Below are 71468 nucleotides of genomic sequence, written 5' to 3' on the forward strand. Positions count from 1 at the left end.
CTGACTCTCAGGCTTCCAGCCTCGCTTCCGTGCTGCCTCCTCATACCACCGCCTCTCGGCTTTAGCTGCCTCCAGCTCTTCACGAGGGCGGCGATATTCTCCAGGTTGTGCCTAGAGTCCTCCGCTGTCCAGAATTTCCTCCCAATTCCATGAGTCCTGCGATCGCTGCTGCTGCTTTTTCCCACGCTGCTTGGTCCTAGGTTGGTGGGTGATTCTGTCACTTTCGTCGTAACTTTTAAGTGAGGAGGACCAAGGCACAGCGTGATAACAATACATTCTTCTTATTTATTAGAAGACGAAAATGAAACGAACACTATACAAACTAATCAAAACAACAAACAGGCGAACGTGAAGCTATACAAACAATAAGTGCAGACACTGGCAACTTACACATAGACAATCACCCACAAACTACCTAATGACTATGGCTGCCTAAATATGGTTCCCAATCAGAGACAACGATAGACAGCTGTCTCTAATTGAGAACCAATCTAGGCAACCATAGACATACATACACCTAGACTAGACACTGCCCCATAAACATACAAAAACCCCTAGACAATACAAAACACATACAGCCCCCATGTCACACCCTGTCCTAACTAAAATAATCAAGAAAACAAAGATAACTAAGGCCAGGGCGTGACACCACTACCTGGTAGTGGAGAAAGACAAGCTGGCTGTGATTGACAAGTTATTCCTCGACCCAGCTGCCCCTGCCTCCAAAAACTGGGAGGTGAGTTCTGATTGAAGGATCTCTATCTCTCAAGGATCTCTATCTCTAATACAATGAGAGCAGTTTATCATTATAAAGAATGGATTAGAAAAATGAATCAAGAATGAAATAATAGATTTTAAGGAAGTTTGAAACTTTTTTTATTTGACATTTATTTATCCAGGTTAGGTTTTTTGTGATGAAATATCTATGAACTATTGTCGCTGCAAGGCACAGATTTGTTAGCCTGGGTACCAGTCTTCTTCTCCTAACATTCCACTTCTTGCCACTTCTCATAATGCTAAACATGTTTGGCATATGGCATGGAGTACAAGGAGTGGAAGGTTAGCAGACACAGACTAGAACCCAGGCTACATATTTGTTTGCCCACTGCTGTTAGTGCAATCATGACATACTTTGCTAGCTCAAACCTGGTGGACATCCCATATTTGGGCATACTACCCATAATTCAGTTAACTGAAAATGACATCCTGTTTTTCGAGAAATGAATCTGAACCACAAAACGGAGGTGGCCAATGACATTACCATAAGCAGGGCTGCTATCAGCCAATGATATTTAGGGGGATGAAACTTGAATGATGTAAGAGAGAGCATTTGATAGTTGGGTACAGGTTATCAGTTCACACTCTTGCCTGTGCCTGTGGTACATACAGTATCATATACTAAGGCTAATGTTCCATTATTAGTATACATGAGTTGTGTTAGACTAAGAGGAATATTAGTAGACATGAGACCAATGCAGGAGAACATCAAGGTGCTTTACTTTGCAAACAAATGTCTGGAGCCATATGTAGAGGTGGGTTGCTAACTATACTCAGATGTTCATGAATTGTAATGTTTAACGTGAGATAATGTACTAGTTTGTATGCCTTTTTTGTTGATTGACGAGTCGTTTTTGGTTGGTCTGCAAAAATTGTAATTTCTTGGTGAAAGGTTTGAATAAATTATTGTATTTAGTCTTTTATTACCCACCCTCACTAGCACTGATTGTGGGTGGTTTCATGTTTTATGTGTGTTTGCGTTTGAGTCAGTTAATCACTCAGCCTTATGTTTTACAATATCAGTGTGGTTAAGAAACTAACAGCAGAGAGAAAAAGAGTGAACAGAGTTGTGGTTTCATGTCCAAATCATCTTGAAATATCTTAAATTGATTGTATACCTTAATAAAGTTACTTTAAGATAATTTGAACATGGAAAATTATAATATCGGGAACATAATCAATGTGTCATTTTGTAATTTGCATGAACTTTCCCCTTAAAGAGTTTGTGGTTATTTCCTTGCAGATCATCACAGGGAAGGATGCAGTGAAGTGTCGACGGAGCGTGTGCAGCTCAGAGGAGGGTAACCGCTCTGAGGACGAGGAGCCTGAGGACTTACTTCCTGTTCTCCGAAACCACAGCCAGCTCCTCAATGACCACCACATCGAGAGTGTGAGTTACTGTTAACCTACACCACATCGAAACACTGTGGCTAATACAGTCAACTCTGGCACGTTTACAGAAATGTTGATGAAGGTGCTTTGTACCTATCAAATAAACCCAATGAAGTAAAGGAAAAGTTAAGCAATCATCTCCCAGCACTATATAGGCTACACTGCCAGCTCACGGGAGGAACTTAGTGCTTTGGTTTATTTGATATGTACAAAGCTAAATATGGGACTTTTTTTTGGTTCTTCAATTTATACTGAGTTCTGGGCAAATAAAGTGCACATACTAATCTCAGCACTACACAGCGTTGACATGTGAATTTAATGGGACATTTTCTCATCATCCATCTCATCCTCTGTTTCTGAAACCCCAGCTAGCCAATCACATGCCAGCAAGGACACAGGGGTATCCATGGAATCTGGTCTACAGCACAGCCATTCATGGCACCAGCCTGAAGACTCTGTACAGGCAAATGGCCCACATCGACAGTCCTGTGCTTCTGGTCATCAAAGACATGGACAAAAAGGTAGACATCTCAACAACACACTGTTCTATATGACTGACATCTAACGTACTGTTACATCCATGTACTGCTATTACAATGTTATTACATTATGAATGGGTCATACGATCCCAGTAAAATGCTAATAGGTTTGTTTTCCTCTCTCTCAGGTGTTTGGTGCCTTCTCCTCCCATCCCTTCAGAGTGAGTGACTGTTGCTACGGAACAGGAGAGACTTTTGTCTACAGCCTCGACCCTGCATTCAAGGTAACACTGCATACTGTTGTGTGCACGGCTTTGTCCAAAATGGCATCCTATTTACTATATAGTCCACTTCTACGTTTAACCAGAGCTTACCTTTGTACTATAGGGAATAGGGTGTCAATTTAGATACAGCCCCTGTTGTTGAAGTTAATAGGCTGTGGTCCACATCACAGTATCTTTCCCCTGACTGTTGTGAGTTAGTCTGACACCTCTCTCTTCACACAGGCCTACAGGTGGAGTGGTGAGAACTCGTACTTCATTTGGGGCCATATGGACTCTCTACAGATTGGTGGAGGAGGGTAAGTGTTCAGAACTTTCTTTATCAGAAATACCTAAGCCGTTATCATCTAAAAGTAAATCTAGTTAGCTTCCACAAACTCATTGATGTCTACAGATCAGATAGGCTAAACCGCATCCCTCTGGTCTGATATATGTTTCTCTTGTTGACCTCTAGGGGGCTTTTTGGCCTGTGGCTGGATGCTGATCTGTACCACGGTGCCAGCTACTCCTGTCACACCTTCAACAACCAGCCCCTGTCCACCCAGCAAGACTTCACAGTGCAGGACCTGGAGGTCTGGACTGTCCAGTAAACAGAGCGAGACACTGAGAGACTCAGAAGCGGAAAAGAGAGAGAAAAAAGCCAGAGCCATTTCTATCTATGGTTTACAAATGGCTTTACTTGTGTTCAGTGAGGTTTAGCTTGTGTTCAAGCTGTTAGAGTACAGTAAGCTTGGACGGACAAAGCCATCGATCACGTGACACCAGTCATTGCTATGTGAAAAGTCAATAGTGCATTTGAAGCCAAGGAAGTCCGTTAAGATGGCGTCTCATGTGGGAGATTTACGTAGGCATAACATGCTTAGTTTGAGCTACTCCAGAATGTGACACTGCAGGTTAGCTCAGTGCTGCCCCCTCTCATTGAATATTTCACGTTGAAGGCAGATTGGGGTAATGCACACTGCCATTAGCTACGAAATTATGAAAATGACTTATTCTGTGTGCGATTTTAAAATAATCGGTTCAAGCACATACATATGGTATAATAGAATCAATTATTAGTACCATTATTGTTTTGTTTGTTATTATTTTATTTACACAAAGATTGACCATGAAGATCGCCATCTTCCCATTCACTATAATGGTGATCCTGTGTTCTGCAAATAATGCCTGCAGTACTGTGGTTGGCCTTGAATGAGAAGGGGCAATCATTCTCCTCTGGGTTTGTCCTGTGTAAAACCTGGTCGAGTGACTTTTAGGCTGGTTTTACCTGTGTTTTACTAGCGCGTAACCTATTATACCAGCATTAACTTGGGTTGTATCTGTGTTTTGCCTGGTTAACTGAAGACTGTATGGTGAAAGATAGACAGGCTGTTTTACAGGGTCCTACTGTTTGCTGCTCAATACCTGCTACTGAACAAGCTCTGTCCAATACCAACATTACAACTGGTTCTAGACATCTACATTTTAAACCCTCAATCAATCATTTGTTATGAACAGCATTTACAACCAAAGCCCATTTTAGAGTAAGATCCTATTCTCATTACAATTCCATTATAGCTTTAAACTTTATAGAGGCTAAGATGAAAACACTGCTGTACTACCCAACTAATTTAGACTACTATTTTGTATTTATTTATTTGTCTTGGTTACAAGGGTACAACATCAGATGCCCCCTAGGGATTCCTCACACACACAACACTCAGGTCCAGAAACAGCCACGGCAGAGTACTGTCTCTTAGAACTGCTAAAAGCACATGTGGAACTAAAACCTTTAGAAATACCTGGAAGTCCATTCACTTGTGGCCTCTAATGGTTTGTACTAAAGGTATGGGTTTAAATCCCATGTTAAATGTTTTCTTACATTTCTAAAAGAGAATAATGAAAAAAAATGTAAAGAACGAAACAGGATATAAGATGTACCAATTATTTTAATTTGGCATGTTCTTCACATTACGTTGATGTTTTTTATATTTGCTATATAAAAAAAAGTATATATTTTTTTTATTTTACCTTTATTTAACTAGGCAAGTCAGTTAAGAACAAATTCTTATTTTCAATGACGGCCTAGGAACAGTGGGTTAACTGCCTTGTTCAGGGGCAGAACGACAGATTTTTACCATGTCAGCTCGGGGATTCGATCTTGCAACCTTTCGGTTACAAGTCCAACGCTCTAACCACTATTTAAAGAAATGTTATCGATGGAAGTATTTTGTTCTGTTTGCTTTGTTCTGTTCTATTTGTATGTGTTGAGTTTGTAAGTATGTATGTTTTTTTTGTATGTGTGCTGTACAGTGCTGGCACTGTTAATGGCTTCTTATTAAAATTCTGCATTTCCAGGTGACAAAAATGTGCTTTAAACCTGTGTGATTATGTGACTGATTGTTATAAGATCAATAAGCATCATTGCCTGAAATAGTAATACTAATATTCATCTCATCAACAACAATATAAAAACAAGATTTATGATAACAAAAGGATATATGACATGTTTTAGATTAACCCAGTAGTTTGAAATATCATACTAAATGCCCAGTAATTTCTGTATGTTGAAATGAATCTAGCAATAGGTAGCCTAAGGCCATCTCAGTAGTCACACATCAGTCATTGTACAAGTATTGGTTTTGAAAGAAATTATAAAATGTCACAGCATTGATTTACATCTTGTTGTACTGTCAAAGAAAGGACGTTTGTTTAATGAAAACGACACCTGCAATCTCAAAAACGAGGCCTACATGGGATGCAGCCTAATGTGCTTTCGCAAGAGCTAATGGGTATCCTAATAAAATACAAAATACCTAAATTGAGCACATCTTTATTACTGTAAATAGTAAGGAGGAGTTAGATCAACTAAAGTATAGGCTATGATCAGAAAAAAATCAAGTTAATCTGTATCGTTCTTTTCCTAGGTCTGGCTGCTGCAGAACACGAAAATGGATTTAAAAAAATCCCATCTTTAAATAATTTAGGCAAAAACAACAATGTAATATAACCGATGCATTAACTTATACATGTTGAATACGTGGCAGAAAATAGAAAAGCATATCTGTTAAATGACTAAAATGTAAATATTTTATCTAGACTGATTCAGTGAGGGACGTGTTTCACTTCCGCCTTCAGGTGGTCATTAGTGCGTACTGCCAAGTTGGGTAAATGTTTGCTTTTCCCTTCGACTCACCAACGATAACCGCTTGATCCACTTGTATTCCTTCGTTGATGATAGGTCCCAGTCTCACCGACAATATGGTTTCCACTAATTACCACAGCCACAAAGTTAAAATTGTCTAGGCATAAGGTTAGCAGGGTGGTTAAGGTTAGAGTTAAGGTTAGGTTTAAAATAACATTTTAAGAAAATACATTGTAGAAATAGGTGGGGTTTATGACTTTGTGGCTGTGGTAACTAATGACGTCCAATAGATATGGCAACCAACGAGGGGTCTGAACCTGAATATGTTGATATTTCTAAAATAAACGTAGGTCAAGGCGAAGGTTACGAAAATAAATGCATATTCTGCAAGGTTGTCAACAATGAGATGGGCACGGAGATTCTTCATGTTGTAAGTATGAGTGAATTATTGACACTAAACAAACTAGCTAGCTAGGCTAACGTTACGTTAACTAACGTTAGCTAGCTATGTTAGCTGTCAGATAAACGGCGACAATGATGACCACTGACAGTTAACGACAGGTCATTTTAGCTAATCCGTTATCCCCTTTGTTCCATAATCATACTCCATAGCTATCTGGAAACAATATACATTATTGATCTCAAAAATAGTTTTTAGGCAGGTTAGCTTCCAAATTGAAAACAATGCTGATTGTGATAGACGTCCTAGTTGAACCAGCGAGTGACCACCCCATGTGTTTGACTTCGTGCGCTTGACAGGACGAGGAGGTCTCTTGCTTCAGGGACATCAAGCCTGGAGCTCCCCATCATTACCTGGTTGTGCCCACGAGACATGTTGGAAACTGTAAATCCCTCAGTAAAGAGCATGTGTCATTAGGTATGCAACTTTAAAGGTGTGTGTGTGTGTGTGTGTGTGTGTGTGTGTGTGTGTGTGTGTGTGTGTGTGTGTGTGTGTGTGTGTGTGTGTAACTGATTATCCTTCTGTGTGTGTAATCAGTAGAGAAGATGGTGGAGATAGGGATGGAGATCCTTCAGAAGAACAATGTCTTAGACCTCAGCGATGTTAGGTATGACCACAACATTCTCTCCAGTCAATGTCACATGATTCAAATGAAGGAGCGTTTTTCAATCTTCAGATGTTATTAGGGCTGTGACAATACCAGTATTGAGATATGTTTTCCATGGCAATACAATTCAATACAAGCAGTTATCTTTGGTTCTTTAAAAACCTGCTGTATGCAAAGTATTGTGTGATTTAGCCTGAAAAATGAACAAATGTGACTAGATGACAACAAAATGTATTTTTCCAACATTAGGGCTGTTTTCCTAAATAAGTTAAATCCATGTTGTGATTTTGTTTTTTTGCCACGATACTGACGAGTGTTGAAATACTGGTATCGTCCCGGCCCCTTTAACAAGTGGCTCCAATTGTATAGGCCAAATGTTTGCTATGCATGCATAGTTGATTGGTTTGGCTTAATGCAATGACATACAACAGCAAATCACATTCAGCACCCAAGCCACTGCCTGTTCACCCCACTATCATCCAGAAGGCGAGGTCAGTACAGGTGCATCAAAGCAGGGACCGAGAGACTGAAAAACAGCTTCTATCTCAAGGCCATCAGACTGTTAAACAGCCACCACTAACATTTAGTGGCCGCTGCCAACATACTGACTCAACTCCAGCCACTTTAATAATGGGAATTGATGGAAATTATGTAAAAATGTACCACTAGCCACTTTAAACAATGCCACTTAATATAATGTTTACATACCCTACATTACTCATCTCATATGTATATGTATATACTGTACTCTATATCATCTACTGCATCTTGCCATCTTTATGTAATACATGTATCACTAGCCACTTTAAACTATGCCACTTTATGTTTACATACCCTACATTACTCATCTCATATGTATATACTGTACTCTATACCATCTACTGCATCTTGCCTATGCCGTTCTGTACCATCACTCATTCATATATCTTTATGTACATATTCTTTATCCCTTTACACTTGTGTGTATAAGGTATTAGTTGTGGAATTGTTAGGTTAGATTACTTGTTGGTTATTACTGCATTGTCAGAACTAGAAGCACAAGCATTTCGCTACACTCGCATTAACATCTGCTAACCATGTGTATGTGACAAATAAAATTTGATTTGATTTGAGCAGTTTGTAGAATTTTGCATTTTGAACATGCTGCTGTTGTCACAGCAGATCATGCAAAGACAAAAAAATATGAAACATTGCCTGCTTCTATCTACAGGTTTGGCTTCCACTGGCCCCCATTCTGTTCTGTCTCTCACCTGCATCTCCATGTGTTGGCACCTGCCAGTCAAATGGGCTTCATGTCCCGCCTCTTCTACAGACCCAACTCCTATTGGTTTGTCACGGTAAGTCTCTTTCAAATGGCCATTGTAGTACAGTAGCTGTCAGAATTTGTGTGATAAATGTTTCACTATTCCCCCCACATTGTCTGTTCTGTGGTAATATTGTCCACCTATTGAGTTCAGTGTTCGTACAGTACCAAAGTCGGGATAGAACAATAATTTCCCTTGCCTTGCTGCCTTGACAGCACCTGGACACCAACACATCAACTCCACTCATTTAGACTTGTCAGAGTAGCTTGTTAGCATTGTGTTTGGGAAAGAGGCCTCTTTTTTTAAACATATAGTTAGACAGTCTAGATTGGCAGCTGATGAACAGCTCCATTGTGCCTCACTGTTCTAGCAGCTCTTTTATTTCACTCTGGCTGTTGTGTTGTTGTCATCTGTTAAGAGCCAGTCAGCCAACACTAATCTCTCACTGCATTATCACTGCCAGCTTTCATGGTCGATTAACTCCATGTGGAGACTACTGTACTGGGGAAATCTGTTGGGATGAAGTAAGGTGACTAAAGCCCCAAATACACCGGACTAGGAAACCTGTTTTTACCTGTGTCTGCCTTTGGTGTGTATATGGGTCTTCCCAGGTTAAAGGATGGCCATCTATACAGTATGTCAGGGACACTCACCCATATCAGTCTATTCCTATCAGGTTGGTTTGCAGGCTCTCACCTCATGCAAGAGCCTTTGTTTTTCTACCTTTAGATACACTACATGAGCGTGACAATGGACTGGAAATTCAGACATCAAAAAGCCATGAAGAAGCCATGAATTGTCATTTATTTATTATTGTACTATGTGTGTTTGTCTACTGCAGGCGGACCAGTTGATTCAGCAGCTGAACTCTTAAGGGAGAGACCAACTGAATCGTGGGTTGCAGTCTGGGCTGGTCCAGTGAGAAACGGGGTTACCTTACTAGTAGTGAAGTGAGCAGGTCAGGACTGGTCTGCCTCCGTGGTTCTCTGTGTGAGTGTACTGTACTCCCTAGCAGGTTACAGTGAGACTAGTGATGATGGTACAAAGCAACTCAACTGAGGTTTTTAATTCTAGTATCAAACAGCCAAATCAGAAATTAAGACAAATATTTTTTCCTTTCTTCTAATTTTAAAGACTTTTATGAAAATTACCAATCGTTACGCTTTATTTTTCTTTTACCATAGTATATGAAATTTTAATGACTGTAATGATTTTGGGGTCATTTTTCCCGTGGTAAAGAAAGATATCAAAGTGATACAAATATACATGTTTGTGCATAGGCTTCAGTATTAATGTAAAGAACAATTAGTAACGTAAAGGCATTCCACAAAGTGATCATGACCAGGAGACCTGAGAATGGTAAGTGAATGGGATGTATTGGGACTGGGAAACATACTGTAAGTGTCATTGCAGGATACCTTTGATAAAGATGAGTAATGCATGTGCATTGTGCCACTGGCCGGCATCTCAAATGGCACCCTTTTCCTATAGGGCTCAAAAGTAGTTCAATGAATAGTGTGCCATTCATGATGCAGTCACTGTCAACAGGATCCTGTATTATGAGGTAAAATAACTGAAAGCAGAGAAACATAATGAGAAGTATGAGCTCTTTTAGGCCTCAGTCAAGTGGTCAGAAAAGCAACTGTTTTGCATGAATGGTAATCAATCATATATGATCAAAGAGTAAAATGGAAGTATACACTGGTGTGGAGGTTTAATATATTCACTGAATAATACCTACATTACTAATTCATCAAGATACATAATAGTAGGAGCTCAGTCATCCATAAACAATTGTTTGAGTCACACATTCTTTTAACACAATACACTACATTAACTGTGTTATTTGATTATGAATGTTGCAGAGTGATTCTTAATTTTGTTATGCACTGCAGCCTGATGGAACACTCAACAAAGTAATTATTTAAAAAAATATATAAATTTGACCTTTTATTTAACTAGGCAAGTCAGTTAAGAACAAATTCTTATTTACAATGACGGTCTAGGAACAGTGGGTTAATTGCCTTGTTCAGGGGCAGAACGACAGATTTTTACCTTGTCAGCTCTGGGATTCGATCTAGCAACCTTTCGGTTATGTAATGTATGTTTAGTTGTATGCTGCTGCATGAAATTGAGAGCGTCATGTGTTTGTATTTATTGGTTCACGTGTCGCTGTAAAAAAATCTCAACATGTATTTATGTAAATGGTTGTTCATGGTTAGGTTAAATAAATGATGCATTGCTGCCTCCACTAGGGTATTAGATTTCCTTCCTGGTCTCTCATTAATGGGAAACATCATTCAGTAACACTTAATGTAAAGTATGCAGTTATAAGGCTTAATGACTTGATATAAACGTTTATGACCCTTTTCTAATGCCTTATAAAAAGTATATGTTATGCAGGCTTTAAATAAAGTGTTACCTATCATTCTAATGCAATTTATCATGAATTAACAGTCAGTTTTGGTGATCTGTTGGAAGACTTTATTGAAAAACATCAGTGCTTTCCTTTGTAAACATGAACACGTGTGTGTGTGTGTGTGGAATAAAGTATATTAATTGCTGACAAAATAATAATTTTTCAAATGAGTAAAGTGTTACAGTATATTTCATCATATTGTGTTATGAGTGCAAGTAGCTGCAAAAGCATTCCTCAAACAACCCTTGTTAGGTTGAACAATGTGAATTCCACAAATGCCAGTGGCCCAAAAAGTGATGTGCTATTTCTACTGAATGTAAATATAACGGTGGTACATTTTGCTACATTGTCAACCATGTATGCAGTTTCATAGCCTACTTCCAGAATTTCTAACATAAGCCTATAGTGTCAGTGTGTTGTATTTGTGCCCTAAAAAGTACACCTTTCCTCTGTGTCTAATTACAAAGGTTGCTAAGGAACATTGTAAACGCTATGTAGATTACAGTGTAGCGGTGTGGTGTAACTGGGAATGCAACGCAAAGTCCATTCAGGCCAATAGGCTCAGGTTCATCCTACAGCACCATATTGCATGTCACTGCTGCCACAGGTTGGTTCTCTTGGACCCTGCCCAGAAACAACTACCCCTGCTAGGTGCAGGTGTTAAATCTGAAAAAATTGATAGGTGTTGTAGCTGCACCTTGCTACCTAATGTAATTTTCATCATATTGCTTAGACCTATCCAATCCTTTCACAACTACTGTACATGAGTGCCTAAGGGCTAGGGGATGTTTCTGGACAGGGCCTTGGTTACCGTCTTGTCCATCGGCTGCATCAACCTGGTCACTGCAGCAGCATAATGGCGACCCTGTCATCACATCCCAGTGACTAGCAGTGTGATGAGGACCCTGTCATCCTGCCCCTGCCACAGCATCTCCCCTTCAAAGCTGACCAGGCCTTGTTTTCTGGCCCTCAGCAGGATCCCCACCACCTTGTTGGAGATGTTCACATAGTGCTCAAACAGCTTCCCAAACTCCACCGTCACCACAGGTCTCTCCTCGCTGCCTCCGTCCCCACCGCCACGGCTCTCCCCGATGTCCCTGATCACCTGGCAGAGCTCCTCCACCTCCCGGCTGATGTGGACGTGGGCGTCCTGGCCCCTCTGCTCTGTCAAGGAGCCCTCCAGGGGCTTCCCGTAGCCATCCTGGTCCTGCTGGAGCCTCTGCTGCTGGGCAGTCACACTCACCATAGCCCCCCGGTCGTTACTGAAGGGGTTGTGTTTCTGGTACTCCTGGTGCTCGTTGGACCATCTCTGCCAGTTGTCCTTTAACTCTTTCACTGATGTCACACACACTGTCCTGTCATCGTTAAACTCGACAGGTGCATCGTTGTTCTCCATGGTGGTGTCTCAGATGTCTTGTACATATTAAGTGATCCGTCCACTTTTAGGCATAGTTCATTTTCTGTGGGTGTAATACAAGTGTCAATGAACAACTGTTGAGAGCACAATTACATGTCTGTGTATGGTAGCCTAGGCCTATTTCTAATTTATGAAGACAAATTAATAATCAGAAATAGCCTATTTAAACACTTAATTACACCCTAAATGAAGTTATGATAAACTATATTAGTTATAATAAAGTTATAATAACAGGTCATCATCCTACTAATGCTATGATGAAGGTGAGAGTTCTTCCAGATCAGCGGTATCATACCCATAGGAGGCACAAGGGCACGTGCCCCCTCAGATTTGTCCTGTAAACAAATATACAAATATATATTTATACAGTACCAGTCAAAAGTTTGGACACACCTACTCATTTCACGGGGTTTCCTTACTCTAAAATGTTCTACATTGTAGAATAACAGTGAAGACATCAAAGCTATGAAATAACACATGGAATGTAGTAACCAAAAAAGTGTTAAACAAATCAAAATATATATTATATTTGAGAATCTTCAAAGTAGCCACCCTTTGCCTTGATGACAGCTTTGCACACACACTTCTCTCAACCAGCTTCATGAGGTAGTCACCTGGAATGCATTTCAATTAACAGGTGTGCCTTGTTAAAAGTTAATTTGTGGAATATCTTTCCTTCTTAATGTGTTTGAGCCAATCAGTTGTGTCGTGACAAGGTAGGGGTGGTATACAGAAGATAGCCCTATTTGGTAGAAGACCAAGTCCATATTATGGCAAGAACAGCTCAAATAAGCAAAGAGAAACAACAGTCTGTTACTTTAAGACATGAAGGTCAGTCAACCCAGAACATTTGAAGAACTTTGAAAGTTTCTTCAAGTGCAGTCGTAAAAACCATCAAGAGCTATAACGAAACTGGCTCTCATGAGGACCGCCACAGGAAAGGAAGAACCAGAATTACCTCTGCTGCAGAGGATAAGTTCATTAGAGTTACCAGCCTCAGAAATTACAGCCCAAATAAATTCTTCACTGAGTTCAAGTAACAGACACATCTGAACATTAACTGTTCAGAGGAGACTGTGTGAATCAGGCCTTCATGGTCGAAGTGCTGCAAAGAAACCACTACTAAAGGAAACCAAGAAGAAGAAGTGACTTGCTTGGGCCAAGAAACACGAGCAATGGACATTAGACTGGTGGAAATCTGTCCTTTCGTCTGATGAGTCCAAAATAGAGATTGTTGGTTCCAACCGCTGTGTCTGTGAGACGCAGAGTGTAGTTCCCACCGTGAAACATGGAGGAGGAGGTGTGATGGTGTGGGGGTGGTTTGCCGGTAACACTGTCAGTCATTTATTTAGAATTCAAGTCACACTTTACCAGCATGGCTACCACAGCATTCTGCAGCGATACACCATTCCATCAGGTTTGCACTTAGTGGGACTGTCATTTGTTTTTCAACAGGACAATGACCCAACATACACTCCAGCCTGTGTAAGGGCTATTTGACCAAGAAGCAGAGTGATGGAGTGCTGCATCAGATGACCTGGCGTACACAATCACTCAACTTCAACCCGATTGAGATGGTTTGGGATGAGTTGGACAGCAGAGTGAAGGAAAAGCATCCAACAAGTGCTCAACATATGTGGGAACACGTTCAAGACTGTTGGAAAAGCATTCCAGGTGAAGTTGGTTGAGAGAATGAGTGTGCAAAGCTGTCATCAAGGCAAAGGGTGGCTACTTTGAAGAAACTCAAATATAAAATATATTTTGATTTGTTTAACACTTTTTGGGTTGCTACATGATTCCATATGTGTTATTTCATAGTTTTGATGTGTTCACTATTATTCTACAATGTAGAAAATAATAATTAAAAAAATAAATAATTTGAGTAGGCGTGTCCAAACTTTTGACTGGTACTGTCCCTCTTAGTGAGAATTTCTCTTTTGCCAAGATAATCCATCCACCTGACAGGTGTGGCATATCAAGAAGCTGATAAAACAGCATAAGCATTACACAGGGGCACCTTGTGCTGGGGACAATAAAAGGCCACTCTAAAATATGCAGTTCTGTCACAGAACAGAATGCCACAGATGTGTCAAGCAATTGGCATGCTGACTGCAGGAATGTCCACCAGAGCTGTTGCCGGATAATTGAATGTTCATTTCTCTACCATAAGCCACCTCCAACATTGTTTTAAAGAATTTGGCAGTACGTCCAACCGGCCTCACAACCGCAGACAACATGTAACCATGCAAGCCAAGGACCTTCACATCCGACTTCTTCACCTGCGGGATCGTATGAGACCAGCAACCCAGACACCTGATGAAACTGTGGGTTTTCACAACTGAAGAATTTCTGGACAAACTGTCAGAAACCATCTCAGGGAAGCTCATCTGGGTTCTCGTCATCCTCACCAGGGTCTTGACTTGACTGCAGTTCGGCGTCGTAACCAACTTCAGTGGGAAAATGCTCACCTTCGATGGCCACTGGCACACTGGAGAAGTGTGCTCTTCACGGATGAATCCTGGTTTCAACTGTACAGTTCAGATGGCAGACAGCTGTATGGCATTGTGTGGGCGAGCAGGTTGCTGATGTCAACCTGCATGCCTCATGGTGGCGGTAGGGTTATGGTATGGGCAGGCATAAGCTATGGACAACAAACACAATTGCATTTTATCGGTGGCAATTTGAATGCACAGAGATACCGTGATGAGATCCTGAGGCCCATTGTGCCATTCATCCGCCGCCATCATCTCATGTTTCAGCATGATAATGCACGGCCCTATAACGCAAAGATCTATACACAATTTCTGGAAGCTGAAAATGTCCCAGTTCTTCCATGGGCTGCATACTCACCAGACATATCGCCCACTGAGCATGTTTGGGATGCTCTGGATTGATGTGTACGACAGTGTGTTCTAGTTCTCGCTAATATCCAGCAACTTCGCACAGCCATTGAAGAGGAGTGGGACAACATTCCACAGGCCACAATCTGCCTGATCAACTCTGTGAGAAGGAGATGTGTTGCGCTGTATGAGGCAAATGGTGGTCACACCAGATACTGACTGGTTTTCTGATGCACGCCCCTACGTTTATTTTTAAGGTATCTGTGACTAGTAACTCAGTAAAATCTTTGTAATGGTTGCATGTTGCATTTATATTTTTGTTGAGTGTATATGTATATTATAAACTTTTTTTGTTAAATATTTTGTTGTTTCTCTGTAATATTACTAGCAACCTAGCACCAGTCCGGAGGATACAGAGAGCTCAAGTGGTATGCTTTGATATGCAGTAAAATAAACATATATATTTTTTTACATAGAATTAAGCATAATGATTATGGCTCTAGATTGCAGGAAAAAGCTGCTTCCAGTGTTTGAAAAGTGCTAAATTCGACAACTTCTGGAAGGGGACCACCCCCTGCCATCCTCACATACTTTGTGCCCCCTCAAATTTTTAGGGTACATGATACCCCTGTTCCATATTGAGTTAGAAATGAAAAACAATTCATTCATCTCGCACAAATTAATTTTACATGACAAGAAATATAGGAATGCAAAGTGAGCACACATCTGTAAACTGAAAGTAACATACATACGGTAAGGAGACAAGCGTCACTGCTACAATGTCAAAGTCGATGTATTCCTTATTAAGAGATTTTTTTCTTCTGTCCGTGTCGACCCGTTATGAATAGCTGACATTGGTCCTGATATTTGATTTTAGGTACCTTAACACTTCTTGTCACGAACACTGATATAGCCTGAGGAACGTGTCTGTTAGCAACATTGTATCCATGCTATGGAACTTTACATTGGGACAGTGAAAAACACTGATGGGCATCCAAAGTAGCCAATGACAATGTGGTGATGATGCAAGTGGCTAAATGTTGATCCAATCGTTGAGGTGTCACGTGCCCTGTCAGTGAGCGATATTCTGAAGTAAAGCGTTTACCCTTGGGATATGTTTAGTTGGTGGGTCATTAGCTCCCTCTACAGTAAAATGATGCACCCTCATTTATGAATCAGTTATGTAGCAGCTATACAGAATAATAAGCACACAATGATTTAGACGTTAATGACAAAACTAAAACTAAAACATACACATTTTAATTTTGCTTTGCCAAAATACATGCATTTAATGCACAATCATTGCTGGTAAAGTGGTATTTATTTTGAAACAGACAGGAACCACTATCCACGGGACGCATTTTTAAGCCGGATGTATTTTGCGTGGGAACTCGAACATGGCGATCCACTGTAGCAGAATATGCCTACAATATTTGATACATCTGGCCCAAGACAATGTTGACTTCAGGCTACCTGTATGCATATAAATGTCGTACCTCTCTGTCAAACTGTAAATGTTGTGTTATTTCGCTCCATCTCTAAAGATGTTGGTGTGTCATTACGGAATTTCTCCCATACATTAGCTTGCTAAGCTAGTAACGTTACTATCTACAAGCTGTCATGTTTGAATTCTTCAGAAATGTTCTGATTTTATTTATTGTCCATCGTAACATTACAGGAGATTAGGTCGCTGCTGTCCCTCAGGGGCAAACCGTTTGATCCAGGTGAAAACTTCAAAGAAAAGGTAAAATACGTTAGTGTCCAAATGTATTATTAGCCTGATAGCTTTACCAATGAAGAGAGGAGTTGGCCATTATCAGGTGTCCATGTATAGGCTACTCAAATCTTAAAATCATCTGTAATTCTTCTCCCCAGTCTCCATTCTGGCGCCTGAATGGCTTGTCAGAGGAAGATGTCAACAGCATCATGGCCAGAACTGTTTGTGCAAAGTAAGTGAGACAGATCAACAATGGAGTTGCAATGAAAAGAGCTAGAGTGGTACTGCAGCATTGCTCATCAGCCCATCTCTTCTGAGATGATTCTCAACTTGAATGTCACAGTAAATTGTAAGGACCTTTTTGTGGTTATTTGTTTACCACCTAGGTCTGCATTTGAGCTGTGGGGTCATGGCAGAACGCACAGTGAACTCAGGAACTCACTCTTGAAATATCCAGCAGAGAACATGGTTTGTGAGAAATTATATTACATCTAAATGGAGGGCAAACTAATCATGTGGAGTATCTAATGTGTGTAACTTTACTGCTCCCAACAGTCACCCTTCCTACAGAAAGACTCAACATACAAAATCAATGTCTACACTTTCAACAAGACTCTAGATTTCGAAGATAGAATTAAGAAGATCGATGTGAGTATGATACACTTGACTTGCTCCCAGTAATTTCTATTTAAGATTGAGCCCAGAAAAGTCAACTTACTCTACCTTTTTTTACTGCCCTATTGTGTTAAAGGCAGGCACTGATAAGCAGTATGCACCATGACACCTGGACAAGTTACCCTGTGGTCTTCCTCCCCAAGGCAATGGAATATCTCTCCTTTGAGGGAAGGGTCAATCTAAGGAACCCTAAACACATCTTCTGTCTGTTGGAGGACTATGGAACTGACCCTAACAACATCCCAGACGAGCCCCTCTACATCTACTTTGGGAGATGGGTGAGTCAGTGTGCTGTGTGCTCCTTCATTTCTGTGTCATTATACAGATTAGTAATTACTATAACTCAGGAATGTTATTTACCACAGGGGTTGTTAACCTTCTTTGGTTGCCAATCATATTTTGATCTGCCTGAAGTATTCCCTCTTGTGAAACTTATCATGAGGCCTATGTCCTTATGAGTCTTCCCAAGTCCCCCGTGTATAAGCCAGGTACCAGGTTGAGAAGCACTGTTTAATTTAATGATAAAGGTAAGCCTATATTTGATCTTGTCTTATCAACTGTATGTTCCTTAGATTGCAGATGGCCAGCGTGAGTTGATTCGCTCTCACAGTGTGAAGAACAGGCACTTCATAGGTAACACCAGTATGGACGCTGGGTTGTCTTTTATCATGGCCAACCATGCCAGGGTCAAAGCTCACGACCTGGTCTACGACCCCTTCGTTGGGACTGGTAAGAGATAAGTTACTTTTGGTCTTTGAACTGACACTTGCAGAAATACACTGCATCTTAGCTGAACCCAAGGCTAGTCTGTGCTTATTGGATATTTTTTTTCTCTCTTTCTCTCTCAGGTAGCCTCCTGGTTGCATGCTCTCATTTTGGTGCATATGTCTGTGGAACGGATATTGATTACAACACCATCCATGGGATAGGTAATGTCCAAGAAATGGCCTTGTTTACTTTCTCTTATTTTGGAACCCAGAGCTAAATATCTTGTGCTTTGGCAAGTGAGTTAATCCATTTATATGATGAACATTATGTTGTTTATGCTCTTTCTATCATCTTTTTAAATAGTCATTTTTTTCTGTGCTCATTTTCACGCTCAAATCCAATTGCATTGTCCTATAGGCCTAACACTTGATACGTGATATGATTACAACTAGGACCGGGGGGATACCAGTATCTCTATTTTTACCATGGCAAAAAAATAAATAAGAAATAGATCAAACTCTACTGGTCCTTTTACACCTGCTGTGTGTAAAATATTGTGTTCTATAGCTTGGAAAATAAATAAATAAATGTGAATCTCGATGACAACATAATGTTTTCAACATTCGAGCTGTTTTCCTAAAGAAGATAAATCCGCTTCGTGTTTTGTTTCCTTGCCACAATACTAACGATTATCGCGATACTGCTTCATCCCGGCCCTAATTACAAGCAAGTGCATTGCTATATAATAGTATTTTGGTTTGTTTTTCAGGAAAAGCGAGTCGTAAGAACCAGAAGTGGAGGGGTCCAGATGAGAACATCAGAGCCAACCTGCGTCAGTACGGCTCAGAGAAGCTGTATGTGGACGTCCTTGTGTCTGACGCCTCCAAGCCTATCTGGAGGGACGGAGTGCTCTTTGATACCATCATCACTGACCGTACGTTCTTATCCTAGAGCTCTGTGTGTTCTCTTCCCATGTAGGGTCCTCCATCCTATAATGTCTCCTGTACAGCCATGCACGAGTAAAACGTCTTATTCTGTTGAAGTCCACATTCTTTGTGATTTGTTCAAATCTCTTATCTTTCATTTTTGTGTGTGTTTGTTTAATTCTCAGCCCCCTATGGGATTCGGGAGTCAACCAGGAGAACAGGCTCTCAGAAGGACAGTGTAAACAGTGTGAAGCCATCTGAAGACTAGTACGTCTTCATCTTCCTCTTGAGTCTCAGTGTTGTTTATAGTGCTTTGGATATTTGCTCAGTTTTGAAAAAGACAGCCTGTAAAACTTGCAAGCAAGCAATAGATGCACTAGAGAGATATAAAGTCCTCTCAGATGATGTTAAATCAGTGTGTAAACAGTGAAGATGCGTTTATCTTTCATCCAGCGTTGGAGACAGCCATGTCCCCGTTTCCATGGCCTACCACCTGAGTGACATCTTCACTGACCTGTTAAACTTCTCAGCTCTCCACCTGGTCATCGGGGGGCGGCTAGTCTACTGGCTACCAATCTACAGGCCAGAGTGAGTATTGTTGTGTTTGTTTATTTGTCAGGGACCATTCACAACAACACCAGTATTGCACCAGAGTTATCTACATGTAGGTACATGGTTAATATCCATCTGTGGTCCCTGGATACAGCACTTCCTGTTAAAGCTCTATAGTCTGAATTGGTCAAATATTCACATCTGGTGCTGTTGAATCTACTGTATCATCATGGGGTTTACATGGGTTTGAGCTCACAGATGTATTGTCTACACAGTCTCCCTCTTCTATGTGTAAACCAAATAGCACTGTCATCAACTGTTGTGATGTCGAATAGATACAAACAGCATTTGATAAGACCTTATTGCACACAGGGTCAACCTCACCAGTCAGCTGTTTTTCCTGCTGAGACATGCTGTTATCTTTTCCCCTTTACCCTGTTAGACCACTAGAGGGCAACAGTCACATTGGTGATTTAGCCTACACACTGATGAAGTGTTGCTACTGTACTAGATCTGCTTAACAAAGCATTCTAGTTTAGATGAGGGCTTTTCTCTCTGCACCTTTTCCCCTCATAAGCATCATATTCTCTGTCAGGACCAGGGGTTTATTCCCATCAGTACATCTCATTCTCTGTCCCATAAAGTCTTTAGGCCTGGGGTTAGTGGTGTTCTGGTCAGTGTGCAGGTGTCCTGAGGTATATTGGGTGTATTGTTCCATACAGCTGGTTTACTGTGTGGACCACAGACAGGATACAGGACCCTGGGACTTCTGGCTACTGATTACAGGGCAGGGTCGGAGCATCAGGAAGATGAGACCAGACCACGCACCACAGCCCTGTGATGTTTCTATCACACCTCCCGCTCACCTCCAGCAGTTCCCCCTGACTGTCTGAGACACACACAGTGGAGTTCCCCACACTGACTGGCTGAGACACACACAGTGGAGTTCCCCACACTGACTGGCTGAGACAGGGAAAGGAGAGAGGGCTACAGCCTTTAACACTGGTGGTTGAGAGAGAGAGAGAGTCTGTGCAACTGTGTGCCTCTGTCTGACTAACTGTGTGCCTGTGCTCTGCTTTGCTCTGCTCCTCACTCCGGGTGTGTAACTACCTAGCAGTTCCTGACCCTGTCTCATTCAGGGCAGAGTGCCAAAATAATCCCATGAGGCCAGACATGCTGACACCGACCAAACACAGCCTGTCTTCAGGTCCTGATCTGTGGGCTTCACACTGGGGATTGGGAGGCTGGGTTATTGGGTTTCTGTCACCTTGCTATGGTGACGGGAAGGAGAGAGAAAGGCTGTGTGCACCCAGGCCGGGTTGGGCTGGAGGTCCTCACAGTATCAGTCAGGAGTCATGACCTCCAGAATGTCCGGTCTGGGTCAGAACAAAAATACCTCTGTGTTGGGCCTGAACTCTGACCCTTCCACTCATCTCCACATTTACCGAGCAAAGAAGAAGGGGGGTCTTAGAGAAAGAAAATATATGGGGAGAAAAGGGAAAGTCTGCAACTGTGTAACCAGAGAGGTTATGAAGAAGAGACTTAGGTGATGCTACTGAGACAAGGCATGTGGGTTTTTGGTAGAGGTAGGAATTCGGTTGAGAGAAAATGTTACTGCACAAAGTTGGTTAGTAACACTGTTGAAACGTTAATAGTAGATGTCTTAGCTGGTTAGATTTAGGTGGTCCTAAGTCTGTCCTGAGAGAGCGCGATATACTACACCACTAGATGTCACCATTCACCAATGACTGTTACTGCAGTGGACCTTTGACATGGACCATTTAGTCACCCTGTTCTAAGGGGACAGGACTGTGTAGCAACATGCTTGTTTGTAAACACTGGAGTCACAAAGAGGGGTTGCAGTGCAGCTGCTGTAGGAATAAAACTATTTGCTGTGTTACTGTTGTTTTGGGCTGGGGTCGGACCAGACGCAGGCCAATACGAGGTCCCCTAACACTGGTCACAGGCCTGGGCAATGAGGTCCCCCAAGCCGGCCAATTAAAACATTTCTGCCGTCGTCATGATGAGCACCGCCTTGCCCTGTGCCTCAGCTGCCTTTCAGTGTTTCAATTAACTCTGTGGCTTCTCAAGCTCATTAGTCTTTCTCTTGCGTGCTCTCTCTCTCTCTCTCTCTCCCCCCCCTGTGATGCTGTGTTTAAGTTTGAACTAGTTCAAGACTTTTCCAGCTGCGGTGTGGTCTGTTGCCATTTCCTCTCTGCTGCAGCGCCTTGGCAGGAACCAGACCCATTATCTCAGAGGCTAAAGCATAGAGATAGATAGAGGACTCATCTTTATATCTGTGCTATTATAGCGTCTGTGACAGCATGGGCAGCGTCGTTGAGGCTACAACCCATAGGAATCCCCACCGAGTTGACTACTTTAAAATGGCCGTTGCGTGGTTGAAGCCCTCAATGGCGCTGCCAATGCTAAGATGACCATTTGGTCACTAGAGGTTTCTATCATTCTCTATGGGTTAAAGTCATAAGCCAGACGACGCTAATGAAGCAGAGTGCAAAGCTAACAGGAAGCTGATGGGGTTTGAACCCCCATGGTTGGTTTAAGAGGTTATCGACTTCCTTTTGTCTACAACACTCCTGCTGCTGCCTTACCGAGAGACAGATCCTTGTGCTTAATGCCGGTGTCTATCTGACCTACAGTATACCATCAGGGCTCTACAGTGCGACCATTTTAATCGCATATGCGCCTAAATATTTTGCTGTGTGACCTGACATTTTTTTATTTGGAGCACCAGAGCACCAAGAAATGTAAAGATAATCGTTGCAAGGATTACTTCACTGTGTGGCAGCCCCTGAGTGGAATACACGGAGTGCAGATTCATGCCCGTCACCCTTGCACTATTTCTACAAAGAAAACGGCTTGTTACATCAAATATATTTCATTCTGCTCCTAAATTTCTTTGTGTGCTCCTACATTTTTCAACCTAGGCACACACATGCTCCTTAGAGCCCTGATCAGGAAATAAAGGCTATTGGGCTTAAATGGTCTCTAACTTGACACCCAGTCTGCATATCACATGAGGTTGGTGGCATGTGGTAATGGCTGGAGCGTAATTATTTGAATCGTATCAAACACATGGTTTATAAACTTTATATTGACTCTGTGCTGGTGCCCCCTGTGTATAGCATCGCTATTGTTAGTTTACTGCTGCTCTTTAATTATTTGCTAATTTTATTTCTTATTTTTGGGGGGGTATATATATTTTTTAACTGCATTGTTGGATATGGGTTTGTAAGTAAGCATTTCACTGTAAGGACCTCTTGTATTTTACCAAGTGGGCTTAGCAGTTCAGACGTATTTTTCCGTGTTGTCGTGTCGTGTCCTGTATATATATATATATTTACACCTTTTCTTCACATATCTTTTATTTATTTTATTATCCAAGAACTCAACTACAAAAGCTTCCCTGCAAAAGCTTTCCTGCAACCCGCTTCACCAATTACAATAAGTACTATTTACCTCAATCTGAAATCCATCGTGGAAGATAGCCAGGGGCTAAATCAGAAGCTAGCCTGAAAGCTAATCCAGAAGCTACTCCGATAGCTAGCCAGAAGCTAATCTGTAGCTGCCCCGAAATTAGCCGGTTTGCTGGCTAGCGTTGGTGTTTCAGCTGCCCACGTTTTGCGGTCATCAGCTATTCCTCTAGCTCGATAATCTACCGGCACTTTTGTGCAACGCGACTCGGACCGGAGCATTCCGGGACTTTTTTTCTCTCAGTTTCCCCGGATTCCAACCGCAGCCTCTGGACACTTGCACCTTGATTTCGCAGCTAGCTAGCTGCATACCGTGTGACTATTGGCTTACGTCGACCCCGGAGCTAACTCAAATCATGCTGGAGCTAGCCAGCTGAGGAGTTCCATCACCATCCGGACCCGTTTCTTTGTTGCTGCTGCAGATACGGAACCCCACCGGGCCTTCACGACTGACTGCCGACGTTATCTGCCCGAGGGATTTATCCAACCGGCACCTCCGTCCCGGCGTTACCTGAACGCTCATCTGAGGCCCGCTAATCGTTAGCTGTCTTATCGGCTGCTATCTGAACAAAACCCCACTACACGGAACCTACCGACGGAAACGCACGAGGTATCTACAAACAGACCTCCATCCTATGCTGCTACCGATAGCCATATACCCGGCCAGCTGTCTGGATCGCCACGACCCCAACCAACCTCTACTCACTGGACCCTTATTTATCACTCGATTAAGCTTGCCTCTCCTTAATGTAAATATGCCTTGTCCATTGCTGTTCTGGTTAGTGTTTATTGGCTTATTTCACTGTAGAGATTCTAGCCCTGCTCTCTATACCATATCCAACCCTGCAGTTCCACCACCCACATATGCGATGACATCACCTGGTTTCAATGATGTTTCTAGAGACAAGATCTCTCTCATCATCACTCAATACCTAGGTTTACCTCCACTGTATTCACATCCTACCATACCTTTGTCTGTACATTATTCCTTTAAACTATTTTATCGCCCCCAGAAACTTCCTTTTACTCTCTGCTCTGGTAGCTCTAGGCGACCAATTCTCATAGCTTTTAGCCGTACCATTATCCTACTTCTCCTCTGTTCCTCTGGTGATGTAGAGGTGAATCCAGGCCCTGCAGTACCTGGCTCCACTCCTATTCCCCAGGCGCTCTCTTTTGATGACTTCTGTAACCGTAATAGCCTTGGCTTCATGCATGTTAACATTAGGAGCCTCCTCCCTAAGTTTGTTTTGTTCACTGCTTTAGCACACTCTACCAACCCGGATGTTTTAGCCGTGTCTGAATCCTGGCTTAGAAAGACCACCAAAAATTCAGACATTTTTATCCCCAATTACAATATTTTCAGACAAGATAGAACGGCCAAAGGGGGCGGTGTTGCAATCTACTGCAAAGACTGCCTGCAGAGTTCTGTTATACTATCCAGGTCTGTTCCCAAACTATTTGAACTTCTACTTTTAAAAATCCAACTCTCTAAAAACAAGTCTCTCACCGTTGCCGCCTGCTATAGACCACCCTCTGCCCCCAGCTGTGCTCTGGACACTATATGTGAACTGATTGCCCCCCATCTATCTTCAGAGCTCGTGCTGCTAGGCGACCTAAATTTGAACATGCTCAACACCCCAGCCACCCTACAATCTAAGCTTGATGCCCTCAATCTCACACAAATTATTAATGAACCTACCAGGTACCACCCCAATTCCGTAAACACGGGTACCGTCAGAGATATCATCCTAACAAACTTGCCCTCCAAATACACCTCTGCTGTTTTTAACCAAGATCTCAGCGATCACTGCCTCATTGCCTGCATCCGTAATGGGTCAGCGGTCAAACGACCTCCACTCATCACTGTCAAACGCTCCCTGAAACACTTCAGCGAGCAGGCCTTCCTAATTGACCTGGCCGGGGTATCCTGGAAGGATATTGATCTCATCCCGTCAGTAGAGGATGCCTGGTCATTTTTTAAAAATGCCTTCCTCACCATCTTGAATAAGCATGCCCCATTCAAGAAATTTAGAACCAGGAACAGATATAGCCCTTGGTTCTCTCCTGACCTGACTGCCCTTAACCAACAGAAAAACATCCTATGGCGTTCTGCATTAGCATCGAACAGCCCCCGTGATATGCAACTTTTCAGGGAAGCCAGAAACCAATATACACAGGCAGTTAGAACAGCCAAGGCTAGCTTTTTCAAGCAGAAATTTGCTTCCTGCAACACAAATTCAAAAAAGTTCTGGGACACCGTAAAGTCCATGGAGAATAAGAACACCTCCTCCCAGCTTCCAACCGCCCTGAAGATAGGAAACACTGTCACCACCGACAAATCCACTATAATTGAGAATTTCAATAAGCATTTTTCTACGGCTGGCCATGCTTTCCACCTGGCTACCCCTACCCGGGACAACAGCACTGCCCTCCCCTCTGCTACTCGCCCAAGCCTTCCCCATTTCTCTTTCTCCCAAATACAGTCAGCTGATGTTCTTAATGAGCTGCAAAATCTGGACCCTTACAAATCAGCCGGGCTAGATAATCTGGACCCTTTCTTTCTAAAACTATCTGCTGAAATTGTTGCCACCCCTATTACTAGCCTCTTCAACCTCTCTTTCGTGTCGTCTGAGATCCCCAAAGATTGGAAAGCAGCTGCGGTTATCCCCCTCTTCAAAGGGGGGGACACCCTTGACCCTAACTGCTACAGACCTATATCTATCCTACCCTGCCTTTCTAAGGTCTTCGAAAGCCAAGTCAACAAACAGATTACCGACCATTTCGAATCACACCACACCTTCTCCGCTATGCAATCTGGTTTCAGAGCTGGTCATGGGTGCACCTCAGCCACGCTCAAGGTCATAAACGATATCGTAACCGCCATCGATAGGAAACAATACTGTGCAGCCGTATTCATTGACCTGGCCAAGGCTTTTGACTCTGTCAATCACCACATCCTCATTGGCAGACTCGACAGCCTTGGTTTCTCTAATGATTGCCTCGCCTGGTTCACCAACTACTTCTCTGATCGAGTTCAGTGTGTCAAATCGGAGGGTCTGTTGTCCGGGCCTCTGGCAGTCTCTATGGGGGTGCCACAGGGTTCAATTCTTGGACCGACTCTCTTCTCTGTTTACATCAATGATGTCGCTCTTGCTGCTGGTGATTCTCTGATCCACCTCTACGCAGACGACACTATTCTGTATACTTCTGGCCCTTCTTTTGACACTGTGTTAACAACCCTCCAGGCGAGCTTCAATGCCATACAACTCTCCTTCCGTGGCCTCCAACTGCTCTTAAATACAAGTAAAACCAAATGCATGCTCTTCAACCGATCGCTGCCTGCTCCTGCCCGCCTGTCCAACATCACTACTTTGGACGGCTCTGACTTAGAATATGTGGACAACTACAAATACCTAGGTGTCTGGTTAGACTGTAAACTCTCCTTCCAGACCCACATCAAACATCTCCAATCCAAAGTCAAATCTAGAATTGGCTTCCTATTCCGCAACAAAGCATCCTTTACTCATGCTGCCAAACATACCCTTGTAAAACTGACCATCCTACCAATCCTCGACTTCGGTGATGTCATTTACAAAATAGCCTCCAAAACCCTACTCAATAAATTGGATGCAGTCTATCACAGTGCCATCCGTTTTGTCACCAAAGCCCCATATACTACCCACCACTGCGACCTGTACACTCTCGTTGGCTGGCCCTCGCTTCATACTCGTCGCCAAACCCATTGGTTCCAGGTCATCTACAAGACCCTGCTAGGTAAAGTCCCCCCTTATCTCAGCTCGCTGGTCACCATAGCAGCACCTACCCGTAGCACGCGCTCCAGCAGGTATATCTCTCTAGTCACCCCCAAAACCAATTCTTCCTTTGGACGCCTCTCCTTCCAGTTCTCTGCTGCCAATGACTGGAACGAACTACAAAAATCTCTGAAACTGGAAACACCTATCTCCCTCACTAGCTTTAAGCACCAGCTGTCAGAGCAGCTCATAGATTACTGCACCTGTACATAACCCATCTACAATTTAGCCCAAACAACTACCTCTTTACCTACTGTATTTATTTATTAATTTATTTTGCTCCTTTGCACCCCATTATTTCTGTCTCTACTTTGCACTTTCTTCCAATGCAAACCAACCATTCCAGTGTTTTTTTTAGTTTTTATTTTACTTGCTGTGTTGTACTCACTTCGCCTCCATGGCCTTTTTATATTTTTATTTATTTATACATATATCTGTTTGCCTTCACCTCCCTTATCTCACCTCACTTGCTCACATTGTATATAGACTTATTTTTTTTTCTATTTTTTTTTTTTTTCACTGTATTATTGACTATATGTTTGTTTTTACTCCATGTGTAACTATGTGTTGTTGTATGTGTCGAACTGCTTTGCTTTATCTTGGCCAGGTCGCAATTGTAAATGAGAACGTGTTCTCAATTTGCCTACCTGGTTAAATAAAGGTTAAATAAAAATAAATAAATAAATTTGGCACATGTGACAAATACATTGAGATTTGATGTATTTGATGCCATTCCATTTGCTCTGTTCTGGGCATTATTATGATCCGTTCTCCCCTCAGCAGCCTCCTGTGCTTCTTACTTAGCATCTGCACAGAGGTTTCAACTCTATATTTGTCTGTGGATGGAAAAAGCTGTATTGAAAATGAAAGGCCCAGCCCCACCCATCTTTAAATGAAACGGCCAATGTGGAAGGTCCTGCTACCCAGTAATAAGAGGGGATTGGCAGGTAGAATTAACACCCGCTTTGGTCGCGGTGCTCACCGAAGCACACACACACCACAACACATTAGAGGCCTGTATTCTACAGTGGCCATAGCAACCCAGGAGACAAACAGTAGGGTGAAAATCTGGCCCAGCGTCAGTGTGGTGCTGGTAGGAGAAAGTGCTAAATATGCAAACAAACACTCTCTCGTGATCTACCTGTACTCATAATCATGGCTACACTGCAGTCGTACATTTAGTTCGTTGCTTACTGTTAGAATTACAGCTCCTCATCCTAATCTCTCAGAAGCAGCTATTCTGTAAACACTAGCGAGAATCTCACAACATTAGGAACCACCCATGTCCTTGGTTCTGCCGTTTGATGTCAATACTATTCATAATAAAAATAATGTGATTAATAGATGTGCCTATAGAATACAGGACTCTCGTGTGTGTGTGTGTGTGTGTGTGTGTGTGTGTGTGTGTGTGTGTGTGTGTGTGTGTGTGTGTGTGTGTGTGTGTGTGTGTGTGTGTGTGTGTGTGTGTGTGTGTGTGTGTGTGTGTGTGTCAGCACTGACCAAAGCGAGGCGTTGTGGACTTTTTAGAGATTCGTCACTCCACTCCATCCTATAAATTGAACAGTCATCATTGGGATAAGATGGGCTTCACTTACGTCCTTCACTTACGTCCTCCACCTACGTCCTTCACTTACGTCCTCCTGTCTAGTGCATAGAAATGAACTAAACCAAACATTTACTGTGTTACGTTCTACCACCCATAAAGGGTTAACTAAGGTAAATTGTAATGCCTTACAGTCTACCACGCATAGTGTTAACTAAGATATAGTGTATTGTGTTACTCTACCGCCCATAAAGGGTTAACTAAGGTATTTTGTTAGTCTACCGCCCATAAAGGGTTAACTAAGGTATAGTGTAATGTCATACAGTCTACCACCCATAAAGGGTTAACTAAGGTATAGTGCATGGCCTTAGTACTTATTTATAAAATGAATAAAATCCCCTTGATATGGAGTTTCCTCTGGTTCTCATAAACTTGTTTTGCATTTTCATTCCCGCACCACTCACACCCAGCAGCATCCACTCGTCACACACAAAATAAGAATTCACTTCAATAAAACATAACTCTACTGACTAACCTCAGTAAGCTGACCAGACTATCATATGGAGCAGGACGTCCTTACTCTACTGAGGCTTTGCTTCCAGTTGCTTTCCCTGAGCAGGCCCTGATACCCTGATGTCAAGGGCACGTCTTATCTTTCACCAAAACACCAGATGTGCTCTGGAAGGAGATGCTACAAGCAATTTAGGTCAGAGGCATTGGGCTGTGATGTGCTGTTTTATTTGTTTTTTTAAAAACTACTTTTGCTGCTTGCTTGAGTGATTTGAGATGTCAGGGAGTTCCATGCTATCATGGCTACATACAGTATATTACTGTGTTGCCTTGAATTCCTTTTGGCTTTAGGGACTATGAAGAGACCTTTTATTTGCATGCCTTGTGGAATATGAATGTCTGTCAGAGCTGTATGTTAGTTGACTGAATAGACAGTTTGTCTGCGACACTTTTAGTTTTTTTCCCAATCTCCCCAGCAAACGGGGTGTCCTAGGGATCTCCAGGAGACATTGACACGACCTCCAGACCTTGCCGGAATGTCCTAAGGACTCATTTTAGTTTGAGCCAGGAAAGGTCAACATGCGTTTTGTTGACAATGGAACATTGCTGGGCAGCTGTAGCTTTATTCTGTCTTTCTTTTTAGCACCTAAACACATTACCAGGCAGTAATTAAGGTAAAACTAGAGCCTGTAGGACTCGTTTGGTCAGTTGTGGTGTTAAGAATGCTGAGTTTCTCCTTATCAAAGACAGGCCTCTCCCCATCTTGACAACAATTGAATGAATTAATATGCCTTGACAATGTCTATCTGGCCTACAGTATACCATGCAATAAAAGGTAGGTGGGCTAGTCTACTGCACCTCAGCCTATAGGGCTTAAATGGCCTCTAACCTGACCCCCAATCTGCCTGCCTATGGAACATCTGCACAGAGGTTTCAACTCTGTATTTGTCTGAGAAGATGGAAAAAGCTCTATTGAAAGGCCCCACCCATCTTTAAATGAAACTGCCCATGTGGAAGGTCCAGCTACCCAGTAATAAGATGTGATTGGCAGGGTGAATGAACGCCTCGCTTTGGTCACGGTGCTGACAAACACACACACACTAGAGGCCTGTAATCTACAGGCACTTGCATTCAGTAGCATCTATTAATCATATTATTATTGTTATGAATAGTATTGACGTCAAACGGGAGAACCAAGGACACGGGTAGTTCCTAATTTTGTGCGATTCTCGCTAGTGTTTACAGAATAACTGGTTCTGAGAGGTTAGGATGAGGAGCTGCAGTTGTAGAAGTAGGCAAGTGTATCAAAATGGATGACTGTAGTGGAGCCATTTGAATATGTTGCATAGATTGCTAAGGCAAAAGAATATGAAAGTGTGTATTCTTATTTTTAATTGATGTAGTTCTGTACCTGTCGATTTGATGTTATGTATTATGCCATTTTATGTAGTTCTGTCCTTCAGCTGTAATGGTCTATTAATATCATGTTTCATGGACCCCATGAAGAGTAGCTACAGCTTTGACCCTAGCTAATGGGGATCCTAATAAACACCGTACCTTGCCCTGGACAGCTTTAGTTGTGGTGCTTGGCCGACATGCGCGCGAACACACACACACACACACACACACACACACACACACACACACACACACACACACACACACACACACACAAAGAGCGCTCCTTATAAGAATACGTTTTCCCGATATCTTAAATCTAATCTAGTTCACCTTTTTCACCATGGCTTTTGTCCACTTCAGTCAGATCATGACATGGTCAGTAAAGGCCTGGAGCTGAGAGAGAACTGGCCTAGAGTTGGGAGCGGGATAGTGGGAGTGAGGAGAGCGCTGATCTGGGTTGAGTTTAACGGAGAGAGAGCTGACCTGGCCTGGATGTAGTGTAATTTGGATTTGGACCCATCAACCCTTTAGACGTATTGGTTCATGCTTTACAGTACAGGACCAGCTGTTTGAGAATGTCCTCAACCATAATGATTCACCAGTAGTGTGTGTGTGTGTGTGTTTGTAGGTACTGTGAAGAGATGGTGCCCCTGAATGCCTGTCTCAGACTGGTCAGTAACTGTGAACAGACCCTTTCCAGCCACACCTCCAGACGTCTCATCACCATGGAGAAGATCAAGGAACCAGAGGTGGGTGTCTGTCTGTCCTTCCATCTGTATGTGTCCGTCCGTTTGTCTGGTGTGTGTGTATATATGCTTTTGTACTTGTCTACCCTGTGTGTGACTGCAGTTACGAGCGTGTGTATGTGTTTGACTGGAATGTCACTCATTTCGAAAAGGTAGATGGATCCCTTTGTGAATATGATTGCAACACTATATAATTGTAGGTTTTCATGTTGCTGTGGTGTGCTTACTATGAATTACATGCATGTATCTACAAAGTAAAGTATCCGTGCGTGCCACTGAATATGTTTGTGCCGTGTTTGTATGTACAAGCATGCACATATGTGTACTATGAGTGTTGTCGGTGTGTTCTTTAAACATACACACGCGCAATACAACACAGTTAAAGGAGATGTCGATGGTGCTTCCCTCGAGGTCTGCCATAAACCTCAGCATCTGGCTATGATTGGCTTTTTTTATATACAGCACTTAAATGACTTAATCACACATTTTATGGAAAATAATCCATCTTTGGATTTGACAACCTCTTCACTTCAAAACACAATTGTTCCCATAAATGCAAGCCCTGTGTGAATCACCGCACACACACACACACACACACACACACACACACACACACACACACACACACACACACACACACACACACACACACACACACACAGGCACACACACACAGGCACACACACACAGGCATCTGTCTCTGACTCCCAGTGCCCCAAACCGGGAACATATATCTCATAGCATGCTACTATATATAGATAAACAGTTCCTTCAAAGTATTCATACCCCTCGACTTATTCCACATTTTCTTCTGTTACAGCCTGAATTTAAAATGGATTAAATCGATTTTGTTTTCTCTCAATCGTCTACAGAAATATCTAATTTACATACAGTACCAGTCAAAAGTTTGGACACAGCTACTCATTCTAGGGTTTTTCTTTATTTTTACTATTTTCTACATTGTAGAATAATAATGAAGACATCAACACTATGAAATAACACATATGGAGTCATGTAGTAACCGGAAAAGTGTTAAATAAATCAAAATGTATTTTATATTTGAGATTCTTCAAAGGAGCCACCTTTTGCCTTGATGACAACTTTGCACACTCTTGGCATTCTCTCAACCAGCTTCATGAGGTAGTCATCTGGATTGCATTTCAATTAACAGGTGTGCCTGGTTAAAAGTAAATTTGTGGAATTTCTTTCCTTCTTAATGTGTTTGAGCCATTCAGTTGTGTTGTGACAAGGTAGGGGTGGTATACAGAAGACAGCCCTATTTGGTTACATACCAAGTCCATATTATCGCAAGAACAGCTAAAATAAGCAAAGAGAAACGACAGTACATCATTACTTTAAGACATGAAGGTCAGTCAACCCGGAACATTTGAAGAACTTTTAAAGTTTCTTCTAGTGCAGTCGCAAAAACCATCAAGCGCTATGATGAAACTGGTGAGGACCGCCACAGAAAAGGAAGACCCAGAATTACCTCTGCTGCAGAGGATAAGTTCATTAGTTACCAGCCTCAGAAATGGCAGCCCAAATAAATGCTTCACTGGGTTCAAGTAACAGACACATCTAAACATCAACTGTTCAGAGACTGCGTGAATCAGGCCTTCATGGTTGAATTGCTGCAAAGAAACCACTACTGAAGTACACTAACAAGAAGAAGATACTTGCTTGGGCCAAGAAACATGAGCGATGGACATTAGACCGGTGGAAATCTGTCTTGGCCTGATGAGTCCAAATGAGAAATCTTTGGTTCCAAACACTGTGTCTTTGTGAGATGCTGAGTAGGTGAACGGATGATCTCCGCAAGTGTGGTTCCCACCGTGAAGCATGGAAGTGTGATGGTTTGGGTGTGCTTTGCTGGTGACACTGTCAGTGATTTATTTAGAATTCAAGGCACACTTAACCAGCATGGCTACCACAGCATTCTGCAGCGATACGCCATCTCATTTGGTTTGGGCTTAGTACCACTATCATTTGTTTTTCAACAGGACAATGACCCAACACACCTCCAGGCTGTGTAAGGGCTATTTGACCAATAAAGAGAGTGATGGAGAGCTGCATCAGATGACCTGGCCTCCACAATCACCTGACCTCAACCCATTGATATGGTTTGGGATGAGTTGGACTGCAAAGTGAAGGAAAAGCAGCCAACAAGTCCTCAGCATATGTGGGAACTCCTTCAAGATTATTGGAAAAGCATTCCAGGTGAAGCTGGTTGAGAGAATGCCAAACTTGTGCAAAACTGTCAAGGCAAAGGGTGGCTACTTTGAAGAATCTCAAATATAAAATATATTTTGATTTATTTCACACTTTTTTACTTACTATTATTATTCTACAATGTAGAAAATAGAACAAATAAAGAAAAACCCTTGAATGAGTAGGTGTGTCCACCCCTTTGCTAAGACACTACAAATTGAGCTCAGGTGCATCCAATTTTGTTTGATCATCCTTGATGTCACTATAACTTGATTGGAGTCCACCTGTGGCCAATTCAATTGTTTGGACATGATTTAGAAAGAAACACCTGTTTTATATAAGGTAACAGTTGAGGGTGCATGCCAGAGCAGAAACTATACCATAAAGTCCAAGGAACTGTCTGTAGATCTATATACCTGGGGAAGTATACAACTATTTCTAGAGCGTTGAAAGTTTCCAAGAGCACAGTGGTCTCCATCATTGGGAAATTGAATAAATATGGAACTATCCAGACTCTACCTAGAGCTGGCCGTCAACCGGGCAAGAAGGACCTTGGTCAGGCAGGTGACGAAGAACCCGATGACCACTCTGACCAAACTACAGAGTTCCTTGGCTAATATGGGAGAACATGGCAGAACATGCCATTGACTCAGGGGTGTGAATACTTATGCAAATTAGATATTTCTGTATTTCATTTTCAATACATTTGCTACATTTTCTAAAAAAAACATTGTTATTATGGGGTATTGTGCGTATGATGGGTCAGACAAATCAGGCTGTAACACAACAAAATGTGGAATAAGTCAAGGGGTGTGAGTACTTTCTGAAGGCACTGTATGCAGTGGCGTCAAATTATTGACACCCTTGATAAAGATGAGCAATAATGACTGTAAAATAAATTATTCAAATACTGAGCCTCTAAAATTACACAATACATTATTTACTATTACTTTATAGTGTGCACAAAATAATCTGAAACAACCTAAAGTAACTGCAAATGCATCCAAGTTTGTAGAGTTATTTGAACTATTTATTTTATACAGTCATTGTTTTTTTTATCAAGGGTGTCAATTTGGGACCCCACTGTTTATCACATTTCCATAGTCTCCTCCTGGCAGGCTGTATCCAGCAATGCTGCTCAACCCAGTCTTCAAAGGCTGCTGCTTTAGAGGCTGTAGTGGTAAGAATCGAATCAAGACGGGCTTTCCTGACTGGGCCGTGAACTTTCCCTGTCCTCCATATGTTGTGATCTTGGGCCAAAATTCAGTCTCAAACTGAAATGACTATTTATCCAATCAGAGATAAGGATTTGCAATAGCTAGAAAGCTGGAGAATGTAGGCTACATTCATATTGAGATCAAATCAATGTTTATTGGTCACGTACACAGTTTAGCAGATGTTATAGCGGGTGCAGCGAAATGGTTATGTTACCAGCTCCTAACAATGCAGTACAATGTCAAAGTACACAAATAATTAAAATGTAGCTACATGCTGATCAGGCTGATACAGAGACTCATCCATGCTTTTATTACAAGCTGGCTTGACTACTGTAATGCTATTCTGTCGGGTCTACCCAAGAAAGCCATTGGTCAACTGCAAAACATGCAGAATGCTGCAGCACGGGTACTGCCCAAGACCAGATGAAGAGCGCACATTACACCTGTTTTAAAGTCTCTGCGCTGACTGCCTGTGAGTTTTTAAATAAATGCTAAGATTCTTCTATTGGTTCTTAATTCAATTAATGATTGTGCACCCAAATTCATGTCAGACATGCTTTTTAGTTATGTGTCCCTCGGGTCCTCTGGCGCTGGCCTTTTTAACTGTCCCAAAGCTTAGTACCAAGACTATGCCCCCAGCCCCTGGAATAGCCTGCCAGAGAACCTGAGGGGGGCTGAAACTGGACCTATTTAAAAGGGATGTTAAAACACACATTTTTAGCTCTGCTTTTCCTTAGTGTGCTTTTTAGTCTTTCAGTTTGTATTGTTATTCCTTTGTTTTCTATCCTCAGATTTTTGGTAATTTATAAAAAAATAATGAAACTGAAATATTACATTTTAGATAAGTATTCAGACCCTTTTGTCCCATTCTTCTCTCCAGATCCTCTCAAGCTCTGTCAGGTTGGATGGGGAGCGTTGCTATCCAAGCTATTTTCAGGTCCCTCCAGAGATGTTCGATCAGGTTTATGTCCGGACTCTGGCTGGGACACTCAAGGACATTCAGAGACTTCTCCAGAAGCCACTCCTGCATTATCTTGGCTGTGTGCGTAGGGTTGTTGTCCTGTTGGAAGGTGAACTTTCGCTCCAATCTGAGGTCCTGAGCAGGTTTTCAGCAAGGATCTGTCTGTACTTTGCTCTGTTCATCTGTGTCTCGATCCTGACTAGTCTCCCAGTCCCTGCTGCTGAAAAACATCCCCACAGCATGATGCTGCCACCACCACCATGCTTCACTGTAGAGATGGTGCCAGGTTTCCTCCAGATGTGATGCTTGGCATTCAGGCCAAAGAGTTTAAATCTTGGTTTCATCAGACCAGAGAACCTTGTTTCTCATGTTCTGAGAGTCCTTTAGGTGGCTTTTGGCAAACTCCAAGCGGGCTGTCATGTGCCTTTTACTGAGAAGTGTCTTCCATCTGGCCACTACCATAAATGCCTGATTGGTGGAGTGCTGCAGAGATGGATGTCCTGGAATATTCCCCCATCTCCACAGAGGAACTTCAGAGCTCTGTCAGAGTGACCATTGGGTTCTTGGTCAGAGTGACCATTGGGTTCTTGGTCACCTCCCTGACCAAGGCCCTTCTCACTTGATTGCTCAGTTTGGCCGTGCAGCCAGCTCTAGGAAGAGTCTTGGTGGTTCCAAACTTCTTCCATTTAAGAATGATGGAGGCCACTGTGTTCTTTGGGGACTTTCAATGCTGCAGAAATGTTTTGGTACCCTTCCCCAGATCTGTGCCTCGACACAATCCTGTTACGGACAATTCCTTCAACCTTATGGCTTGGTTTTTGCTCTGACGTGCACTGTCAACTGTGGGACCTTATATAGATGTGTGCCTTTCCAAATCATGTCCAATAAATTGAATCTACTACAGGTGGACTCTTATCAAGTTGTAGAAACATCAAGGACGATCAATGGAAACCGGATGCACCTGAGCTTAATTTCGAGTCTCATAGCAAAGGGTCTGAACACTTATGTGTATAAGGTATTTCTGTACATTTGCAAACATTTTTAAAAACGTTTTTTGCTTTGCCATTATGGGGTATTGTTTGTAGATTGCAGAGGACATTTAAATATATATATATATATATTTTAGAATAAGTCTGTAACGTAACAATGTGGAAAAATTCAAGGGCTCTGAATACTTTCCGAAGCCACTGTACGTATACACCGGAACAATTTACACAATATGTGCTAAGAATGATATGTACAGCAGTAAATATATTAGTGAGCTGTCAATAATCCAGTATTTAAATAAATATGTTGTGTGTGTATAAATAGAGTAACATAATACAAAGTACAGTATAATTGTTAGAATGAGCTATGACGGTAATAGAGTATTTAAATACTATAGTGGGAATTGGGAAGTGTCCAGTGGTTCAATGTCTCTATGACATGGGATAGCAGCGTTGGGTGTGTGTGAGAGAGTTTGTGTGAATTGAACTTCTTCCATTCAGAAGTGATGGTTGTGTTTTTAACTCCTACCACGGAGCACTTTGAAGTTAGTTGCTGTGCTTTCCTATTCTGTTGAATGGTTTGGTGTATGGTCGTGTTGGGAAATGTTCAGATTTGGGACAGGTGTGTGAACTATAGGCCTATCAAGGACTACCAGGTAGAAAAATACCTGGAAAACTTTGACCCTCTGGTTATTGAATAGCCCTGCTCTATGGCACCTTAGGAAGTGTTAGGCGCTTCATATCTGGGATTGCTCTTTATGCTCTTGGATGTGGTGGCGACTGAGGGTAACCATCTCTAGGTCCAGGACAGGTTGCCTGGCAGTGGTAACCAGGGCCAACAGAGAGAGGTGGCGTTGACGAATGGCAGGCCAGCTGTGGAGTCAGCTCTTCTAGCACTCTGGATCCCCGGCACCTCGTTACTCCTCATCCCTCCCGCTCCATCCAACTGTCCGTCCGCCCCAACACTTTCTTGCCTGCTGGCCTTCCAAACACTGCCTAACAACCTGGATAAAGCTCCAACCAGGAAAATATGAGGAACGTAACACTCTGCTAACATTTATTATTGTTACACTGAGCTTGTGATGGCAAGGAGAGGAATACAAGGTGAACATTTTATCCTGTGGTTGTTTGGTTAGTTTAATGGGGTACCTGGCAGAGGTCTGATATCATCTGGTTTCTTTCTTCCTTCGCCTGTGTTCAAAGGCATTTTTATGGCGCTAAATTTGTTTACTTAACCGAGGTTGTAGGTGAATTGGTTCCACTTTGTGAAGGCAAACCCTCACACTTTTCTCGCAATTTTAAGAGGTATAATTGTACCAAGAACTTTCTGTCGTTGGTATATGGGGCTGAATTGTATTTTCTCTCTCTGTAGGAGACAGATGCGCTGGCCCACCTGTCAGACCCTCACTTTAGCCCATACCAAGGCCACAACGCCTTCAGGGAGAAGTACTTCAGCGGCATCAGCAAGAGGACATTGACAGGAAAGGAGGAGACCAACAAGATGGCTGCCAACGGTGGGGAGTGATGTAAGGATCACAGGATGGCCCAATTCAAAATGGACCCCTAAGCCAGTATGCAATTGTGCAGAGGATTTGACCGGTGCAATCAATATGGTAATAACGCCACCTTGCTGTTTGATAGGCTAGATGGAGGTTTCACCATATTGCATATACAAATCAAATTCTCACAGATCTGCACAAGTGCATTAGCTGAAGGTTCTAGGGGTCCATTTATAATTGGGCCGATACCTGCCTATGGTTTACAATGGACTCCATGGGGACATAGGGCTCCCTGTTTTAAATGTCTCATTTTCTATTCAAATATGTTTTTTATGGTTTGATGTTTATTGCCCTTTGTGTAATAATGAATGTGAATTGTGAACGAATAAACACCATTTTAAAATGTATTTATTTATTGGATGCAGGAGATTTAAGGGCTCTCAATGTTCTACATCTTTCTGTGTTATGTTTTGTTTTATCCCAGCAAGCACATTATCAGATTTGATTCAAGAGGGCCCTAAGTGTCCAGAGAACTGTTTAAGGGCTTTACTTTCAGACAGCTGTATCCATGTACTAGAGGGCATTTAGATAACAGTATCCCTGCAAGATTCCAGACGAGACGAGGGACAAACTTGTTTCTCACAAGTTGTTTCTCAAGCTTTTATATCCGGACATTTAAAGAAACTAACAGTTCCTTATTGTAAAGACACAGAATAAGTTTCTGAAGTGCCAGCCATGGTTGGTTTGTTGTTTTGCCATCATTGGCAGAATCTGAGACATGCTCAACTGTGTGTTCTTTTAGTGAAGGTGTTGTTTATCTAACGTTGGCTCTGAGAAGTGATGCCATCATCATGGCCACCCTGCATGGTCCAAGCCTCGGGGGGAGATGTCTGTGGGACTGAAGGAAATACTTTTGTGGAGGGGGCCGTCTATATAGGATGCCATTTGGGACGCAGCCTGTATCATACCAGTCTACCTTTGACAATATGGCTAGAGTGAGAAGCAGCCTGTATCATACCAGTCTACCTTTGACAATATGGCTAGAGTGAGAAGCAGCCTGTATCATACCATCCTACCTTTGACAATATGGCTAGAGTGAGAAGCAGCCTGTATCATACCAGTCTACCTTTGACAATATGGCTAGAGTGAGAAGCAACCTAACTGTCTGTAGTTTCTGTCAGAAATGTAGACTTCATCGCCGCTGAATCAGGCAGGAATAACTTTTTAGATTATGTTAATTTTACCTAGCTGCTGCGATCAGGCTGGTTCCACCTGGTTTAATGTGTTACCTGCTAATTTGTCAAATCTGATTGACCTCTTTCAGTGGGTTAAGCAACCATCGTAACTTTATTACAGGGTTTATATGGGCATGGATTTTCAAAATGGTGTTACCCAGGCCTGGAAAAGTCATGGGAATGTATTTAATAATTTGTTAATTTAATTTGTTTAGGCACAGTTTTTACATATTTTATCAATCAAATAAAAAAAATCTGCATATCAGCCAGGATTGGAATGACACTTGAGCGCGTCTGTGTTTGTTCAAGCGAACCGAATGTGAATCAAAATAATAATTTGTGTATCGCGAACAGTAATTTTAGGATAAAAGAATAGATGTAGCTTTTCTTATGGATTATTTGACTTCAAAACTTGTTTTGTAGATACTTCCAGTTGATTTGAGCATCCATCGTATGGGACATTGCAACTCAATAGACGATAGTCAGCAGGGGTGGACTGGGACCAGAAATTGTCCCTGGCATTTGTAACACATCGTCAATTTATTTCCATGAGGCCCCAAAACCGGCCCGTTTTCTTCCATTGAGGCCCCCATTATTAGTCAGATAATTTATAAATTTTCCACAAAAAAAATAGTTAGGCAGGTCCACTAGGCTAAAAATGGACCAGCCATGGCAGATGGCTAGTCTACCCATGCTAGTCAGCCTGCAAAGTAAACACTTCTAAGGTAGCTAAGATAAATAAACTCATCAAAAAAAGAAACATCCCTTTTTCAGGACCCTGTCTTTCAAAGATAATTTGTAAAAATCCAAATAACTTCACAGATCTTTATTGTAAAGGGTTTAAACATTGTTTCCCATGCTTGTTCAATGAACCAAGTACAATTAATGAACATGCACCTGTGAAACGGTCGTTAAGACACTAACAGCTTACAGACAGTAGGCAATTAAGGTCACAGTTATGAAAACTTAGGACACTAAAGAGGCCTTTCTACTGACTCACCAAAAGAAAGATGCCCAGGGTCCCTGATCATCTGTGTGAATGTGCCTTAGGCATGCTGCAAGGAGGCATGAGGACTGCAGATGTGGCCAGGGCAATAAATGACAATGTCTGTACTGTGAGACGCTTAAGACAGCACTACAGGGAGACAGGATGGACAGCTGATCGTCCTCGCAGTGGCAGACCACATGTAACAACACCTGCACAGGATCGGTACATCCGAACATCACACCTGCGGGACAGGTACAAGATGGCAACAACTGCCTGAGTTACACCAGGAACGCACAATCCCTCCATCAGTGCTCAGACTGTCCGCAATAGGCTGAGAGAGGCTGGACTGAGGGCTTGTTGGCCTGTTGTAAGGCAAGTCCTCACCAGACATCGCCGGCAACAATGTCGCCAATGGTCACAAACCCACCGTCGCTGGACCAGACAGGACTGGCAAAAAGTGCTCTTCCCTTACGAGTCGCGGTTTTGTCTCACCAGGGGTGATGGTCGGATTCGCGTTTATCGTCAAAGGAATGAGCATTACACAGAGGCCTGTGTAATGTGTCACAGCATCATCGGACTGAGCTTGTTGTCATTGCAGGCAATCTCAACGCTGTGCGTTACAGGGAAGACATTCTCCTCCCTCATGTGGTACTCTTCCTGCAGGATCCTCCTGACATGACCCTCCAGCATGACAATGCCACCAACCATACAGCTCATTCTGTGCGTGATTTCCTGCAAGACTGGAATGTCAGTGTTCTGCCATGGCCAGCGAAGAGCCCGGATCTCAATCCCATTGAGCACGTCTGGGACCTGTTGGATCGGAGGGTGAGTGCTAGGGCCATTCCCCCCAGAAATGTCCAGGAACTTGCAGGTGCCTTGGTGGAAAAGTGGGGTAACATCTCCAAGCAAGAACTGGCAAATCTGGTGCAGTCCATGAGGAGGAGATGCACTGCAGTACTTAATGCAGGTGGTGGCCACACCAGATACTGACTTACTTTTGATTTTGACCCCCCACCCCTTTGTTCAGGGACACATTATTCCATTTGTTAGTCACATGCCTGTGGAACTTGTTCAGTTTATGTCTCAGTTGTTGAATTTTGTTATGTTCATACAAATATTTACACATGTTAAGTTTGCTGAAAATAAATGCAGTTGACAGTGAGAGGATGTTTCTTTTTTTGCTTAGTTTGAGTTATCTAGAAAAGGTACTTTCCTGAAGAAAAGTTGTGGACTTGCATCAGCTGAATAAAAATATTTGTAGCCTACCATAGCCATTTGCTCTTTGATATATTAAATCAGTGAATTATTTTAAAAAGGCATAACATGTATTTTGTATGTTATACTGTACATCAAGGGTGGTCAAAGATCCTCCAGGAGAGCTAGTGGGTGTGCAGGCTTTTATTCCAGTCCCCATTTAACAAATCACATTTTGGAAAATAGCTGCTCAGCCGGGTCTTGATAAACTGTCTCTGATGTGTTTGAACAGGGCTTGATCAAATGCCTGCACATCCAGTATCTCTACAGATTGAGGGTTGACCACATGTTTTTTATTCAGTTGCCTACCTGGTATTTTACTTTGTGGGGGTCAAGTGCCTTGCACAACTACAGGAGATTGTAGATGGGATCAGAGAGCAGCCTCCCGGTGTCAATACAACATTACACTTAATTTGTTATACATTATGTACATAGAAACACTGCTAATGGTTGGTCATGGAAAAGTCATGAAATTCCATCTGTCAAAATGTGTATGAACCACCGGAGGCTGCTGAGGTGAGGACGGCTTATAAAAATGACCGGAACGGAGCAAATGGAAGGTATCAAACATGGAACCCATGTGTTTGATGTATTTGATGCCATTCCGCTCCAGCCATTAACACGAGCCTGTCCTCCCCAATTACGGTGCCTCCTGGGTATGAACCCTGTTACTACTATACCATAAATCACTCAGGGATCTTGTTTTGAACGGGCTGGGTTGGCACCTTCCTGTAATAAAGATGGAATACTACTACCCTGTCTGTTGGTGAACTGTGACCTTTGAACTGAGACAGATAAATAAACCCATGACCTGAGAGGCTGAGCTCTCAGTGCTGGTGGTAAGGTGGAAGCCAAGTGTCTAGGGCTAGGGCTTGTTAGGGGGGTAGGGGATAGGTTTTGTTTCTGGACAGGTCCTGTCAGCGTGTTGGGCTGAAATAACATTACTCTGGAGCCCTGAGTGGCATTTTGAGGGCATCATCAGTCCACTAACCAACCTCTAGTCCAGTAGGAAAGCTGTTGTTAATCTGTTTCCAAGGTGACAGGGTTATGCTTGTTTATTTTATCTTTTTTAAAGATGTGTTGATTTGCACTAATGGTAGTAGAATCCATATAAAAAGCCCAGTTTTAAAACATTCACCTGATACATCATTACATTCTAGTGTTTACACAGCGGAAGTACAACAGGAAATTCACTCCAGGGAGCGAGAGATTTCACTGGTTCTGAGTATGATGCCTGTCAACCCAGTAAAAGACACACACATTTACTAGAGATATGAACCCATTGAGATATGATTTCTAGTCCCCGAGCAGATTAAATGTCATCTGTATTGAAGTCACTTGAAGTTTTAATGAGACACTTGAAGACTTAGGAAAACTCCTCAGATTGAAGTGTTTCTTTATCCTCTGTAAGGAAGGTAAGTGATAATAAACTGCAGTCAGTGAACTGTGTTTTAAAATGAGTTGTGTTGTTTAAATAGGTTGCCCACGAACAGGCCTTTAAACTGATAAAGAGCAAAAACAATAACAGCAACAGGTCTCTATTTTACAGCAGGGCTATTTTGGATGGAAGGAGGAAGGTGATGAGCACTTATTTATGTGATACAGATGGTGGCAAAAAATACAGCCCTGGTTGGTAGGTTGGTTGGTTGGTATACCCAGACTAAAGAGGACTTGTTTAGATGAGTGAGGCACTCTCAGGCAGCCCAGGCCCAGACCAAATAACAGGGCGCCCCCACCTTTTACCCCACTGCAGTTAGTCAGCAGCTTTCTGTGTTTTCCGACCACAGTTTACATGTGGCTGGGTCATTTTTCATCTCCAAAGCCTGCGTAGCGACCATTTATATACTTTACTCCTCAGCCTGTTTATCAACGGGGTTCAGCTGCGCCCATAATTCCCCCCAATTTCCCCAGAGGAAAAAGGGCAAAAACATGATCACACGATCACCAGTTGCATCGTTTGTGGTGCATATCGTTTAGATTACCCAACATGCCTTGGCCCATCAGGGGAAACTCTACCCTACCACACGACACACAGACCTCCCATCTTCCCTCTATCCCCCCAAACTCCTCCTCACCCCCTCATCGCGTGTAAACAAACAATTCCTATGAAGAAACAGAAGAGCTTTTCAGGCTTGTTATTTTTACTGGTCTTTCTATAGAGTGTTGCCACCACGTAGTGAGAAAAGGTTTACTCAGAAACTTCCAGTGTGTGGCTGGAGACTATAATTAGGAGGGGGTTCCTTCTTTCTTCGGACATGTGGTGTACACACACACTCTCGCTCTCACTCTCTCTCGCTCTCTCTAATGCTGTCCAGACACAAGTAGATACAGGGTTGTTCCACCTCAAAAAGCAAAAGAAAGAGGATTTTGACACCCACCATCTCAGATTGTTCTGAAATCGTTTCTGTTAGAAAGATTAGCATTCCTGAAACATTATTTTGTTGAAATATAATTTTTAATTAAGCTGATTGATTGCACCCAAATTTGCCATTTTAATTTATAGGGTTTATATAATATTCAATAAATATAGTACCTAACATCCGATTTGGACCATCCAATTTTTCTAACAATGAGTTAGACATGAGGAATCCAAAGGAATGGTCAAAAGCCCCCCATGGACCTCCCAGAACCCACAGATCCCCCAGAACCCACGGACCCCCCAGAACCCACACCAATCTGACCCCAACAACGGAGGTGGGATTTCACCCTGCCTTTCAAAGCTAATTCGTAAAAAAACAAATAACTTCACAGATCTTCATTGTAAAGGGTTTAAACACTGTTTCCCATGCTTGTTCAATGAACCATAAACAATGAATGAACATGCACCTCTGGAACGGTCGTTAAGACACTAACAGCTTACAGACGGTAGGCAATTAAGGTCACAGCTATGAAAACTTAAGACACTAAAGAGGCCTTTCTACTGACTCTGAAAATCACCAAAAGAAAGAAGCCCATGGTCCCTGCTCATCTGCGTGAATATGCCTTAGGCATGCTGCAAGGAGGCATGAGGACTGCAGATGTGGCCATGGCAAAAAATTGCAATGTCCATACTGTGAGACGCCTAAGACAGCGCTACAGGGAGACAGGGCAGACAGCTGATTGTCCTTGCAGTGGCAGACCACATGTAACAACACGTGCACAGGATCGGTACATCCGAACATTACACCTGCGGGACAGGTACAGGATGGCAACAACAACTGCCCGAGTTACATCAGGAATGCACAATCTCTCCATCAGTGCTCAGACTCCGCAATAGGCTGAGAGAGGCTGGACTGAGGGCTTGTTGGCCTGTTGTAAGGCAAGTCCTCACCAGACATCCGGCAACAACGTCGCCTATGGGCACAAACCCACCGTCGCTGGACCAGACAGGACTGGCAAAAAGTGCTCTTCACTGACGAGTCGCGGTTTTGTCTCACCAGGGGTGATGGTCGGATTCGCGTTTCTCGTCGAAGGAGCATTACACAGAGGCCTGTACTCTGGAGCGGGATCGATTTGGAGGTGGAGGGTCTGTCATGGTCTGGGGCGGTGTGTCACAGCATCATCGGACTGAGCTTGTTGTTATTGCAGGCAATCTCAACGCTGTGCGTTACAGGGAAGACATCCTCTTCCCTCATGTGGTACCCTCCTTCAGGCTCATCCTGACATGACTCTCCAGAATGACAATGCCACCAGCCATACTGCTCGTTCTGTGCGTGATTTCCTGCAAGATAGGAATGTCAGTGTTCTGCCATGGCCAGCGAAGAGCCCGGATCTCAATCCCATTGAACATGTCTGGGACCTGTTGGATCGGAGGGTGAGGGCCAGCAAGAACTGGCAAATCTGGTGCAGTCCATGAGGAGGCGATGCACTGCAGTACTTAATGCAGTTGGTGGCCACACCAGAGACTGACTGTTACTTTTGATTTTGACCCCCCCCTTTGTTCAGGGACACATTATTTAATTTATGTTAGTCACATGTCTGTGGAACTTGTTCAGTTGATGTCTCAGTTGTTGAATCTTGTTATGTTCATACAAATATTTACACATGTAAGATTAGCTGAAAATTAACACAGTTGACAGTGAGTGGACGTAACTTTTTTTATTGAGTTTACTGTCAGTTCTCTAAGTGACAAGTAGTATGGTGCTGCGGCATGGAGTATTGTTTCTTTATCCTATGTAATGTATTTTTGTATTTGTATTTATTGAGGATCCCCATTTTCAGTGAATTTGGTTATGTTTTGTTTCTCTGTTCAGAGAAATTAGTAATTGACGCTGTTGAGTTTATGTCCCATTCTACATCCTGATATTACCAAGTTTTGACCACTAGATGGTGCTGTTCCTGGTCTTAGGTGATTTTGTTTTAAAGAGTGCGAAAATGCTAATATTTGTATTATTAACTTGTATTGGATTTGTGCCACAAATGATAAAAGGTTTGCATTTGAAACAGTGGCCAGGTAAACAAACAAAAGTTGCTGTCATACATGATCCATAGACTGCTAACAGGTAATGCAATTTTGTAATTAGGGTGAACTATCCCTTTAAACATGTGTGTGGGGGAATTCTTTAAAAAATAAGCACCTAATAGCAGGAACAGCACCATATAGTAGTCAGAACCTGGTAATATCAGGACGTAGGATGGCTCCCGGCTCTCAATAGGCACAGCGGTCTAAGGCACTGCATCTCAGTGCAAGAGGCGTCACTGCAGTCCCTGGTTCGAATCCAGGCTGCATCACATCCGCCCGTGATTGCGAGTCCCATAGGGTGGCGCACAATTGGCCCAGCGTCGTCCGGGTTTGGCCGGGGTAGGCCATCATTGTAAATAAGAATTTGTTCTTAACTGACCTGCCTAGTTAAATAGAGGTTACATTTTAAAAATAAACCCAACAACTTCAATGACAGGGAAAAAACATCACCAAATTCATTGAGAATACATTACATAGGATGAAGAAACAGTCCTCTGAGCCGCAGCTCCATCCTACCTGTCAAACAGAGAGCTGAAGCTATATACTTATTGTTGGGGTGGGATTGACGTGGGGCGTGGGGGGTCCATGGAGGGTTTTTGACCACTTCTTTGTATTCTTACTCATTGTTAGGAAAAAGTTTGGTCCAAATCTGATGCAATGTTTTAATTAGGGTGAACTATCCATATAAAAATAGGGGGGGAACAATACTATGAGCTGCAGCTCCATAGTACTTGTAATTATTTAATATTAAATTAATCCTATAAATTGAAATGGACCATTTGGGTGCAATCAATTAGTTTAAATTCACAGAGATCAAATTATATTTAAACAAAATTACGTTTCTGGAATGCTTATCTTATGTTTCTAACAACAGAAAATATTTCAGAACAATCTGAGATTGTGGGTGTCATGGCTTGTGGAAATGACATGGAATGACCCTGCAGTGGATTTAGTTGTTTCCTTTCTCTTAGACCAGAAGGGAATTTAGTGTCTTCACTCTTCTTGCATACAGTCATCTTTGTTGTGCACATTGTCTATTGGGAATAGATGATTGTGTTGGTTGTGGTGATTCATTGTCGTTACTGTCTGCCACTCTAAAAGGTCCTCTAAAATGTGATCATTTGCAGGATACTGAGGGATTGTCTATATAACCTGAGGGAGATATTGTTGTAGTGGCAGGAAACACTTAAAGGTCAAAGGTACTACCATTACAAGTCACATACCCTGTGAGACCAGAAAGTCCATGTCCATGCCATTATATCAGTCAAGGCATCTCCTCTGCATCCCGAGCTCCTGGAGGTCTGACTGCTAGCCCGGGGGAGGGGTTGGAAGCTAGCCGCCCCTCCAGGCCCGCTGTTCCAGAACACTGCTTACTCCTGATTACTTTCCCCAGCGTGTGAAAGTGCTCACCAAACTGCTGAGTCAGACCGCGATTAGCATCATTTGCCAGCAAGCAAGAGGAGCAGGAGGTAGAAAATAAGGAGTGTCACCGCCCCCCCCCCCCCCCCCTCCCCCTCCCCAGAGATTTCGGGAGTCCAGGTCTAGGGAGAAGAAGACATTCATCATGGTGATGTCTCCTACCAAGTCAGATAGACTGTCCCACATCTGTTTGTTGTTGACTGATGACGTGTTTTGGGGGAGAGAGGTGTTTTATGTTGTAACACAAGGCATCACGCACTCACAAACACACACACACAGTAACACTATTGTTGTCCGTGTGTATGTATTTGCATTGCGGATGTTGGAATGCGAATGAGTGTGGGTTTGATTGATCATATGTGGTGCAGGTGCAGTGCACTTGTCCCTAGCCAGAGGAGTTAGCAGCGCACACACACCTGCAGGTTCCCCACCCACCCACTTCTACCTTCTGCCCCCAGGTCACCCCAATGCCCGCTCCATGCCACCTCGACCTGGCCTCCCCTCCTCTACCCTCCACTCCTCTGGCAGTCAGCTGTGGAGCCACAAATCACTGCAGGAGACCGTGGCTTGTTTCTATACAGCTGTGTGAAACTAAAACCACTGTAGGCTACTGCCTCAACATCAAGGACAGGCTACAGCTCTCAAACTCTCTGTCTAACCTTTAAAAAGGTCAACAAGTAAAAGAGTGTCTATTCTTTTAAAAATAAACCACTAGGTGACAGCCTTGAGTAAAGGATACACCAACCAACATGTCCTGCTGTATCGTGCCTCGCCCTGGATGGTGGATAGTCTAGATGAGTTGCTTTTGAAAAAAGGCAGATGACCATTGAACACACGCCATGCTGTTAAAGATACACGCCTGGACGTGGAGCAGGTCAGTGACCTGGAAGTACAAGAGGGCACTGACCGCTCTGTCACCAAACTCACACCCCACTCTGCCGCACACCCCTCTTCCCTCAGTTGCTTTTATTCTTATTAAGGCCTACTGTGCATCCCAAATGGCACCCTATTTCCTTTATAGTGTACTAAATAATCAGTTTGTTAACCTGGTTCAACATGAATAATATATAAATACACAACTATTAAAAAGCGAATCACTGCCATTATACAACTGTGGCCCCTGTATATGGAAAATGAGACTGTGGAAAGAGCCTTCAATGGCCTCTGCTCACCCTAGTAAAGACTGCATTCTTGACTGTTTGGTCATTTGCATGCAGTGTGTTAATAGGGTCATCACTTTATTTGACAGGTTTCTACAGAGAAAGTGTAATATACAGAGCAACTGGGAGAAGAACCAGAGTGAAGTGGAGGGTGAGCTCAGCTAGGGAGGGGGTTGGAGAGAGATGATGATAGAGGGGAGAGAAGGGAGAGAGTGATGTAGAAAGACAGAGATTAGGAGAGAAGGTGAGAGATATTGAGAGAGAAAGAGATGGGAGAGAGCGCAATGAAGAGAGGAAAAAGTGGGTAAACGTTCAGTTTGGTCCATGCTTCTCAGTTCCTGGTTCGTTAACAAGGCATACCTCCGCCGGGTTCACAATGACCCAGCCCTTGTATAATGACTCTGAGGTGCCAAGTGGGCGACCAGGGCGGCAGTGACACCATCCACAACACATTTCCTTTTCCAGTCCGTCAGGGGACTCAAGACGAGAAGTGCTAATGCTTTTTAACGAAGCAAATTGGAATGTATACTATAGGCAGAGTCGTATTTCAGTCAGGGTTTCTTGTGTGTGGAATAAATAGATGTTTTATTCAAATCAGAAAGCCTCTTCAGTCCTTATACTTTATATCAAGATGGCAATGCACTGTGTTTATTCAAATAGTTGGCGTGTGAGTTTGGTATGCAACAGTTGCAAGACTGACTCGGTTAAATGGTTTCGAAATAGATTTCATAACAGATATTGTGAGTATTATAGTCTTCAACCTTCTCTTTGTTTTGTGAAAATAGGGCCTACAGTGGAAGGATCCTCTCTGAAACAATAGAATCAATAGAATCTCTTAGAATATAATCTACTGGAATAAAGTGGAATCAATTAATTTGAAAGAATCAAATGAATCTATTAGAGTTCAGGTAACGGTACTTAAATTGCTCCTAACTTCAACTCCTGTCTGAACCATATGTACCTCCATCCCTGCCTACACGGTGTTTGCAGCCCTCACACTCATCTCACTCTGAGGACATATTACATCTTTCAGGATGAGATGTTCTGCCTCTTGTCTCTCCAGGAACTGGAGTGTTGTCTGCGAGGGTCGTTGGGTTTGAATTTCGGCGATGCGCCTGAGTGCTCGTGGGGAGGGTGTGATTGGGGTGTGGGGGTGTGTGTGTGTGGAGGGGAGTTGGGGGGGGGGGGTGGATCTCACAGCTGCCTTGATCACTGGAATGTGTTATCCATGGGGGTCTACGTTAGCAGGGGCCAGGAAATACGCATGGTGCTGAAATGTTGTTTTCTCTGCCTGCCTGGGACCTTGGAGACAGTCACCCCTATTGGGAATCTGTGCCAGCTGATTGGTGTTGGGTGTTAAGGAGCTATAGGTACAGGTAGAGTTAGGCCCTGGCTGCAGGCACACCTGTCTGCTGGTGTACAGGTGAGCCTGCTGGATCCCTCCCTCCCTCAGCCCGCTCACCTGCATGCTATGCCTGCTCCTCAACTCAGGTACAGCCTTAGACCAGGCTGATCCAACTGTAACACTGGCTGCCAATGACTGGATGGAGCTCAGCTCATACCCAATGAACCCAGCAAAGACAGTTGTGTCATTTACTGTTGTAATCCATGGTGTATGTTAGATCAAACCTCCATTGAACTGGTGAGGGGCTATGTACTGTACTGTATAAATGCACATTGCCTGGACATGATGGTGATTGTGAATATGATGATAAAGTACCATGGGCTTCCAGTATCAAACATCATGTAGCTGTATGAGCCAGAAAATAAAACAAAGTTACTGCTATGTGCTCTGAGGTTTACTTTAGGTTGCTGAATCTGTGGAATATGAGTGGTTCTGAACCACAGGCCTTCAGTGCAGCTTCTCTGTGGAGAAAAGGTGCAATGTGGCAATGTAGCAAGTTTATCAGACAGCCTTTGGAAAAGGAGGGAATCTTTTTCTCTTCCAGCCCCTCTCCATCCATTAATTTACTTTATCTGCAATTCGATCTGTCTCTTTCTCTCTAATAAACATATTTGGATGGGGCTGATAAGGAAAACCACAGCGCTGTATTTTCCTCTAGAGACAGAAGGAAAAGTAGCTACTTCAGACACTGTAAATGGCTTGTGTAAAATCAAGTGTAATGGGCAGGTTAACAAGTTTACTTTTACAACTGATTTCAAGCTACTGCCAGAAATTGTTTATTTTTGCTCTTTTCAGTTTTACTGTTATTAAACAATGTTACCATAGTACCCCTTTTTGTTATAAAAGGATAAACCACAAAGAAGCAGCGAGGCCTAGCCTGCAGTGATGCTGGAGGTTGTCAGGTCTGGGTCTGGGTGATTGGGAATGGGTTGTATACAGGATGTGAACAGTAGCTACCCTCATGGTACAAACTCACCGTGCTTAAAGACAGCTTTCATCTGGGCTGTGTGTGAATATTGGTTATGTGTATGGGAGTTGATTGGGTTAAATTTGTGAATGTGTGTGGGTTGTTTTAGGCAAATTGTTTGTTGGCATGTGTGTTTGTGCTTGCGTGCATGTGTATGTGTGTGTGTGTGCGTGCGTTTGTGTTTTATGAGATTGAGAGAGATTAACATATCTTTGCGGTTATGTGTCAAGGTGGGGTTTTCCAAAACCTGTGCTTGATACTTTTTTCTTGCGCACACTGAAATGTGCTTCTCTTTTCTCTCTTGATGACTATCTAGTTTCACCTCTGAAGGTAATATAGTGAATCAGCACAGACAGTGATACATCAAAACCATTGTAGTTCAGGTGGTACCTTTGTTCCGCTGGGATTTTCTGTTGGTTGGATCGTCCATTCAGGAGAAATCCTATAGAAAGGTGTTTGATCAGAATAAACATTTACAGTAACTACACCGTAATTACTCTGCAGACTTCAGTAATACTGGCCTACCTTGAATTAGGTATTTCATTCAAACCTGAGACCATGTGAACCCAAGCTTCAAAAAACCAAACCTACAATAGAGTACATTGTGTAGTGGAGGTGATTTGGAAACACGCTCTCATGAAGACGTAGCCCTGTCTGAGACTTAGAACCCCAAACGTGTCCCTTAGACACATGGCCGACTCTCCCAAGTTACAATACGAGACCTTGGGACTATACAGTTCTATCTGCACAAAGCATAGTTCTGAGATATTGAGCATCAAAGTTTTCACATCCCAGGTTGTGATCGCATAACTGTTTTGTAGTGAATTCTTCTTTCATAACCCAGGGTCCTCACCTTATTTTTTTATTTTATTTATTTCACCTTTATTTAACCAGGTAGGCAAATTGAGAACACGTTCTCATTTACAATTGCGACCTGGCCAAGATAAAGCAAAGCAGTTCGACACATACAACAACACATAGTTACACATGGAGTAAAACAAACATACAGTCAATAATACAGTGAAAATAAGTCTATATACAATATGAGCAAGTGAGGTGAGATAAGGGAGGTGAAGGCAAACAAAATATATATATAAATAAATAAATAAAAATATAAAAAGGCCATGGTGGCGAAGTAAATACAATATAGCAAGTAAAAAAAATAACACTGGAATGGTTGGTTTGCAGTGAAAGAAGGTGCAAAGTAGAGATAGAAATAATGGGGTGCAAAGGAAAAAAATAAATAAATACAGTAGGTAAAGAGGTAGTTGTTTGGGCTAAATTATAGATGGGCTATGTACAGGTGCAGTAATCTATGAGCTGCTCTGACAGCTGGTGCTTAAAGCTAGTGAGGGAGATAAGTGTTTCCAGTTTCAGAGATTTTTGTAGTTCGTTCCAGTCATTGGCAGCAGAGAACTGGAAGGAGAGGCGGCCAAAGGAAGAATTGGTTTTGGGGGTGACCAGAGAGATATACCTGCTGGAGCGCGAGCTACGGGTGGGCGTTGCTATGGTGACCAGCGAGCTGAGATAAGGGGGGACTTTACCTAGCAGGGTCTTGTAGATGACCTGGAGCCAGTGGGTTTGGCGACGAGTGTGAAGCGAGGGCCAGCCAACGAGAGCGTACAGGTCGCAGTGGTGGGTAGTATATGGGGCTTTGGTGACAAAACGGATGGCACTGTGATAGACTGCATCCAATTTATTGAGTAGGGTTTTGGAGGCTATTTTGTAAATGGCATCACCGAAGTCGAGGATTGGTAGGATGGTCAGTTTTACAAGGGTATGTTTGGCAGCATGAGTGAAGGATGCTTTGTTGCGGAATAGGAAGCCGATTCTAGATTTAACTTTGGATTGGAGATGCTTGATGTGAGTCTGGAAGGAGAGTTTACAGTCTAACCAGACACCTAGGTATTTGTAGTTGTCCACATATTCTAAGTCAGAGCCGTCCAGAGTAGTGATGCTGGACAGGCGGGCAGGTGCAGGCAGCGATCGGTTGAAGAGCATGCATTTAGTTTTACTTGTATTTAAGAGCAATTGGAGGCCACGGAAGGAGAGTTGTATGGCATTGAAGCTCGCCTGGAGGGTTGTTAACACAGTGTCAAGAGAAGGGCCAGAAGTATACAGAATAGTGTCGTCTGCGTAGAGGTGGATCAGAGACTCACCAGCAGCAAGAGCGACATCATTGATGTATACAGAGAAGAGAGTCGGTCCAAGAATTGAACCCTGTGGCACCCCCATAGAGACTGCCAGAGGTCCGGACAACAGACCCTCCGATTTGACACACTGAACTCGATCAGAGAAGTAGTTGGTGAACCAGGCGAGGCAATCATTAGAGAAACCAAGGCTGTCGAGTCTGCCGATGAGGATGTGGTGATTGACAGAGTCAAAAGCCTTGGCCAGGTCAATGAATATGGCTGCACAGTACTGTTTCCTATCGATAGCGGTTAAGATATCGTTTATGACCTTGAGCGTGGCTGAGGTGCACCCATGACCAGCTCTGAAACCAGATTGCATAGCGGAGAAGGTATGGTGGGATTCGAGATGGTCGGTAATCTGTTTGTTGACTTGGCTTTCGAAGACCTTAGAAAGGCAGGGTAGGATAGATATAGGTCTGTAGCAGTTTGGGTCTAGAGTGTCTCCCCCTTTGAAGAGGGGGATAACCGCAGCTGCTTTTCAATCTTTGGGAATCTCAGACGACACGAAAGAGAGGTTGAAAAGGCTGGTAATAGGGGTGGCAACAATTTCAGCAGATAGTTTTAGAAAGAAATGGTCCAGATTATCTAGCCCGGCTGATTTGTAAGGGTCCAGATTTTGCAGCTCTTTCAGAACATCAGCTGACTGTATTTGGGAGAAAGAGAAATGGGGAAGGCTTGGGCGAGTAGCAGAGGGGAGGGCAGTGCTGTTGACCGGGGTAGGGGTAGCCAGGTGGAAAGCATGGCCAGCCGTAGAAAAATGCTTATTGAAATTCTCAATTATAATGGATTTGTCGGTGGTGACAGTATTTCCTATCTTCAGTGCAGTTGGAAGCTGGGAGGAGGTGTTCTTATTCTCCATGGACTTTACAGTGTCCCAGAACTTTTTTGAGTTTGTGTTGCAGGAAGCAAATTTCTGCTTGAAAAAGCTAGCCTTGGCTTTTCTAACTGCCTGTGTATACTGGTTTCTAGCTTCCCTGAAAAGTTGCATATCACGGGGGCTGTTCGATGCTAATGCAGAACGCCATAGGATGTTTTTCTGTTGGTTAAGGGCAGTCAGGTCAGGAGAGAACCAAGGGCTATATCTGTTCCTGGTTCTAAATTTCTTGAATGGGGCATGCTTATTCAAGATGGTGAGGAAGGCATTTAAAAAAAATATCCAGGCATCCTCTACTGACGGGATGAGATCAATATCCTTCCAGGATACCTCGGCCAGGTCGATTAGAAAGGCCTGCTCGCTGAAGTGTTTCAGGGAGCGTTTGACAGTGATGAGTGGAGGTCGTTTGATCGCTGACCCATTACGGATACAGGCAATGAGGCAGTGATCGCTGAGATCTTGGTTGAAAACAGCAGAGGTGTATTTGGAGGGCAAGTTGGTTAGGATGATGTCTATGAGGGTACCCGTGTTTACGGAATTGGGGTGATACCTGGTAGGTTCATTGATCATTTGTGTGAGATTGAGGGCATCAAGCTTAGATTGTAGGATGGCTGGGGTGTTAAGCATGTTCCAATTTAGGTCGCCTAGCAGCACAAGCTCTGAAGATAGATGGGGGGCAATCAGTTCACATATGGTGTCCAGAGCACAGCTGGGGGCAGAGGGTGGTCTATAGCAGGCGGCAACAGTGAGAGACTTGTTTTTAGAGAGGTGGATTTTTAAAAGTAGGAGTTCAAATTGTTTCGGAACAGACCTGGATAGTAAAACAGAACTCTGCAGGCAATCCTTGCAGTAGATTGCAACACCGCCCCCTTTGGCCGTTCTATCTTGTCTGAAAATCTTGTAGTTAGGGATGAAAATGTCAGAATTTTTGGTGGTCTTCCTAAGCCAGGATTCAGACACGGCTAAAACATCTGGGTTGGCAGAGTGTGCTAAAGCAGTGAACAAAACAAACTTAGGGAGGAGGCTTCTAATGTTAACATGCATGAAACCAAGGCTATTACGGTTACAGAAGTCATCAAAAGAGAGCGCCTGGGGAATAGGAGTGGAGCTAGGTACTGCAGGGCCTGGATTCACCCCTACATCACCAGAGGAACAGAGGAGGAGTAGGATAAGGGTACGGCTAAAAGCTATGAGAATTGGTCGTTTGGAACGTCTAGAACAGAGAGTAAAAGGAAGTTTCTGGGGGCGATAAAATAGCTTCAAGGAATAATGTACAGACAAACGTATGGTAGGATGTGAATACAGTGGAGGTAAACCTAGGTAATGGGTGATGATGAGAGAGATATAGTCTCTAGAAACATCATTGAAACCAGGTGATGTCATCGCATATGTGGGTGGTGGAGCTGAGAGGTTGGATATATAGTGAGCAGGGCTAGAGGCTCTACAGTGAAATAAGCCAATAAACACTAACCAGAACAGCAATGGACAAGGCATATTTACATTAAGGAGAGGCATGCTTAATCGAGTGATCATAAGGGTCCAGTGAGTAGAGGTTGGTTGGGGGCACGGCGATCCAGACAGCTGGCCGGGTAGCTGGCTATCGGTAGCAAGATAACATAGGATGGAGGTCTGTTTTTATTATTATTATATATATTTTTTTTTTGTCACCTCGTTCGTTTCCGTCGGTAGATTAGTGGGGTTCCGTGTGGTAGAGGGGATCGATCCAATTGGCAAAATAGATATAGTGACCCAGGAAAAAGAAAAAAAAAATTGTCCGGTATATTTATTTAGATACCAGCCGATAAGACAGCTAATAATTAGCAGATGGGTATTCAGAAACGTCGCAATGGAAAAGCCTGTTGAAACCACCTCGGACAATTACGTCGGCAGACCAGTCGTGATGGATCGGCGGGGCTCCGTGTCGGCAATAAAGGGTCCAGTCCAATTGGCAAAAGAGGTATTGTAGCCCAATAATTCGCTGGTAGGCCTCTTCGGCTAGCCGGCAGATGGGCCTAGCTCGAGGCTAGCTCAAGGCTAACTGGTGCTTGTTTCGGGACAGAGGTATTAGCCAGTAGTAGCCACCTGGTTGCAGCTAGCTAGCGACGATGATCCGGTGTAATTGTCCAGAGCTTGCGTCAGGAATCCGGTGATGTGGTAGAGAAAAAGCAGTCCTATATTCTCTGGGTTGATATCGCGCCTGCAGACTGGCAGGTATTTGCCCGAGCTGAAGCTGGCTGGTGTCCGAGTTAAGGGCGAAGACCGCAGCAGTGGCTAACTGACTACTAGCTAGTAGCTAGTTATCTGGCTAGCTTCGGATTGGGGTTACGGTTCTAAAGTATAAAAAATAGCAGATCCGTACCACATTGGGTGAGGCGGGTTGCGGGAATGTATATTCAGTTCCAAGATGGAAAGTGAAATTAAAATATATACGAAATGCATACAAAAAATACGAGGACTATTTACGCGGGACAAGACGGGACAAGACAAGACAAACACACGTCCGACTGCTACGCCTTCTTGGAGCTTAAAGGTACCTAAAGTGAGTATCAAAATCCTAAGACTTTTGCAACAATTTTTTTGGGGGGGAGTGCAATCGCAGATAGAAATGTCAATCTGGGTTCAGCCATATGGCACAGAATGTTAAAGTAATTTAAATAGTAAAGTACAGACATTCAATAATGAAATAAAAAGAATACCCTTCTTTCTAATCACATCATCAGATATATTAATTCATGTTCATCGTACATTTGTTAAAGTGGTAGTTCCCTAAAATGACAAATACACTTCAGTGCATTCGGAAAGTATTCAGACCTGGAATTTTTCCACATTTTGTTACTTTACAGCCTTATTCTAAAATGGATAAAAAAAATATATAATCCTCATCAATCTACTCTAAGCAAAAACAGATTTTTAGAAAGGTTTTCAAATGTATTAAAAATTAAAAACAGAAATACCTTATTTATATAAGTATTCAGACCCTTTGCTATGAGACTCTAAATAGTACTCAGGTGCATCCTGTCCATTGATTATCCTTGAGATGTTTCTACAACTTGATTGGAGTCCACCTGTGGTAAATTAAATTGATTAGACATGATTTGGAAAGGCACACACCTATTTGGCCTGAATGCCAAACGTCACGTCTGGAGGAAACATGGCACCATCCCTACCCGGAAGCATGGTAGTGGTAGAATCATGCTGTGGGGATGTTTTTCAGCAGCAGGGACTGGGAAACTAGTCAGGATAGAGGGTAAGATGAGCAGAGCAAAGTACAGAGAGATCCTTGATGAAAAACTGCTCCAGAGCGCTAAGGACCTCATACTAGGGCGAAGGTTTACCTTCCAACAGGACAACGACCCTAAGCACGCAGCCAAGACAACACAGGAGTGGCTTCGGGACAAGTCTCTGAATGTCCTTAAATGGCCCAGCCAGATCCCGGTCTTGAACCCGATCTAACATCTTTGGAGAGACCTGAAAATAGCTGTGCAGCGTAGCTCTCCATTCAACCTGACAGAGCTTGAGAGAACCTGAAGAGAAGAATGGGAGAAACTCCCCAAATACAGGTGTACCAAGCTTGTAGCGTCATACCCAAGAAGACTCGAGGCTGTAATCGATGCCAAAGGTGCTGCGACAAAGTACTGAGTAAAAAGTGCAAAAAAATGAATCCACCTGTTTTTGTTTTTTTACATGATGGGATATTGTGTGTAGATTGATGAGGACAAAAAACTATTTTTCATCCAATAGAGAATAAGGCTGTAATGTTACAAAATGTGGAAAAAGTCAAGGGGTCTAAATACTTTCTGAATGCACCTCAAATCCTATGGATAACTAGCATCTTTGCTAGAGCTTCGCTCTGGATAAGTAAACTGATATCTTTTTCTGGTCTCTGACACCCAAAGTCAGTAAAATACTTGCTATTAATCAATAGAATGTGGTAAGTTTGTAATGTTTGAAATACCCCCTTCCATGTAGGTTTCCGTATTGATATAGAACAATACAAAAAACAGCAATGCCTCTCCTAAGGGACTAAAACATGCTCTAAGGAACCTGTATTTATTTGTTTTTACCATAAAGAGCTTACGTTATGGCCATTCTTCTGAAAAAGTGGTGAAAAAAATGTAATGAATTGAAAAAGAGGACAGGAACCTATGATATGAATAATCATGGACTTGGGACTATAAAGTTCTAACTGCAAAATGTATAGTTTTGAGATAATGAGGATGTTTCAAGTCCCAGATCTCAGAACTGCTTTGTGATGTCTTCCTCTTTCATGACTCTAAGTATATCACCTTACATACAATTATTTGTGATTGACATCCCAGCATTGTGTGATTGGATTGCAGATAGAATCTTATAGCACCAAGTTCAAAGGTGTTGTGCAGATAGATGTTTCATGTTTTTCATCGTTCTGAAATATCTCACATGTAAAGGACCAACTAAAGAGTAACTCTATTGGCCCGTTCCGAATTAGGAAGTTACATCTTTCTTACACACATTTCCTACGCACTTCTCAGTAGTTGGTTTTCAGACTTAACAGGCTTTGCAGGCATGGTTCCCTTGCGTTCGCTGCATAAATGTAATTCAACCGCTGAAAACCTTTCCTCTTGCTGGCCAACAGATTTTCTTGTGGAGTTTTCATTCAATAGAGTTTTGAGTACATTTATCTTAAGCCATCCCTTTAAATACGGTGTACCTTTAAGTTATAATTTTGTCGACAGACTCACTAGAATATATGGAGGGAACAGGTTCAGAATATTAGGGATCAATGAAAGAAAGCCATCTAAATATATGCATATTCATCTCTTTCAGCACCAATTGGTAGATACAATTTTTTGATTATTTAGGGTAAGAAAAGTATTTATGAATCCTAAAAGAACAGGTTTGGAGAGCCTTTACGCACAAAACAAAGAAAACTGGTTTGATTTATTCTGAAAATTGCGATATTCAGTTCTTCAACCCATGATAATGTTGGCAGGCTAGTGTACATATAATTATAATATGTATAATAGTAGGCTATACTCTTGTCTATGTCACGTGTGCTCCCTCTCTGGCCTCTAGGTCACCAGGCTGCTCGTTATGACGCACACCTGTCACCATCGTTACGCGCACCTGTGCGTCATCAGACTCACCTGGACTCCATCACCTACCTGATTGCCTTCCCTATATATGTCAATCCCTTTGGTTCCTTCCCCAGGTGTTATTGTTTCTGTTCCAGTGTTTAGTCTGTATGATGTTTGTGGTTCTTGGTTTATGTTGCATTTATTTATTAAAACACTCACTCCCTGAACTTGCTTCCTGACTCTCAGCGCATATTGTTACAGTCTATTGCCTGCACTAACCTTGGAACTGTGTGATGACACAGTCAAGGATTGCACCATGCATCGGGTTCAAACTCTTAGACTTGGTCTGTGCTCCACTCCATAACAATGTAATTAGCCTGCATGTCTTTTTAAATATGATCAACTGTTACTAATGATCCTCAGCAACAACCACATGGCCGTGATGGTGTTTACAGAGGAAGCAAATGAAGGTAAACAAAACAATGTAATTAAATAGAATGATAATATAGGCTATACCAACTGAAGGGAACTAACAGTAAATTGGCAGCTGAATATGTGTGGTTATTAGGCCTGCTGAAGGTTGATACTGATAGTGGCTAATATTTAACATGATAGAAATAGGAGACAGAGAAAGTCGGGGTAGCCTGTAATTAAGACTTTCGAGAGTGCGCATCCCTGCAAGTTAAAAGGCCGTACAATTTAAATTCTGCATAAATGCACAGCATTTCATAAACTTTACTGTGGAAAAAAGTGACTGGTTTCACATTTGTCTCCAGCGATTATAAGGTAAAATAGATCTAAAACAAGTAGAATTTATATTTAGGCTACAATTCCCTTATCCAAACAGATTACACATTTATCTAGCTCTTATCGATAGTGCTTGTCTATTTGTAAATTACAGTGCATGGAGAATGGTGTTATTTCTATCAGAAAAAAGAAAGTAGGCCTAGATGTTTTTCCACTTGGAACCTGTAGGTTCGCTAGACGTTATTCTAGGTTTCCTCGCGCATAAAGTAGGTGGAATTATTAGGGAATTAAGTCAAAATCATAATATGCCACACCTTAATTTATTCGAGCTCCACTCAAAACAAACAGCAGGTGAATAGCACAATATTATCATGCTTAAGGTCAAGGAAAAATGCATAAAAACTTAATTACGTTCCATTTACGCACGCTTAACTCGGGTCAGAATTGAGGCCTTAGTGAATATATCATTTTTTACCTAAATGTCAGATAAAACTTTATAGTCCCAAGGCCTAGCATATTTATCCACCCAGGCTTCCTAAACCTACAAGTGTGTTTATCTCTCTCTCGCTCCCCATACAGTCTGGTGTTTACAGCTCTGCTGTGTGAAGTGCTTCCCTGCGGCTCCATGCTCTCCACACATCGCATGATTTGTCATGGATCACAGGCCTGAGCCAGAGCTATAGAACCAGTGCCAGGAACTCAGTGGGAAACCAAGAGAGACAAAGGTTATCCAGGATCAGATCAGATAGGGATACAGTTTAGTAGAGATAAGGAAAAGTATACATGATAGATTCACATTGTCATACCCAGACCTCCTTGTCTGAAACCTTGGTGGCTTGGTTCAGAAAAGCATAGCTATAGATTTATAGTGTTGGTAGGGTTGGGATACCTCTACTGCTGCTGCTCAGTTGTTATGATAGTGCCCATATTCAACTGATCTCATGTGCAGTAGCAATATTGTAGGCATAATGAGTATCAAGGCCATAAACTACAAGGGGTAGATGAACGATCTCTGGAAAACAAATCTGAAACACTAATATTTATTCAAGAATTTCTCATTTGGAAGCATGGAAGGAAAGAGAAAACAGAGCTTGTTAAAACATGTTCAGGGTGCTTTGAAAAAGTGTCTTTTATCCACTCTTTAGATGATGTTATAGAAAGCCTGATCCGTTTCACATCAGTTGGAGGTGAATTTGGTGAGGTATTAAAGGAGAAATGTCCTGATTTAAGGAGTGTTGATCTGCCTTTATTAGACACTTAGCACCTCATCAGCCGACCTTCAGACGGGGGTAGTTAAAACATGGAGTTTGGAGCTGCTCCAGCCACGGCGGGTGGGTGTTTTTTCTGCTGGTGGCATAGCTACCATCCTGACACAGGACCACAGGCAGCAGCCATGCAGTCATCCTCACCTAGTTGTTTGTAAGGCTGATTCATCCTTGGGGTGGGTCTACTGTACTGGTCTACTGTAATGGTCTACTGGTGTGGGTCTGCTAGTGTGTGTGTGTGTGTGTGTGTGTGTGTGTGTGTGTGTGTGTGTGTGTGTGTGTGTGTGTGTGTGTGTGTAGCTGTGTAGAAAATGATTTAATGTCCTTGTCGGTCGCCCCCTCCCCCCACCCCTCCCCCAGTGGTGAAATACAGTGTGTGCTTCCAACAGTCATTTATCACAAATAACGTATTTCCAAAAAATAAAGGTTTGTGTAATGAAAGTTGAAAAAACAAAACATAGCTAAACGAGTTCAACCTGTAATAAAAAACAGACATGCCAAGCAGCATGAGGAGGCGGAGAGGCTGTTTCATTCACTGCCAGGTGGGGGAACTGCTTGGTGGGGAAACTTTACATTATAAGGAATTAATTAAGGCTTGGATGCAGCAAGGCAGTTAGACGCTCCTAATTGTTATGGGGCCCTATCAAAACCAATGACCCCCCCATCACCCCAACACTCCACTCCGCATCAGTTTGTAACAGTTGAACCCCCCTCCCCGACATCTCCATATTCACATTCTATGAATGTATGTAGATTTTTACATTGGAAAGCGGGCTAACACTGTCTTCTGGTGTGTAGATGACCCGAGTTCAAACCCAGTCAGTCACATGAGAACATGGAGAGTGGAAGGACATAGATATCTAGATATGACCATTTTTCACCCTGACTGCTACCCAACACTGACCTTCTGTATACCAGCTCCACCTTAATTGAATTAACAATAAAATATGGCTATTAAAACAACCATTGAACCATATTGGCTCATGTAAAAGTTTTGAATAATCTGGTCTTTTTCTCAACACCTTTGTAGCAGAACAACTGATCTGACACATATGGGTCCATGAAGTCTGTCTGATTTACTGTCCAGCTAACTGACACGAATGGAATGGAATTAATCGGTCCTGTTATTTATTGAGCATTATACATTTTACAGTTGCAAGTTTACCCTCTTCTCATTTTCTCATCTCTCTCTGGCAGCCTCTTTTCTCTATATCTGCATGAGTTGATGTAACGCTTGTTAGCTGCATCCTCCTCCAAGCTCTACTCTGAGTCTAAACTTCAGAGCCCTGGCTTGCCTCATTGGCTGGGGAAAAAATCAAAACCATACATTAAAATGGTTGGAAATTATCCTTTTAAATGTCAAAGGAATCAAAGTAAAAAGTGAGATTTTTTTATTTTATTAAAGCTTTATTTAACTAGGCAAGTCAAATTGATGCATACAGTATGTGTGAAGTATTAAATGGAAACTTTGGGATTTTGGCAAAGAGGCCCATTATCGTCCAGAGTCAGATTAACATGTGGATACCATTTCTATGTCTCTGCGTGTAGTTTGAAGGAAGTTGCTAACTAGCGCTAATGCAATTGCTAACTAGAGTTAGTAAGTCTATGGGTAACAGATACCCCTAGACTTTCAGTCATTGCACCAATGCTAGTTAGCATTGACTCGCGAACATACCTCTAACTTCCTTTATACTGGACACAGATACATTTTAGTAGGGCTGGGCGGTATACCGTATTTTATGAAATACCAGTATTGGTGCAGGACCGGTTTGGGTTTTTACTTGACCTTCTATACTGGAATGTTTGTTTTGTTAAATGTGATACGCAATGTGTAATCTCAATTTCTATAGTTTACTTCGCTACTTGAGTCATCTCTCTCAGCTCTTTCTCTCTGTGCCACTTTCCACACAGACCTAGCCACGCCCCCTGTCACTCAAGGAGCGCATTTGATGACGCTTGTGTTCAGTCTTCATGGACAATGCAGCACATGCAACAATGTTGATGACAACAATGCTGTTTTCACTTTGCTTCTTAATATAAATCCACTAGCATTCTATAAGAACACTATTAGTTTGTGTTTCTTACATCAGCAAACAGCTAGTTTGTCTTTTGTTAGCAAGTTACACTAAATCTTGTGAGATGCTAATTGTTAGCCGCTAATGCCAATAGCTAGCTAATAAATGTACTGAGTAAGAGCAAACATAGCTAGCTAATATAGCCTGATAATACCAGTGATGGTGTAGACCTACGTAAATCAGCATGTTGTTTGTGCAACAGTGTCTTCTAAATCAAAGAGGAATATGTAAAGCAAGACTATGTTAGCTACATGAAGTAGCTAAGAGAAAACATGCAACCTGGCCAAAGTTTATAGGGTCCCCTAGGAAACACCTATCAACACTTTAGTTCGTACCCTGTCACAATAACTCCTCCCTAGCATTTTAATTCGTTGTCATCTCAAACAACACTTTATTCAAAGTGCCCACTATTATATTCTAACTATAGAATTAGAATAGTCATTCTATTTCCATGTTTTCAATTTTGCTCTAATTCGCAAGTCAAATCCCAATTGCAACATTTGGTTAAAAATAAGTCCTAGATTATTTGCCCATATCGTGCAGTCCTATGTGGCAGTGTGGAAATTATCTCAATTGAGCAGTAGTGTAAAGTACTTAAGTAAAAATACTTTCAAGTACTACTTAAGTAAAAATACTTTCAAGTACTACTTCAGTAAAAATACTTTCAAGTACTACTTCACTTTTTTTTGGGTAACTGTACTTTACTATTTTCATTTTTGACAACTTTTACTTTTACTTCACTACATTCCTAAAGAAAATGCAGTACTTTTACTCCATACATTTTCCCTGACACCTAAAAGTACTCCTAAAGTAATGCTTAGCAGGACAGGAAAATGGTCCAATTCACGCACTTGTCAAGCGAATGAAGAATCAATGGGTACATGCAGTATAATTAATTTATAAGTCCAAAAATGTATGTAACTGCTGATTGCCACTTTAAATGATCCTTGTTGGACTTTATGAGCTGACTCATAGACATGACTGACACACACACACACACACACACACACACACACACACACACACACACACACACACACACACACACACACACACACACACACACACACACACACACACACACACACACACACACACACACACACACACACACACACGCAAGGCCAAGGCCCTGCTATTCTAAAGGTTTTAGACTGGATGAGTTTTTCCATTTCCCTCTCCAGAGGGAGAGCAGGCTCTGTGTCAGCACCCGGCAGGGGGCTCAGACAGTACCCTTTACACAGTCTAGGGCAACAAGGTGGTCTCTATCTGCACGCTGTGGGAACTCACTCATAGTTAAAGAGGTCAATTATCAAGTGAAACTACTGCGGTTAGAATCTGTAGTCTCTTTCCCCAGTCATACAAGGAAGTTAAGTAGTTAAACAGCGAGGGGGTGGGCAATAATGGTGTGTGTATATATAGAGAGCAGGAGAGAGCGAGTGAGAGAGACAGCGCGAAAGAGAGCATGAGAGAGCGAGAGATTGAGAGAGAGCCCCCTAAGCAAGCTGGTACTGGGGCTCTTTTTACAAACACAGAGAGCCCCAGGACAGCAACACAATTAGACCCAAACAAATCATGAGAAAAGAAAAAGATAATTACTTGACACTTTGGAAAGAATTAACAAAAAAAACAGAGCAAACTAGAATGCTATCTGGCCCTAAACAGAGAGTACACAGTGGCAGAATAACTGACCACCGTGACTGACCCAAACTTAAGGAAAGCTTTGACTATGTACAGACTCAGTGAGCATAGCCTTGCTATTGAGAAAGGCCGCCGTAGGCAGACATGGCTCTCAAGAGAAGACAGGCTATGTGCATACTGCCCACAAAATAAGGTGGAAACTGAGCTGCACTTCCTAATCTTCTGCAAAATGTATGACCATATTGGAGACACATATTTCCCTCAGATTACTCAGATCCACAAAGAATTCAAAAACAACCCCAATTTTGATAAAATCCACTGGGTGAAATTCCACAGCGTGCCATCACAGCAGCAAGATTTGTGACCTGTTGCCACAAGAAAAGGGCAACCAGTGAAGAACAAACACCATTGTAAATACAACCCATATTTATGCTTATTTATTTTCCGTTTTGTACTTTAACTATTTGCACATTATATGACATATAAAATGTCTTTATTCTTTTGGAACTTTTGTGAGTGTAATGTTTACTGTGAATTGTTTTGTTTTGTATCTTATCTATTTTGCTTAACATGTGTTTTCCATGCCAATAAAGCCCTTAAACTGAATTGAGAGTAGAGCAAGAGAGGGATAGAGTGAGTGTGAGAGAGAGAAAGAGAGAGCGAGAGCGAGAGCTGGAATATCTCATACAGTGTACGCACACACACACACACACCACCCATCATATCAAATCATCCATGTGGAACATTAGAGAAATAACAAGCCGATTGAGATGACATCACTCCTTTGGTTTAGGAGAAGAAAAGGCTTCTGTTCTGTGGGTGTTAAAGTAAGGATGGAAAATAAAGAAAACTACGTAAACTCACATCCCTCCACACAGTAACACAACACACTGAAGAAACACCACCAATACCACTGCCCTGGAAAAGCCAAGGCGGTTTTGGATCTGGAGCGACAGTACTGTACGTCTAGGTCTCAGAAAGGCAGTAACGATGTATTTCAACAATGTATTCAGAAGGAGCAGTAATACTAGTTTGTCTGTAGCTTACAGAAGTTCGCATTTTTCCATTTCATTCATGTCCCGGTTTGATATTGTCAGTTCGGTTGACCAGCCAGTCCATAACTCTGAGGTTCATATCTTTGACATTGCAGTATTAGCAGAGTGAGGGCTCACTGCAACTTACATCTCACATATTTTACGAGTTGAAGAATGTTGGATGTGTCTTTTTGAGACAGATAATCAGTTACAGTAGATGAATCACCACCCCCTTCTTCAGGTTGAATCCGTCTAAGGTTTGACGTAAAGAAGTTTACCTTGGCTTGGTTCAGCAGGTGTTCCTTGGCATCAACCAACCGACTGTAGCTCTATGAAAGTTTGTAGCCGATCTACACTACCTGGTTTAAAGAGGTGAGGTTGGTGTCCCAAGGGAGAAGGAGAATGGATCTTCAATGCACTAAGGTGCTCAGAACGCATACACTGACAGGTATCGAGACTAGGGTTGCAAAGGGAGGTTATAATATATTACTGGAAACTTTGTGCATTTACCAGTAAACTACCAGAATGTTGGTATCTTTCAAGGATTTGATGTATTCTATCACACCTAGTGGCTCTTTTGGGTACTTCAGATTATCACGTAAAATGTATGAAATAATTAAACAAGATCTTTTAAAAATATATACTGTATATAGAATGACAAAGCTGTAAAACATTATCCTAAATATAAACCATCAACTTAGTGAATACCATTGGTGTTTAATATGAAGCTTTCACTGTGAAAATAATATTTGTTACACACTTATTTATTTGACTATGCCAATATGTATTTGTTGTCAATGTTTTGGTGTCAAACCGGTGGCAGTTGTGAACACAGTCAATAATTTTGTGTTGCAGAGATAATTGAAAATAATGCCAATGTTTATTAGATGCTTTTTCTCATGAATTTGTCTATTTTCTCTTGAACCATATAGTCTATCTACTAGAAACTCATTGACAATATGGACCCAGATATAATAAGTGAATACTATATATGAATACAATGTTTAAATGTTTTTCAAGTATAAATTACCAAAGTTACAATAGATTGCCATAGAGTTACTGCTAATTACCCATAATACTGAAGATTCCGGTAACTTTGGTAAATTACCGGTAGTTTTGCAACCCTAATTCAGACCATTATTTTTGGAAAAACATTGTATCCACTTCCGTTCCGCCAGGGCATGCCAACCTTTACACAGCAAGAGAAGTCAGGGAATGAGCACCAAGCCCCGATCTTAATTGCCAACGAGAAGCTACTGACAGGCGAGACAGAGAAGAGAGCTGATTATTAGTGTTTACTGGTCACACCACCAACCAACTAGCAGACCAACCAACAGAACAACCAACCACAACGACTTTACGATGACCACACACTCATGATTACTAAGGGCCGGTTTCCTGGGCACAGATTAAGCCTAGTCTTGGACTAAAAATCTAAAATGTTGTCCAGGACTAGAGTTAATCTGTGTCAGGGAAACCAGCCCTAAATCGAATATGGCTTTGGTTCACATCTAAAATTATATTTTCAATATCAGAGGGGAGAGGGTATTTTAACGTATTGCATCTTTAAACGCTGGCCCGGTGGTCAGTGATTTACGAGAATACCATAACGGGATTCAGTAAACCCACATGATGAATCACACAATCACTTTCTCATTAAAGATGTGGCTCAGTTTATCTGCTCACTCAACTATGTAGTTTACTCCTCCCGCCCCTCCTCACATGTCACATTAACATCATCTACATCGCTTTTATTGCTCCAATCAGGTTGGGGCTTTGTCCAAAATGGCACCCTATTCTCTATGGGTCCTATGGGCCCTGGTAAAAAGTAGTGCACTAAATAGGGAATAGGTTACCATTTGGGATGCAGCCTGGATATTTTATAAGCACCGTAAGTAGGCTGTTGTTTGTAGTGTGTTAACTCATCCCCTCCCGACAGGGAGGGACATCAATAATGCTTGACATTAAATAGCTCCCAGTTTTATAGTTTAATAGAAATTTCCATCCCAGTGATAAATCTAATGTTTTGGAATCCATTCATATCAATGCCTTCATGCATTTTTTTGCATTGACGATATTACAGATTGACAATATTTCAGGGAAGAATCTGGACTGGAAGGCTTCATAATCTATCTGTACGCTCACTACTAGTCTGAGCCATGAAAACTGCTAACATTAACAACAACATCAACATGCATCTCTATTATGTAATAAAGGATTTATTAATCATCTATCACCATGTAGAAGTAACCGATAGACAATAGGAACCATTGCCTTGCAACATGCTCTGTTGTCCCCCACCATAGCTGGAACCATAGCTTTTAATATGCCCTGTTTTCCCCCACCAAAGCTGGAACCATTTAAAACCACATCTTTTTAATATGCTCTGTTTTGTCCCACCATAGCTGGACTGTGGCATTGTTGTTCAGACTGGAATGAATCATAGGTCAGAGGTTAGGTCTCTCTGTTCTCCTCCTGTAACGTAGTGTTCATTATGTTTTATACAGCTCATCCATTCCTTCCCTACATGCTGCAGATTTACAGTGTTGTTTGTTCTGTTTGACCTCGGTACGAACTAGCTAGCCCATGCAAAGTAAGGCACAAAACCCACCATGTACCCTCACAACCACAGGATGCATTACTACGATTAACCGTCTTTTTACTAAAGACCTACAGTATATGGACAAAGCCAAGCAGACGTTTACTAGAACATTCAAGGGAGTCAATCTTTCATTCTCTATTTTTTTTTTCCATCTGTAAACTTTTTTTGTAGCTTCTTCTAACTACATGTTTCAGATTCTGTAATGCTGTAGCTAGTTAGCAAGTATGCATCCCAAATGGCCCCCTATTCCGTATATAGTGCACTGCTTTTGACCAGAGCCCTATGGGACCTGATCAAAACAAGTTCATTATAAAGGGAATAAGGTGCTATTTGGGAAGCAGCTCTAGTGGTTGTCTGTGGGTCGTTGTGAGGAGGGCTCCAGCCTGCTGGCTCCTAGTAGCACCTGGATGGACTAGCCAGCCCACCCCCCTGGTCTGCTAACAAGGCCTGACAGCACTGCTTCATCCTCCTCCAGCTGGGGAACAGGCTCTTAGATGTGCCTTAAAATAATGATGAGTTGGCAGGTTATTAGTGCTTTTTCTATTCTTGCCCTGGCATATGAGCTATGATCTTTGAATTGTGTTGTGGTTGAATGCCAAGTGTCTGGCTTGCAGTGATTCAGCTCAAGCACGAAGTGGTTACCTACCTGCTAGAATTTGACCAAGATGGTAGAGGATGCGATGCATGTGAAAATGTGACAAGTACCATCCACTCCCACTATCAGGTATCAAGGTAAGACCCATATGCAGACATGTCAAATTGACAATGGTTTAATATTCCAACAGAGGCAGGCAATAGACAGGTCAAGACAAGCAGGGTCAGTAAACCAGAGGTGGGGAAATGGTACCGGACAGCAGGCAGGGTCAGGGTAGACAGAGGTCAACAATCCAGAGGTGGGGCAAAGGTACAGGTCGGCAGGCAGGGTCAGGGGCAGACTGAGAGTGGTCAGGCAGGCGGGCTCAGAGTCCAGACAGGCAAGGGTCAAAACCAGGAGGGCGAGAAAAAGAGAGACTGGGAAAAGCAGGAGCTGAGAACAAAAACCACTGGTTGACTTGACAAGCAAGACGAACTGGCAATGGACAAACAGAGAATACAGGTATAAATACACAGGGGATAATGGGGAAGATGGGCGTCACCTGGAGGGGGGTGGAGACAATCACAAGGACAGGTGAAACAGATCAGTGTGTGACACCCACATCAACGCAAGATTGATGTTGAACTTACAGAGATGTGACTGAAATCCCAAATAATAGCCTGTCATACTTCAGTACCACAGGAGGCTCCTGAGAGGAGGACGGCTCACAACAATGACTGGAACGCAGTCAATGGAATGGCATCAAACACATGGAAACCATTAATTCCTCTCCAGCCATGGCCACGAGCCCGTCCTCCCAAATTAAGGCGGCAGCAACCTCCTGTGATCAGTACACTTACTGTGACCATCAATGAGAACTCTGCAGTCCTAGGTCTGTGGTACGGGTATGTACCACGTGTGCCTGCCATTTTTTCAGTGTCTTCAAATGGCACCTAATATGTCTTATTCACTCCTCCAACTCATCACTCCATTCCATTCAAGTCCTGCCAGGTTTAACCTTTCACCTCAATGAATCAAGACAATGAAATCTGTACGCTCGCAGTATTTAAGTAGGATTTGTTGGTGTGTAGCCCTGAAATCGTCAGTAGTAGAAAAAGTGAAGGTTCACACTATTGGAATTGAGGAGGATAAAACCTTCATTTCCGTACATTCATTTCTATATTATATCCGCGACTATTCTAATCTATATCAAACACTACACATTATGAATGAACATTTTCCCTTCAGGTCTAGGAGGCCCCATGCTGAGGCCCCATGCTGAGAGACATGTTAACTATACGAACATCATTGCATCTTTGAACTCTGAATTACCATATAGTAACTTATATTTATAGTCAATGGCAATGCCCCTTTAAAGGGGCAATCTGCAGTTGCTACATCCATTGTTAGACTTAAAATGTACAGTATGAAATGTACCCATTGATTCTTGAGGAATATAACTTACAAAATGCCTCATAAGCTTTGTTCAACTGTCGTACCCCATCAGAACCCAAATTTTAAGCTTGTTTTACTCCAATGTATGTAAACAAAACAAATGTAAACAAACACTTTATAGACATGGTTTAATTAAACTATCATTTTGATCTCATGTGTGGTCAGTCCTTGCATCCAGAGCTCTGTCTATGAATTTGAGAGTGCTTCGATTTCTCCAGCTCCATCCCTCAGCTTTTTACTGAAACAGGGGCAAGGAAAACACTTTGTTTTTGTTTCAACTGTTGAATGCGCTTTAAGGGAGGAACTTGAAAATAGCATTTTTATCTAAGCCCGCTACACAAGAGTAACAGAAGAACTTAGCTTGCGTGATGACTAATCTCGACACTTGAAACCTGATGACTTGCGTTAGCTACCACAAGCCGGCTTACACAATCACGTGGCATGCAGGATACCTGGGTTTGATTCCTGGTCAGTCAAACATATATAAATGTCTAATGCTTATTACTATGAACGTCCATAGTCACCGGTCAGTCATCACTGTTGTGTTGAATCCCGATTCACACTCATCGCTCAGCAGCGATGTCTGAACACATCCATCCGTCAGTCAGCGAGCAGCCTTGTCCTTTGGAAGAGCTGCTATTGTTCCATCTGACAGAATACAGTTAAAGCCTCCAGCCTGGTTGAATAGAAACGACAGCAGTGGATAGATACTGAGCCCTACGGTCTGAGGTCTGAGGTCTGCAGGTATGTGGAGGTTAGCAGTAGTAGTGACAGGCTCTATAAGCCTCCACCCTTTGATGTCCACCATCCAGCCCCCTGTGGGAGTTGAAAGGGTAACGTGAGAACCCAGAACCCAGGACCCACAATGCCGCTCTCACCTGGGCTCTTTGAAGATGGGACAGGGCCAAGTAGGCCTAGGACATCTCCATCATTTCAGACACACACACAAGGGCAGAGCACACACACACATATCTCACTGGCTTTATTTTGGTGAGTGTATAGTCAAACCACTCCAGTGGTCTTTTGTTAGC

The 71468-nt window shown here is 42.5% G+C and overlaps 4 protein-coding genes across 8 annotated transcripts; 3 read left to right on the forward strand and 1 right to left on the reverse strand.

Annotated features, from left to right (window-relative positions):
• Positions 1 to 735: 735 nt before the first annotated feature.
• LOC129857361 (nuclear receptor coactivator 7-like) lies at positions 736 to 5275 on the forward strand. The gene is made up of 6 exons (XM_055925519.1): positions 736 to 1532; positions 2021 to 2167; positions 2538 to 2690; positions 2837 to 2932; positions 3155 to 3228; positions 3384 to 5275. The coding sequence occupies exons 1-6, from the start codon at positions 1428 to 1430 to the stop codon at positions 3517 to 3519; spliced, it is 711 nt and encodes a 236-aa protein (XP_055781494.1). The 5' UTR covers positions 736 to 1427; the 3' UTR covers positions 3520 to 5275.
• Positions 5276 to 6102: 827 nt separating this feature from the next.
• Positions 6103 to 10675, forward strand: LOC129857363 (adenosine 5'-monophosphoramidase HINT3-like). Of its 2 annotated transcripts, none has more exons than XM_055925523.1 (5): positions 6103 to 6483; positions 6813 to 6930; positions 7054 to 7120; positions 8331 to 8457; positions 9266 to 10675. In XM_055925523.1, the coding sequence occupies exons 1-5, from the start codon at positions 6346 to 6348 to the stop codon at positions 9296 to 9298; spliced, it is 483 nt and encodes a 160-aa protein (XP_055781498.1). In that variant the 5' UTR covers positions 6103 to 6345; the 3' UTR covers positions 9299 to 10675. The 2 variants fall into 2 exon arrangements, with proteins under 2 accessions (XP_055781498.1, XP_055781497.1); XM_055925522.1 differs by having other exon boundaries at positions 6107 to 6483; positions 7051 to 7120.
• Positions 10018 to 16180, reverse strand: LOC129857362 (actin-binding Rho-activating protein-like). Of its 2 annotated transcripts, none has more exons than XM_055925521.1 (2): positions 15849 to 16180; positions 10018 to 12303 (listed from the first exon to the last, which is right to left on the reverse strand). In XM_055925521.1, the coding sequence occupies exon 2, from the start codon at positions 12237 to 12239 to the stop codon at positions 11715 to 11717; it is 525 nt and encodes a 174-aa protein (XP_055781496.1). In that variant the 5' UTR covers positions 12240 to 12303; positions 15849 to 16180; the 3' UTR covers positions 10018 to 11714. The 2 variants fall into 2 exon arrangements, with proteins under 2 accessions (XP_055781496.1, XP_055781495.1); XM_055925520.1 differs by having other exon boundaries at positions 15853 to 16178.
• A 264-nt stretch (positions 16181 to 16444) lies between these two features.
• On the forward strand, positions 16445 to 39570 carry LOC129857360 (tRNA (guanine(10)-N2)-methyltransferase homolog). Of its 3 annotated transcripts, none has more exons than XM_055925516.1 (13): positions 16445 to 16575; positions 16779 to 16844; positions 16976 to 17049; positions 17204 to 17285; positions 17373 to 17465; positions 17573 to 17770; positions 18065 to 18221; positions 18341 to 18421; positions 18970 to 19134; positions 19312 to 19393; positions 19580 to 19714; positions 31064 to 31184; positions 37926 to 39570. In XM_055925516.1, the coding sequence occupies exons 1-13, from the start codon at positions 16498 to 16500 to the stop codon at positions 38076 to 38078; spliced, it is 1485 nt and encodes a 494-aa protein (XP_055781491.1). In that variant the 5' UTR covers positions 16445 to 16497; the 3' UTR covers positions 38079 to 39570. The 3 variants fall into 3 exon arrangements, with proteins under 3 accessions (XP_055781491.1, XP_055781492.1, XP_055781493.1); XM_055925517.1 differs by having other exon boundaries at positions 16450 to 16575; positions 17636 to 17770; XM_055925518.1 differs by lacking the exons at positions 16445 to 16575; positions 16779 to 16844; positions 16976 to 17049; positions 17204 to 17285 and having other exon boundaries at positions 17377 to 17465; positions 17569 to 17770.
• Positions 39571 to 71468: the final 31898 nt, after the last annotated feature.

The sequence above is a fragment of the Salvelinus fontinalis genome, chromosome 6 (assembly GCF_029448725.1).
Source record: "Salvelinus fontinalis isolate EN_2023a chromosome 6, ASM2944872v1, whole genome shotgun sequence".
Taxonomy (NCBI): Eukaryota; Metazoa; Chordata; class Actinopteri; order Salmoniformes; family Salmonidae; genus Salvelinus; species Salvelinus fontinalis.

Bases quoted from the DNA above. Each gene is read 5' to 3' on its own strand.
- LOC129857361 (XM_055925519.1), top strand. From the start codon at position 1,428: ATGAGTTGTGTTAGACTAAGAGGAATATTAGTAGACATGAGACCAATG. The intron at 1,533-2,020 runs GTGGGTTGCTAA...ATTTCCTTGCAG, and splicing joins GTCTGGAGCCATATGTAGAG to ATCATCACAGGGAAGGATGC. The intron at 2,691-2,836 runs GTAGACATCTCA...CCTCTCTCTCAG, and splicing joins TCAAAGACATGGACAAAAAG to GTGTTTGGTGCCTTCTCCTC.
- LOC129857362 (XM_055925521.1), bottom strand. From the start codon at position 12,239: ATGGAGAACAACGATGCACCTGTCGAGTTTAACGATGACAGGACAGTG.
- LOC129857360 (XM_055925516.1), top strand. From the start codon at position 16,498: ATGGCGATCCACTGTAGCAGAATATGCCTACAATATTTGATACATCTG. The intron at 18,222-18,340 runs GTAAGAGATAAG...TTTCTCTCTCAG, and splicing joins CGACCCCTTCGTTGGGACTG to GTAGCCTCCTGGTTGCATGC. The intron at 18,422-18,969 runs GTAATGTCCAAG...TTTGTTTTTCAG, and splicing joins CAACACCATCCATGGGATAG to GAAAAGCGAGTCGTAAGAAC.
- LOC129857363 (XM_055925522.1), top strand. From the start codon at position 6,346: ATGGCAACCAACGAGGGGTCTGAACCTGAATATGTTGATATTTCTAAA. The intron at 6,484-6,812 runs GTAAGTATGAGT...TGCGCTTGACAG, and splicing joins GCACGGAGATTCTTCATGTT to GACGAGGAGGTCTCTTGCTT. The intron at 7,121-8,330 runs GTATGACCACAA...TTCTATCTACAG, and splicing joins TTAGACCTCAGCGATGTTAG to GTTTGGCTTCCACTGGCCCC.